At 34.6% G+C, this 72,089-nt stretch overlaps 1 protein-coding gene across 5 annotated transcripts; it reads left to right on the top strand.

Moving 5' to 3' along the window:
- Positions 1–19,856: 19,856 nt before the first annotated feature.
- On the top strand, positions 19,857–53,866 carry LOC131164089 (embryogenesis-associated protein EMB8-like). Of its 5 annotated transcripts, none has more exons than XM_058121052.1 (15): positions 19,857–20,689; positions 22,163–22,252; positions 34,236–34,303; positions 34,475–34,563; positions 35,433–35,522; positions 35,712–35,834; positions 36,062–36,139; positions 36,983–37,068; positions 37,177–37,225; positions 38,213–38,269; positions 38,361–38,491; positions 39,085–39,168; positions 39,680–39,749; positions 46,438–46,504; positions 53,673–53,866. In XM_058121052.1, the coding sequence occupies exons 1-15, from the start codon at positions 20,217–20,219 to the stop codon at positions 53,687–53,689; spliced, it is 1,572 nt and encodes a 523-aa protein (XP_057977035.1). In that variant the 5' UTR covers positions 19,857–20,216; the 3' UTR covers positions 53,690–53,866. The 5 variants fall into 5 exon arrangements, with proteins under 5 accessions (XP_057977035.1, XP_057977036.1, XP_057977034.1 ...); XM_058121053.1 differs by having other exon boundaries at positions 36,062–36,143; positions 36,987–37,068; XM_058121051.1 differs by lacking the exon at positions 53,673–53,866 and adding an exon at positions 47,092–47,321.
- The last annotated feature ends 18,223 nt before the right edge of the window (positions 53,867–72,089 follow it).

Raw genomic sequence — 72,089 nt, 5'->3', positions numbered from 1 at the left:
CTTTCAAATTGATTTAGTTCCTCTTACATAGCTATAATCCAAGAGTCATCTTTTAAAGCTTCATCAATATTTTTGATTTCTTCTTGAGATTAAAAGGCATAATGATTGCAAATATTTTTCAAAGAAGCTCGAGTGGTTATACCTTTTGAAGTTTCTCCAATTATTTGTTCTTTTGGATGAATTTTTGAATATTTCCATACTTTAGGTAGTTCTAGACTTTCCACAATGTTTTCATTTGAAGCCCTTTTAATATTTTCTTCCTTTATTTTGAGATCTTCTTCATTTTGTGGAACATCTTTTTTTTCATCATTCTGAATTTTATTTTCATGAACTTTGGATTCATCAAATATTATGTGTATTGATTCAATGAATGTAAGAGTTCTCCTATTATAGACCCTATAGGCTTTGCTATTTAGAGAATAGCCTAAAAATATACCTTCATCAAATTTTGCATCAAACTTTCCTAAATCATCTTTAGTATTAAGAATGAAGTATTTACACCCAAATACATGAAAGTAAGCAATATTAGGTTTTCTTCCTTTCCATAATTCATATGGTGTTTTATCTATAATTGATCTTATAGATACCCTATTTATAATATAGCAAGCTGTGTTTATAGCTTCAGCCTAAAAGTATTTACGTAGATTATTCTCATTAAGCATAGTTCTTGTCATTTCTTGTAGAGTTCTATTTTTTCTTTCTACAACTCCATTTTGTTGTGGAGTTTTAGGAGCTGAAAAATTATGAGATGTTCCATGTTCATTACAAAATTTATCAACTTCCTTATTTTTAAATTCTTTTCTTTGGTCACTTCTAAAACTTGTTACATTATAGCCTTTCTCATTTTGTAATTTCTTACATAAGGAAATTAACATATTACAAGCTTCATCTTTATTAGATAGAAATAATACCCAAGTAAATCTTGAATAATCATCTACTATTATAAAAGCATATTGTTTTCCTCCTAGGCTTAGGGTTCTAGTTGGACCAAATAAATCTAAATGTAAAAGTTCTAGGGGTCTTTTAGTAGATATATACCTTTTCTTTTTAAAGCTAGTTTTGACTTGCTTTCCTTTTTGGCATGCGTCACATATCTTGTCTTTTATAAATTTAGTATTTGGTAATCCTTTTACAAGATTTTTCTTTGATAATTTGGATAATAAGTCCATGCTAGCATGTCCTAACTTTCTATGCCATAGCCAACTTATATCATTTTGCTTTGTTAGATTTTCAAGATTTATACAATAAACATTATTTATCCTAAGAGCTATAAATAAGATTTTATTTTCTTTGGGATTCTGAATGATGCATTTTTCTTTCTTAAAGATTATTTCAAATCCTTTGTCACTTAATTGGCTTATGTTTAAAAGATTATGTTTTAATCCTTCTACCAATAATACATTATCAATAGTAATAGAAGGTTTATTACCTATTCTTCCAATGCCAATGATCTTACCTTTGGCATTATCGCCGAAGGTGACATATCCTCCATCCTTTTGTTTTAATGATGTGAACTTGGTCTTATCGCCGGTCATGTGTCTTGAACACCCGCTGTCCAAGTACCACTTGTCTGTTGATGATGTTGTCCTAAAACATACCTACAATGGAGGATTCATTTGGTTAGTTTTAGGAACCCAAATCCTTTTAACTTTCTTTATTTTGTTTTTAGATTCGTTATTGACTTTCCATTCACCTTGGATTTTAACATACTTCCTTTTTAGTGGGCAATCAAACATTACATGACCTTTGGTCTTGCACATATAACAAGTAGTGTGTTCATGTTTGTTATGTGAGGAGGTGCTTGCATAGTGCTTGACTTCTTTTACGAAATAACCCATGTATAATTTCTTATTCTTTTTGTTTGGTTTACCATTGTAACCTATTCCTTCTTTATTCCCATGTAACCTTTGTTGTCCAATAATTTTTTCAAAATTATCTTTCCCTTTAGTAAAATTATATATAACTTTTTCTTTATCTTCTACTAATTTCTTTAGTTGATTTATTTCTTGATCCTTTTTACTTAAGTTTTCTTTATAAGTTTTGGTTAATTCTTGACCCTAGGGTTGTGTAATACTGCTGGTGGTTAATTATCCTAGGGGAGAAATTTTAAAATACCAATTCACCCCCCCGCTCTTGGGATTACAATAAAGTTAACAGAGGCACTTAAGGATTTGACTGTGGAAGATCAAAACTCTCCGCTAAAGGCTATTAGACAATCAAATCAGACACATCTATGGATTCAGGTATTTATTCCATGTTTAATTTTCTTAATTGAATAACATAATGATCTTGGGTTATTAGGTTTTACGGATTTTTGGGGGGGAGGGGGTTGACAAAGGCTACGCTGAAGAAGAGCTTTAATGGTGGATGCACGGACCTCCCCTGAGGCAACTGCAGCTTTTCAATGCTTTGCATTAATGTCATATTGACGACGACTTGGAAAAGTTACAAGTAGTAAGCAGTTGGTTGATGGAGATGGAGACGGTTGGTTAATGTGAGAAACAACCGAGCCCATCGAGTAGGGTCGTGCATGGTAAGGCTATAGGAGCCAAGTGAGCGTACGAGCCCCAGCAAGCAGCTAGCTAGCTTTGCTAGTTGCCGAAGGAGAAAAGTCATGATTCAACGTAGTGGACGCCACAATGACTGGACCGGTGGGTTGTGAGAAAATATTAAGTGTACCGTCTCAGGTTGTAAATTTTTTATCAAATTTGATGAATTTATTATCTATATATATTTTATTTTTATGTACATGTGTCCCGATTTGAAACCCTAAACTACAATTTAAATTTACATCTATACATAGTTTCAAAGATTAACTTGTTGATACACTCTTGTACTTGATTGGATATAGTCATTATTTTGAGTGTTGATCGCACACATATATCACTGAGCTTATTGTTCTTACAGTATTGGTGTGCATTGATTGATACTGGAACCAATCTGTTTGATTTAGACGCAAATATTTTGAACACAAATTGTATTGTGATTTTGTTGTATTCTAGGCGTGATCTGAGGGGGCGTTAATCCAACCCGGAAGGATTGGTTGTAAAGGTTGAGGTCAGTCCTGTGTTAATTTGACTTAATTGTATTTCGGTGCCGCTCCACCCGTGAAATGAGCCTTAGTGTAATCCTTATACTTGTGAGCCAAGGTGGGGACGTAGGCATTTTTCCGAATCTCAATAACATATCTGGTGTTATCTCTCTTTACCTGCTTTACCCTGCATGCATAATTAGCCTATTTGTGTAATTTAATTTCAACATATATATTTGATTTATTTTATATCTACACTAGATTGACCCTAGGGTTGTGTAATACTGCTGCTGGTTAATTAATCTAGGGGAGAAATTTTAAAATACCAATTCACCCCCCCCCTCTTGGGATTACAGTAAAGTTAACAAAGGTACTTAAGGATTTGACTGTGGAAGATCAAAACTCTCCGCTAAAGGCTATTAGACAATCAAATCAGATACATCTATGGATTCAGGTATTTATTCCACGTTTAATTTTCTTAATTGACTAACATGATGATCTTGGGTTATTAGGTTTTATGGATTAAAGTAATTTCTAACATGATCTTCTTAGCTCTTGACCATGTGATATGCCCAACTGAAACATGCAATGAATCTTTTAATGGTGCTTGTTGATTCTCATCAAATTTCAAGTTGCACTACTTACCGAAGGGCCACTGGAAGAGGCTACCAAGCAATGAACCTTATCGGAAAGTGAATAAGATGGTCAAAATTGGGGTAGGTTCAGTAAAATCTAGTTGGCTAAAGTGAAGATCCAAGAAGTTTGAACAATTTTGAAAGATAGAGAAAAGCAATTAGATGGGCAAAGAAATCCTCTATGATTGATCATTGCATCTCCATGACATAAGTAGGAATTAATCAATCCATGCATCAATCCATTTTTCATTCCATGCACCTTTCAGTATGAGCAAGCTCATGTGAACTAGGATTGGCTCATCGCTTCCACTTTTATCCCTCATAGATCAAACTAGTCTATGCTTACCAATGACTAAGGGCCTATCGTATCAAAGATAGGTATCTATCTATCTTACAAAATTGAAGGGGGTGGAGAAGGAGAAATTATACAAGGGACCTACTTTTTTACATGTATGGACTCTTTGTGCATTCCAATGTAAAGGATTCGTTAATCAAATAATAGATAGTAAATGGGTTGGTTTGAAAATAAATGAATTGTTAGTCATAGAATATTATTCTCGCCAAACTTAAACCTAACTAAAATAACAAGGTTCAAACAATTCCCCCCCCCCCCCCGGGAAATATAAGAGACTTGTCAGGGACTTTTTCCCCTTCATGTATCTTGAATTGGCAGGGATATTTTCATTTCTTGACCATCCTTTACCTATATTTTATTTTCCGTACCACAACAATTAGGGATAGAAAATCTATATCAAAGAAAGGTTTAACCGTTCGAATAATGGTATTCGTCGTTATTTGATTTGATACATTTCGATCATTTACATTGGTGAATTGGGTAAAGGTACAGAAAGAGAGGGATTCGAACCCTCGGTAAACAAAAGTCTACATAGCAATTTTTGTTTTTTGAGATGTGAAACATATGGAGCTAGTTTCAACATTCATTAGATGTGAAACATATATGAGAAGTGAGAACCACTTGTCATGTGTTTCACATCTGAAAAAATAAACACATGGACTCCATGAAGGTGCAGGTCCTCTATATCATTTCATGTAGGGATAAGAATGTTATTATTATTATTATAGATAAAATAAATTTTTTTTTTAAAAAGTGATGTGTGATAACATAGAACTACCACCACACAAGTAATTTTAATAGAAGGACGTTTTATCTTAATGGAAAGTACGACATTGCTCCATTTATATTAAGTTAAGTGATCTTATAGCAACAATTTAAAGTTTAGTGATTTCAATAGGTTTTAGTCAATAGTTCAACGATTACGGGAATATTTTACTTGGTAAAGTACCCCCTACCCCAAAGTCTATCCCAAAATTCCCCCTTCATTTTCTAAAATTGGGAGAAATTCTCACTAAAGGAATTTGAACCCTAGACATTCCTTAAAGGGTGTCAGGATGTAAACTATTGGGCTAAAAGTTAGGTTTTATAGAGACGAATCCTGATCTAAAGTTTGAATCTCACGCGTCCAGACATGGGACGAGGGTATTTTTATTTTTTGAATGGTTAGCTTGCAATTATCCTATAATTTATAGATAGCAACCTAAGTATGGGGGGGAAAAAACTATCATAATTAGTTGAATTTATTGGAATAAACTTTAGCCACTAAATTAGACACTCTTATAAATCATTCAAATTTTTTACTTTGTTAGAATTTGGATTTTGATGTCAAAAGTATTTGACAGAAATTTGAAAATTAATAATAAAAAAAAAAGGTAAATTATCTTTTTTATATGAGGCATGGTGAATCCTCTTGTCAAATTTAAAAAAGAAAAGTCAGTCAAAGCACTTGCAAAGGTTGTCTAGTGTGGCATTAAATTTAGTCCATCTTGACCTGTATTTGGAAACGGTTGGGAAAGACCGCTAAAATATTCAAAATATGTAGGCGACAAGTGACAACTCAGTCAATAAGTAAATCACGCAACAATGTGATAATGATGCATGCGCATGCCTTAGTGCCATGCCTCCTCCCAATTTTGCCCATGGATGCCATGCCCATCCCTCCTCAAGGTTCAAGCAAGCACTGACGAATGACAAGATAATGGGGTCAGCAATGAAGTTAGAGATAAATTTTAATATAATTTTATATATTTAATATAAATTCAAAATTTACTATCTGAGACGGTACACTTAATATTTTCTCACAACCCGCGGGTCCAGCCGTTGCGGCGTCCACTGCGTTGAAGCATGACTTTTCTCCTTCGGCAACTAGCAAAGCTAGCTCGCCGCTTGCTGGGGCTCGTACGCTCACTTGGCTCCTATGGCCTTACCACGCGCGACCCTACTCGAGTGGGCTCGGTTGTTTCTCACATTAACCAACCGTCTCCATCTCCATCAACCAACTGCTTACTACTTGTAGCTTTTCCAAGTCCTAGTCAATATGACATTAATTCAAAGCATTGAAAAGCTACAGTTGCCTCCACCGTTAGCCACCCCCCCCCCCCAGGCACATAACTAGGAAATTGGTCGAGTTTTTTACCAAAATATTATTAAAAAAAATTAAACCCAATCGACTTTTTAAAAGTCGGTTTGAGTTAAAAAAAAAAAATCAGCTGTAATTCTTGACTGTCAAAATAAAAAATAAAAATAAAATTGAGAACCGACTTTTCAAAAGTCACCCCCCCAAAACCAAATTCCAACCCCCCTCCCAAAATCAAATAATAAAATATCTATTATATTTAATTTAAATAATAATAAAATATATATTATTTTTAAAATTTTAAGATTTAAATAAAAATTTGTAAATTAAAAAAATTATTTATGAGTTATGACACGGATCCACGTGTTAGCAGCTGAGTGAATGAAATAGATGAAACTCTAGCTTTATTCATTGAGCTGTTGACATGTAAGCTCGTGATAACACGAATCCATATTATTTAATATTTTTTATATGTTACATCTAAAAATAAAAGTTTTATTTATTTCATTAATACATACAATATATATGAAAAACTTTTTTGTTTTTTTGTCTTAGTGTTTTATATCTTTCTTCTTTTGCAGGTTTTAAAATTTAAATAAAATTCTAAATTACGAAATAATTTGATAAATTAATAATTTTTTAAAAATTACTCTATTCAAATTTAAACTTAAAATTTCAAATTCAAACTTCCAAATATAGCTGAGTATGTAAATGGAAATAAATGTGTATATATTTTAACTATACACATGGTAAAATTATATTTATTTTAATATATATACTTGGTATATCTAATAATTTATTTACACAAGTAATTTTATGGGTGACATGAAACTTTATAATTTTTGAAATTTGTTGAGTGTAAAATTGTTAATTAACTTTAGCAAGTCATGAGATTACGTATTTGTCTAAATATTTCTTGCAATAATTTTGTTTTGATGAATGGCTAGCAAAACTCAGTCCAGTGAAGTTATATAATTTTATATGTGCATATGATAAGCTTTTTAATTGTATTTCATTTAAATTTGGAAAAAATTAAAATATTAAAATTTTAAGTTGCTTTAAGTGCATAGTTATAATTGATTGTGTAAGATGTGACGTGATTAGTGATTATCTAATTATTGTCTAAAATTTGACACAATTAAACATAGACAAGTTCAAAATTTCTTCGTGTATAAACTTTGCTTAGATCAATTACGTATTTTCAGAATATTGTACTTTCTCATACTATGCAATGTATGGGATAGGATGAGCTATATATATATATATATATATATATATATATATATATATGGTTATGAAGAGTGATCATCAAACATATTTTAAAAATTAAATTATTCTAAAAGGTATGGTTGTAATTAAACAAAATTAGAATTAGTATGAAAATAATCTCATAAAAATAAGACAATCATTTACTTTATATTTTAATGTAGATTCAAAAAAGAGAAAAAAATATATATTAATTAAGGTAAACAAATTATTTGAGGAAAAACTGGCCTCTTAAATGTGCTATGAATTGTAAGTTTAAAATTTGAGAAAAGAAGAATTAATCATTAAGCATCTGTTTGGTATCATTATTATTTTCTGTTTCTATTTCTACATAATAAAGAAACAAATTATAAAAAGGTGTTTGTTTATATTATCAGTTTTTTTTGTTTCTATTGCCGATTTTCAACTATTTGCTAAAAAACTAAAAATCAAAATTTATGATTTTAAGTTGTTTTGACAACTTATTATCAAAAATTTTAATATCCATGAATAATTTTTTGGATTAAATTATTCATTTTATATACTTTTAAATTAAAATCAAAATTAAATGATTATTTGATTTAAATGAAATTAAAATAAAATATAAATAAATTTCAAATCATAATAATAAAGCAAATTACAAAATACTTTACTATTATTTAATTCTCATGTCCAATAAAATTTTTTATTGTAAAGTAAATTTTGAAAGTAGAACAATTAAACAAAATAATTATAATAAATTTATATGTGGATGATAAATTTTTTGGCTAAGCTTTTTAATTGCATTACATTTAGATTTGGACAAAATTCAACTATTTAAATTTTAAGTTATTTTTAATGCATAGTTATAATTGATTGTGTAAGATGTGATGCGGTGAGTGATTATCTGATTGTTGTCTAAAATTTGACACAATTAAACATATACAAGTTTAGAATTTCTTCGTGTATAAACTTCACTTAGATCGATTCGGTATTTTCAGAATATTGTACTTTCTTATGCTTTGCAAATTATGGGATATGATTATGAAGAGAGATGACATCAAACATATTTTAAAAATAAGTGTATGTTACATGCTTGGTGAGATGCTTACTGTTTCATCAGGTTCAAAACGCCTCATGGGTTCTTGGATCCTAAACTCGGGATGTTCTTTTCACATGACACCCAACAAAGCCTGGTTCACCACTTACAGATTGGAGAGTCCTGGTTGCGTTTTGATGGGAAATTGTGCGCTTTGCAAAGTTATCGGAATGGGGGATATCAGGATCAAAATGTATGACACAATGGTAAGGACGTTATGTGGTTAAGGCATGTATTTGATCTGCGGAAGAACGTGATGTCATTGGGTGCTTTGGATTGTGATGAGTACAGTTACATGTCCAAAGGCAAAATAATGATGGTGTGTGATGGCATATTGATGGTGATGAAGGGATAAAGTATGTAGGAAATCTCAATGCACTTCAGCTGAGAGTTCATAGTTAAGCAATAATGTTTTGTGTAATGTAACCACACACAAAATGGTGGATATTCTTAACTACATTGGTATGGATATTTGGGGACTAGTGAGGGCAGCATCACGGGTTGGACATGAGTATTTCATAAGGTTATCACGAAAGGTCTGGGGGTATCTCATGCGACACAAGTTAGAGTCATTTGTCAGGTGTAACTTATGGATGAGGTGGAGTACCAGACGAGGAGAGAGTTCCTTAGGTTAGCTATTGGTTCTGAGTTCGTTGGTGTTCAAGAAATTTTGTGAGCAGGGCACGGTGTATGTAGGGCTTGCAAGGGACTTCTTGGTGAAATTGGAAAGTATGACATGTTTCTTGGTTAATTGATCACCGAAGGAATCACTAGATGAGAGAGTTGCACGAGAGGCTTGGGCTGGTTATGAGGTAGACTTTGGAGGTCTAGCCATGCACGTTTCTAGTGAAGTGGGATCTAGGCTTGGTATGATGTCTAGATAATGCATCTTTCTGGTTTTAAAAAATATGAGTTCAAGTTGGGTGATCCAATGGCAAACAGGGTGGCGATTGGTGGAGACATGACTTTAGGGGTTAAAGCCATGGGACAACATACTCAGGTAGATGAAGAGAAACGGGTGCCATAAAGCTGCAATAGTAGCAATGAGCATGTTATGCAAGTGGAGTTGGAGACTCAAGGCAGGAGTGCAAGGAGTTCTAACTTAGGAGACTTGCGGTATCACAGGATAAACTAGAGCAAAAAGGAGATTGTGATGTAGGTGGAGTTTCATACTCAGGGAAGAGATGATATTGGTCATGAGGCAGGAAGTTCAAACTCAAGAGATCGGTAGGATTACAATGGGCTCAAGGCATTATCAAGTCACTACCTAGGTGTGATTTGATGTCTTATGCAACTATTACTACCAAGAAGGAACCTACTACCTTTTAGGAGGTAGTGCACAACCAGGAGAAGGGTAGGTGGATAGGTGCCATGGAGTAGATGGAGGTATTGTATATAAATCAGATGAGGGGGTTGGTGGTGCTCCTAGAGAGGGAGATAGGCTTCAGATGGGCAGGTATTCTGTTGTTTTATGTGAGTGACATGTCGATTGTTAGAAAGGTTCTAACTGGGGTAAATCAGTTAAGGACTCTGTTAGATATGGAAGTTAACATGAAGGTGTTAAGTGATGCTAAGATTATTCTTGGCTTGGAGATTCTCAAGGTTAAAGTTATAGGGAGATTGGAATTATCTCAAGGAGACTTTGTAGCTACGGGGAGATTGGTGCTATCTCAGGGTGGTTGTATGGACAAAAAACTACACGGAGACTGTGGTTATCTCAGAGTGATTTTGGGTATCAGGTGTTGGTAAGGTTTAGCATGGTTACTGTTAAACAGGTCACCGGTACACCATTGGCGAATCTAAGTAAACAGTCTACCGATACTCGAGGACGAATAGTGATGTTTGGGTCATGTCAAAGGTTTCCTATGCCAGTGCATTTGGGTACTTTGTGGGCAATAGAGGGTTCCATCAGTTGTGGAGTTCGCAAACGAAAACTACATTGGGGTTTTGGACAACATAAGGCTTGCAATGGGGTACGTTGAGGGAAGGCCTAATTATTGGAACTTCGGGGTACAGTTTCAAGGTGTGTTGGTTACAACTGGATTGGAGTTCTTGGCAGAGAATGAGGCTGCCAACGTAGCACTGTGGTTCAGAGGATCGTTCATGGGGCGATCACAGTCAAGTTCAAGCGTGGCTTGGACTTGGTTTACTTCTCCAGGTGTTAGAGGGGAGGCAGGTCCTGATCTACTGGCCTGGGTGGAGCAGCGATTATGCTTTCAAATTTTCAAGGTGGTGAATATTTGCCAAGGTGGAGATTGTTGGGGATGTGGCTCATATTCAGAGCAGATCACATGTACCGGAGAAAGCTACATAAATCGAGGGACAATTGCATGAGAAGAAGTTTTTGGCAATACGCAAGAGGACCTTGGCTCAACACAAAACCGTCGACAATTTTTGTCGACACTGTTCACGTATTTTGAATTCAAGGGCTTGTAAATTAGGCTTATCTAGGGGTTTTAAATCTAGGGGATCACTATAGATGTAGTTTAGTTTTACTACAACTATTCTATAGGCATTATATTGTTATATAAACAATATTGTAACCCCAAAAGTGTAAGCTTTGACATTGATCATAGTGAAACCGAGGTTGTTGTTCCCGTGGACATAGGCTATTGCCAAACCATGTAAATCTTGTGTTTTCTAGTTGTGTTTTTGCTTCTTCTTATTTTTTCGATTGCTTCTTAAGTATATTTCGTTATCGGGCGTTTGCATTAGTGGTTGTTGGTTCGTTCGTGATTGATTATGTGCTTTCACTGCATGTGTTCAAGTTTATTGGGGACTAGAATTCAAGTTGAACGGGGATCTAGAATCAACATTAAGAAGGAAATGTGAGGATCTGAAAGAAGAGATAGAGAGCTTGAGGTACCATACCATTTGATCTTTCCGTTCTAGAATTTACTTCGATAATGTAAGCGCCTTGCTTTGACACCACTTGTTGGCCCAAAAGTCGTGTCTAGAGGAGGGGTGAATAAACACATTTGCGTATTTTCATTTTAAATCTTGGCAAGATACAAACAATTATATCACAATATATAAAATATAAATCCTACACAAGACATAAATAAAAGAGTAGGGAAGAAAAGCTTGACAAACAATTTTAATGTGGTTCAGCCTCTTGCCTATGTCCATCCCTTGAGACAAACTCAAGGATTCCATAACTCACTATAAGCCTCCTTAACCAGCGGAGAAGCCTTTACAAGTGGGAACAAATCCCTTTCACTCACTAGGAGCCTTTCTAAGGCAACCAATCCTTTTCCCTCAGCAAGAGCTATTCATCAAGATTCCTTACAATTTGGTTCACCAGGAACCATCACATGGGAACCAATTCCTATTGCTCACAAAGAGTCCAAACAAGGGAACCAATCCCTATAACACTTGGTTCACAAAGAACCCTTATAAGAAAAATAATTACAAACAAATCTATTTGAATGAGCAGATATTTGATACAATACAAACCTCACACAAATCTCTCAAGTAATGAATCATCACAAGATTAGAGAGTAAAAGAGACTTTGAACACTTAAGATGATGAACTGAAAAGTTCTTGTGAATGATATTCTAAAGATGTTAATCACCAAGATCAATGTTTAAAACAAGTCTTCGAACTTGTATTTATAGGAAAAATGAGTTACTAGCTGTTTTATGGTCATCGGGCTTGTAAAATAATATTATTCTTTGAAAACTAACCATTTATAGCCATTGGGGCTTGAATCCCGACGCAAATTGTCGACTGTTTAACCCAATTAGTCGATTGATTACCCCGATTAGTCAATTGTTTCACCTGGGCCACATTCTCCCTGAAACCGTCGATTGATTACCCCAATCAGTTGACTAATTACCCAAATCAGTGAAAGTCTTCAAAATGAAAGTTATGAGATTTTTTCTTAACTTTTTGTAGATACCAAAATTGCCCTTTTTGGAGTTTTCTAACAAAAGTTATGCTCCAAATACTAAAGGGTGTTCAGAAAATTTGAGTGGTGCATAAATGAAGTTTTAAACCCAACCACGACCAAGTTTTTAAAAGATTATAATACTAATATGATTTGAAACTTGTTCCATATTTATACATTTGAGTAAAAGATAATTTTACAAAACTCTTGTTTTGACTTTGAAAAATCATGAGTACTGAACTTATGATTTGGCAATATCCTATAAACTCTTATGTCCTAATGCATATGCAATTTGCTCAACTCTTACTAAATATATTACTCAAATCATAACTATAAGAGTTACAATAAACATTACCTTAAACACTCCCCTTTGTACATATGACTTTACATTTGCTTTGATAGTTATGCTTGAGCTCTTTCGATTGAGTGTTCTTTCTTGATCTTTGCTTATTTGATTGTCCATTCGATCTTTGCGTATGAAAATGTTTTCTTGATCTTTGCACTAGAACTCATATTTGTGTGATTTTTCCACTTATACTTGTCACAACTTAGTATGCAAAGATTAGTTTAATTAAAAACAACTAATAAGTTGTTATTGATACAAATCATAGCACAACTTCAAAGGAACTTGTCCAAGTGCCAATTGGGCCGGTTACAAGAGCACAAGCAAGGAAATTCAAAGCTGCACTCAACGGACTGATTCAAGAGGCATGGACTCAAGCAAATTCATGGAGGCCCATTGAGCATAACCCATGTGAGCAACAAAGATTCATCAACATGATTGAAGCTTTAGAAGAATCTGGCCAAGGCCAAGCTTAAATTGGCATGTTTAAATGCTGTAATAATGGTGTGCTATTCAAATATGGGATTTGACTCTTTGACTTTTGTGTTATATTTGTAATCATGCAAAACAACTTGTTTGCTTGCATGGTCTTAGTAAGTTGTTGAGTTGTTGAGCCTACCTTTGACTTTTGTGTTATATTTAATTAATAATCTTGCAAGAAATCTTAGTAAGTTGTTGAGCCTAATTTGTAATCTTGCAAGAAGTCTTAGTAAGTTGTTGAGAGTGGTTTGAAGTGTTTAATGCTTTGTCTCCCAAGCTATGCCTATAAAAGCATTCTTATTGTAAGAACAAAGGGGATTAATTCAATAAATTGTGAGAGTGATTTCTCTACGGTTCTTTGAAGAACTATTCGAACTTATCGGGATTTCCCGTGGCGTTCATGAACGACTTATCAAACGGTTTTCCACCACCGTTTGTGGCATCTTCCTTATATCGAGCACAAGTTCTGGTTTAGGTTTGCCTATCCCTTAAAACCTTTCTTTTGTTTCTTTATTCTGTGTTCTTGTAGTTTCCAAATTCGGTTCACATACCCTAGTTTAGCCAAATTTTCCTCCACCCCATTTCGCTCGTATTTTGTTTGTTCTAGTTTATTTCGAAATGTTATTCTATTATTGTCAAAAGCCAGTTGCTGATTATAAAAAAAAATAAAAAAAATAAAAAGAAGAAGAAGAAAAAGAAGGATCATATAAAAATAAAAAAAGAGAAAATTTTTTTTGATTGTTTTCACTCATTCTTTTTTTTTTTAGATTCCAATAAGTCTGGAAATCACCTCACCCCAAAATCAAATTTTTTTTTTTTTTTTCCGTGGGAGTTTTGCTATTTTGTGCTTTCAAAAATCTAATCAATCATGTTCATTGTATTCCTACTATTAGAAATTCCTTGATGAGTTCTTAGTGAATTGTTACTGGAAATTTTGAAGTATTGTTTAGTTTCAAAATGACTGGAAGAGAATTATCGAGTGGAAAAAGGCAAGAGTGGTGAGAACATTAGAGGGTTAAAAGCCACGTATTTTTTTGAGTGAAACACGAGTGTAGAATGATTCACCTTCTTCAGTGTAAACAAGTAAGGGAGAGAATTGTGAGGTCCTTTTTTTTTTTTCCTTTCTAACTTTGCCTTGCAGCAATTAATCATGTCTCACAACAGTGCTAAGAGCATTACCAAAGATGCTACGGAACTGGCTAATCCGAAAATGTTTATGGAGACCATGATGAGTGAGATGAGGCGTGTGATGAGGTTGGAACTGGAGTAGGTTCACGAACGAATAGATCAAATGGAGAATACACATGAGAAGCAGCCACAAAACGCCTGTAATGTGTGTAGAAGGGAAAGAGTTCAACTGAGGGGAGTGAGGGTTGAAGATAAAGAGCCTTACAAGATTGGTTTTGATGAAGAAGATGATTAGGATTCTATTGTTAGTAATAGGAGACATGGAGGGCGGTTTTGAGAAGCTAGGAACCGAGAAGATAACAACTTGGGTAGTATTAAGATGAAGATTCTGTCATTTCGCAGTAGATCCAACCCTGGAGCATACCTTGAGTGGGAGAAGAAGATGGATTTCGTATTTGATTGCCACAACTATTATAAAACAAAGAAGGTAAAATTAGCTGTGATTGAATTTTCTGACTATGCTATTACTTGGTGGGATTAGCTTGTTATAAACAAGACGTGGAATAGAGAACGACCAATAGAAACATGAGAGGAGATGAAAACAGTGATGAGAAAGCGGTTCGTTCCAAGTTACTACTACCGAGAGTTGTAAAAAAAGCTACAAGGTCTTAGGCAAGGAAAACGGAGCGTAGAGGATTACTACAAGGAGATGGAGATTGCTATGATCCGGGCTAATGTAGAGGAAGATCGAGAAGCTACAATGGGTAGGTTTTTATTTGGATTAAATCGGGAAATCCAAGATAAGGTAGACATGTAGCATTATGTGGATTTGGAAGATATGGTGCACAAGGCCATCAAAGTGGAGCAACAACTCAAGAAGGGGGGGTGTGTCTCGTGCAACCCATAACTCCAGTTCTACCTCTTGGAAACCGAGTTATACCGAGCAGATGGACAAGTCACAAATGTCCAAAGCTGAGCCCAAGTCCGCGAACACCCGCCACGTTCCTCAAGGTAAAACTGACACTTCTACCTCTAGGAATCATGACATGGAATGTTTTAAATATCAAGGCAGAGGACACATAGCAAGTCAATGTCCAAATAAGTAGGTCATGGTGTTGCTAGAAAATGGTGAAATTGTGACCGATACTGAAGATTTTGACGACGACGACATGCCACCATTGGAGGACGTTTCCTAGGAGGAATATTTAGCTCCTAATGCATTGACATTGGTGGCAAGGAGAGCATTGAGCTTACAAGAAAAAGGAGTTGAAGAAGTGCAGCGGGAGAACATCTTTCACACTAGGTGCTACGTCAAAGACAAGGTATGTAGTGTGATTATTGACGGTGATAGTTGTACTAATGTTGCAAGCATAATTATGGTGGAAAAATTGGGACTACCCGTGTTGAATCATCCTAGACCGTACAAGTTGCAATGGTTAAATGATAATGGTGATATAAGGGTGAACAAGCAGGTGTTAGTCGCATTTCGAATAGGTAAATACAAAGATGAAGTGTTGTGTGATGTAGTACCGATGCAAGTTGGACACTTATTGCTAGGATGTCCATGGCAGTTTGATAGGTGTGTGAAGCATGATGGCTTTACGAACAAATACTCCTTTGTACTTACTCAACGATCAATCACTCTTGTACCATTGAGTCCACAATAAGTATATGAGGATCAAGTGAGATTGAAAAAAGAGAGTGAACAAAATAAAAGAGGTGAAAATCAGAGAGAGGCTGAGAAAAATGAGAGAAAAAAAAAATCAAAATTCGGCCATTGAGAGAAAATTAGAGAGAAAACAAAAAAAATTCTGTGCAAAAGTGAGTGAAATTAAGTGAGCAATGTTTTCAAAGAAGCCGATGATTGTACTTTTGTACAAAGAGGCGTGTCTAAATACTAACGAACTTGACCTTGCTTTGCCTAGTTCTATTTTTTTTCTTTTGCAGGAGTATGAGGATGTTTTTCCCAAGGAAACACCACATGGATTACCTCCAATATGAGGGGTAGAACATCAAATTGATTTTGTTCCTCGTGCGACAATTCTAAACCGACTAGCCTATAGGAACAATCTCGAGGAGACAAAGAAGCTTCAACGGCAGGTAAGTGAATTGTTGGAAAAAGGGCACGTGAGGGCAAGCATGAGTCCATGCGCTGTTCCAGTCTTACTAGTACCTAAGAAGGACGAGATGTGGAGAATGAGTGTTGATTTCCGAGCCATTAACAACATAACAGTAAAGTATCGTCATCATATTCCTCGCTTAGATGATATGTTAGATGAACTGCATGGTTTTTGTGTATTTTCTAAGATTAATTTAAAGAGTGGTTATCATTAGATTAGAATAAAAGAAGAAGATGAATGGAAACTGCCTTTAAAACAAAGTATGGTTTGTATGAATGGTTAGTCATGCCTTTTGGATTGACTAATGCTCCGAGCACCTTTATGAGACTTATGAATCATGTTTTGCTTGCATTTATAGGCATATTTGTGGTTGTCTACTTTGATGATATACTCATTTATAGCAAAAATGCAAACGATCATGTAGTACATTTGAATTCTGTTTTAGATGTCTTTAGGAAAGAAAAGTTGTTTGCTAATCTGAAGAAGTATACTTTTTACATCGATAAGCTTGTATTTCTAGGATTTGCTGTTAGTATACAAGGTATACAGGTTGATGAAGAGAAGGTACGTGCAATCTAAGAGTGGCCGACCACAAGTGTAGGAAATGTTCATAGTTTTCATGGACTTGCTAGTTTCTACAGGCGGTTCGTGAAAGACTTTAGTAGCATAACAACACCAATTACCGAAGTGATCAAGTTGAATGTTGGATTTAGATGGGGAGAAGAACAAGAGAAGGCGTTCCAATTAATCAAAGAGAAGCTAACCAATGCCCCCTTATTGTCTTTACCTAATTTTTCGAAAACCATTTGAGATTGAATGTGATGCTTCAGGTATTGGCATAGGCGTAGTTCTTATGCAGGAAGGATGACCAGTTGCTTACTTCAAAGAGAAACTAAGCGGGGCAGCCTTAAACTATCCAACTTATGATAAGGAGTTGTATGCATTGGTTCGGGCTTTAGAGACATGACAACACTACCTATGGCCTAAGGAATTCTTGATTCACATTGATCATGAGTCCTTGAAACACTTGAAGGGACAACACAAGCTAAACCAAAGGCATGCGTGTTGGGTGGAGTTCATTGAGACGTTTCCATACGTCATCCGGTATAAGCAAGGCAAGGAGAATGTGGTCGCCGATGCACTTTCTCGCAGGTATGCATTACTCTCCACACTTGATACAAAATTGCTTGGTTTTGAGCACATTAAAAACTTATACGTTGATGACCACGAATTCAGTGAAGCATGTCGGGCTTGTGAGAAAACCGCTTGTGGTAAGTTCTTTAGGCGTGATGGATTCCTGTTTTGAGAGAATAAGTTATGCGTACCAAATTGTTCCTTGAGGGAGTTGTTAGTGTAGGAATCTCATGGTGGGGGATTAATAGGACATTTTGGAGTTGCAAAGACTTTAGTTGTTTTGCAAGAACACTTCTATTGGCCTCACATGAAAAGAGATGTTAAGAGAATTTGTGGTAAATGTGTCACATGTAGGCAAGCCAAATCTAGAGTGAGGTCTAACGGTTTGTATACCCCTTTACCAATTCCTAGTGAGCCTTGGATTGATATTTCAATGGACTTTGTGTTAGGATTGCCTAGGACTAAACGTGGGAGAAATTCAATTTTTTTGGTTGTGGATTGATTTTCTAAGATGACACACTTTATTCCATGTCACAAAACGGATGATGCCTCGCATGTTACTGATTTGTTCTTAAGAGAGATTGTGAGATTACATGGCATGCTTAGAACAATTCTTTCGAATAGAGATGTTAAGTTGAGCTATTTTCGGAAGACTTTGTGGTATAAGTTAGGTAAAGCTATTGTTTTCTACTACTTGTCATCCGAAACTGATGGTCAAACTGAAGTAGTAAATAAGACTTTATCTATTTTATTGAGTGGAATCATTAAAAAAAAAAAAAATATCAAAACATGGGAAGAATGTTTACCATATGTTGAGTTTGCTTATAACAGATCTGTTCATTCTGCTACTAAATTTTTACCATTTGAAATTTCAACTCCATTGGATTTATCTCCTTTAGCTTTGACTGAGCATGTTAATTTAGATGGCAAAAAGAAAGCTGACTTCGTCAAGTAGATTCATGAGAAAGCATGACTCAACATTAAGCGATGAACGGAGCAATATGCAAAACAAGCCAACAAGGGGCGTCACAAGCTGCTTTTTGAACCCGGAGATTGGGTTTGGTTGCATATAAGAAAAGAGAGATTTCCAGCGCAAAGATGTTCCAAATTGCTTCCAAGAGGAGATGGACCTTTCCAAGTCCTAGAGCGCATCAATGACAACGCTTACAAGCTGGATTTACCTGGTGAGTACAATGTAAGTGCCACTTTTAATGTTACTGATTTGAGTCCTTTTAATATAGGTGATGATTTAAGGGCAAATCCTTTTCAAGAGAAGGGGAATGATGCAAATCATATTACAACTTCAAAGGAACTTGTCCAAGTGCCAATTGGGCCGGTTATGAGAGCATGAGCAAGAAAATTTAAAGCTGCACTCAACGAATTGATTCAAGAGGCATGTACTCAAGCAAATTCGTGGAGGCCCATTGAGCATAACCCACGCAAGCAACAAAGATTCATCAACATGATTGGAGCTCTAGAAGAATCTAGCCAAGACTAAGCTTAAATTGACATGTTTAAATGCTGTAATGATGGTATGCTATTCAAATATGAGATTTGACACTTTGACTTTTGTGTTATATTTGTAATCATGCAAAACAACTTGTTTGCTTGCATGATCTTAGTAAGTTGTTGAGTTGTTGAGTCAACCTTTAACTTTTGTGTTATATTTAATTTATAATCTTACAAGAAGTCTTAGTAAGTTGTTGAGAGTTGTTGAGAGTGATTTGAAGTGTTTAATGTTTTGTCTCCCAGGCTATGCCTATAAAAGTATTCTTATTGTAAGAACAAAGGGGATTAATTCAGTAAATTGTGAGAATATTTTCTTTGAGATTCTTTGAAGAACTATTCGAATATATCGGGATTTCCCATGGCGTTCACAAACGACTTATCAAACGGTTTTCAACCACCATTTGTGGCGTCTACCTTATACTGAGGTTCTTATTTCGTAATAAACAATGGGTTGAGGTCATATATGTTAAGGTTCTTATTTGTCATAAACAACGGGTCGAGGTCTATTATCCAATTTTGAACGTAGAACAATCTTGGGTTCCCCCTTTTTTTTTTTTGTCGAATCTCGTTATTTTGGCGGGAATTCGCATAAGTTATTATCAAAGTACGACAATTATGATCTTATAACCACTTAAGCTTATATATATATATATATACTATGCTTATAGTTAAAATATATACACAATGAAATTATTTTTGTTTCTACTTGCATAGTCTTTTATATATATATATATATATACACACAATGAAATTATGTTTGTTTCTACTTGCGTAGTCAAAGTTGATTTGGAAGTTTGAATTTGAAATTTTAAGTTTAAATACAAATAGAGTTGAATATAATTTTATATTATATTTAATTTAAATCAATATAGAGTCAAATGGAACGCCTCCAAAACAGGACTCAGTACACAATTTTTCTCACAACCCGCCGGTCCAAAATGGTTGCTGCTTTCTACTGCCGTGAATCATTACTGCGTTGAATCGTGACTTTTCTCCTACTTGCAACTAGCAAAGCTAGCTAGCCACTAGCCAGTCCACGGGTCCCCGCTCGTACGCACACTTGGCCATGTGCCAATCCACGCACTCATCTCCGTTAACGCACTGCGTACCACTAGCAGCTTTTCCGAGTCGTCATCATCATGACATCAATTGCAGCGGATTGAAAAGCAGGAGCTGCCTGAGGGAAGGTCCATGGATCCACCGCTAAAGCTATTTTTCAGCGCAGCCTCTCTCATCCCGGCCCCTCTCTCCTTCCTTGCCGTCTTCCTCCTCACCTTTCTTCTCTACACCATCAACTCCTCCCATCTGGGCCATCTCCATAGTCGCCTCTTTGCTACGGCAGCGGCGGCGGCAGCTTCATCTGCAGATATTATTATGGAAGTAGGTGGTGGCGGCGGCGGCGCTTTTGAGTACTGCTCCTCACCATCTTCCGGTGGCACCACTCCCTACCTGGTGCTGGTCAGAGCGGCGTCTCTCATTCCCCGCTCCCACTACTACTTTGCCCTCTCCTTCCTCCTCCTCATCTTCCTCTATAGTTTCTTTGAGCTTCATCTTCTTTGGGATCTCTTCACCGGCTTTCGAGGTGGTTCCGTCTCTTTCACCTTCCATCCGTCCTCTGAACTCTACCACTCTGTTGTTTCTCAGTGCAAGGTTCTCCATGGAAGGTGGTCATGAGCTTTTCATTTATACTACTATTGCTTAATTAATTAATTAGCGGATAGGAAACGAAAAGAGGATTATTATTACTTAAACAACAAAAGCATCACAGCTAGAAAAAATTACAAGTGGTCAGTTAAAATAAATTGAATAAGAAAAATTAGTTAATTATTTTCAGTAAATGATGAGGTTCTACCTCACTTGTGATTTTCTTTTATCATGATTTTTTTTGTGATTAGTAAAACTCTTTTTATTATGAGCTATGCTGCTTATCAAGACCCAAGATCACCATGGATCAGCCCGGGACAAAAGAAGAGACAAGATATATGAGACACTCAAGTTCATTTCCTCTTTCTTTTTGTCATGAACGCGGCTGTGTCAAGACCTTCCTTCTCATCATATTGGTTAATTAACCAATAAAAAAAGGTTATTCCTCACGGAGTATCGAGGTTCATCACAAGTTGTGTGAAAAGTTGCACGTGCACGAGTCGTCCTACTTTTTTTTTTTTTCGGAAATACGTACCAAGTATTCACGTGTCCGTTTTACGGTCTACATGACGAATCCTGCGGAATCCTCCTGCTTTTTGCCATATGGATTTGTGACATTATAGACATGCTTTTTATTTTTGAATTCAAATTTATGTTAATTTAGATAAAACATAATTTAAATTGTTCTAAATTTCTTTTAAATTCATATAAATTTAAATTCAAATATAAAATTGATACCCTCAACTATCTTATGTTTTGAATAGGCACAAAAGCTAAGTGGATCTTGACTCAGTCTCGCTTGATATCCATTTGTTTAGGAATACATATCAATTATATAACCAAGATTATTAATCATCCTTCATCAATATAAATATATATAAAAATTTTCCTAAATTTAATCAACATGGTCATTAATTTTTTATACAAGAAGCTTGCATTAGTTATAAGGGAATATAATTTGCAAGATCTTAACCTCAGTTTAGAACTACTTTTTCACACTTATATTACTTAAAATAAGCACTATTTGTAATATATATATATATATATATATATATATATATGTTCTTTGAAAAAAAATATTTAAAAAAAAAAATTCTAGAACAATTACACTTGGTAGCACTTATCACTTAAGGTTTTGTAATTTTTTTACATTTTTATTTGAAAAATAATTTAGCTCAACATCTTAAATATTGTCATAACAAAGCATAATTTTTAGAATAAGAAAAACAAGAAAAACTACTCTTAATAAAAATAAGAATTTAATGTAATTGAGAATGTATATATTTGGATTTATATTAAATTTAGATAAAATATACTATAAAATAGTAATGAAATTTATCAAAATCAACTTAAATTTAAATTTAAAATTTAAAATTTATATTCTCAGTGGTATATAATTTATATGATCAAATTAATTTTAAATTTTCAGTTAAATCTTTTATATATATTTTAAACTCTTAAATCTTTGAATTCCGCTATGATGATGGGTGCAGGTATGTGTCAACTCCATGGCTAGCGAGTCCTCATCTTCAGACGGCGTTTCAGGGCATCTTTGGCAGAGCTCCTGCGTTCACCTATAAAAGGTCAGATTCTACACATATCCTTATTACATTTTATATGCATGCATACTTACACACACACACACACACACACACACACACGTCCGGAGACCTCAAATTAGATTTATTAAAATCCCAAACTCAAAATAAGATTCGACATGGTAGTTGATCCTTAATCTATTGTTTGATGTGAAGCACAAATTAAGAATATCAAATTAATAGATGAACGCACAAAGGTAGCACCTTTGATAAGTTCGATAAAAGTTTAAAGAAGAACTTAAAGAGAAATTAACCTTACTTGGAATTGTATTCAGTCAAAAAATATTCCTTTCTAATACAACAGAGAGTTGGCTACTTATATAACCAGGGCCGGCTCTTCACAATATGGGGCTCTAGGCGAATGATTTAATCAAGGACCCTTAATATTTTTTTTTAATTTTTATTTTATTTAAAATTAATTTTTCTAACTTTTGAGATGCAAAATCACTAATTAAAATTTTATATTCAAGATTTTCGAGTATTTCTTTTTCTATTGATAACGTAGTCAATTCATTTAATTTTTCTTATGACATAGTTGATTGCAAATACTTTTTTATAAGTTTAAATTTTAAAAAACTTCTTTCTGCAGAAGCTATTGTCACAGGTATTGTTAATAAAATTCTATAAGCAATAAATGCATTTGGAAAATAATTTATCTTTTTTATAAAGTTTAATGTTTCAATTGGTGTACTCATTTCTTCCAAACTTTCTTTTAAAATTCTCAATTGTGAAAATAAATCAAAGCCATTAATATCTGAATGTGTTCCACATTTTAAAATATTCTCAAGTGTCAAACATTTTTGTTTCAAATTATTCTCATCTAATGATTTTAATATTTTTAAATCATATAAAAAACCAAAAATATTCTCATATGTTTGAAATTGTTCAAATCTACTCTCAAATGAAATAATAGCTTACCCTATTATGTATAAGAAAAAATTAATCCTAAAAGATTCTTCAGTTGAGTGTGTTGTATCATCATTAGCATTCTCATCAAATTGTTTTTTCCTATTAATTACACATTTTTTTACGAAATATAGGTTCAATATTCATTTCAAGTGCAATCTCTTTTACTGAAATCATAAAAGATATAAATTCATTCTCCCTATAATTTTTTAAAAAAACAATAAGACTTTTTAATTGATTAATGGCAACATCAATACGCATATCTTTTGATTGTAAATTTTACAATTAACAGCAAATAGTATGTCATACCAAATAATTATTTCTAGTAAAAATTCAAAATTTTCCATTTCATAAATTGTTATACAATAAGATTCACTCTTTGTTTTTGAATCATCACTAGTTTTTTTCTAATTGAAGTAAAGCATCTCTAATTTGAGAAATTTGAAACCTTATTGCCTTAACACTCTCTATTCGACTTTCCCAACATGTTTGTGATAATAATTTTACAGTTAAATTTGGTACATATTTGGTTTAAATTTTTCATTATTTCGTAGAAGAGGAAAATAATGTATATATTCGTTGTACTACTCCAAAAAAAGTTATAGCAGTCATATCACAAAGTACTAGATTAAGACTATGACAACCACACGGAGTGTAAAATGCTCTAGGATTTATATTTAATAGTCTCTTTTATACACCTTATTGTTTTCCTTTCATATTAAATTCATTATCATATCCTTGCCCTCTTATATTCTTAATACCAAGTTGAAATTTTTATATGACATTTATTAATTCATTAAAAAGTCATTCTCCTGACGTATCATCTACTTTTAGAAATTCTATAAAATGTTCTTCTATTTTAATTGGACTTGTAGAAAGATTCAAATATCGTATTATTAAAGACATTTGTTTTTGATGACTTACATCCGGAGTGCAATCGAGTATGATTAAATAATATTTTGTTTCATTGATTTGTTTTATAATTTTCTTTTTAATATTAAGAGTTAACAAATTTATCAATTCATTTTGTATATTATGACCAAGATTATGAATTTCACCATATTGAAAACGTTGAATATGTTCTTTCATTATTGGATCAAATTCTGCTATCATTTCAATTAAACTTAAAAAAATTTCACTATTCTCTTGATAAATTCGTTCATTTTTCCCACGAAATGTCAAATTATTTTTAGTAAGAGTTTTTACAACAGAAATAATTCTCAATAATACTTTTTTTCAGTGTTCTTTTTCTTTGTTAATTTGTTCTTCTATATTTTTATCAATTATTGTATTTTTTAACAATCTCAATTCTAAATCAGCCCATTTACTCATATTGAAAATATGTTCTTCACTAATTTCGTGACTTTTAAGCTTAGTACTAAAATTTTTTCAGCCTTTACACCCTTCATTAGCTAGTTGTTGGTTATCTAATTTTTGACCAAATAACTTACAACAAAAACAAAATACTCTGTCTAAATCTTTAGAATATATAAGCCATTTTCTATCATGTTTCTCTCCATTTGATAATTTTCGAATATAATATATATTTGAAAAATGTCTTGAATTTTCATCTTTTGGAAAAATTAAATCATTATCCCTAATATGACCTTTTTCAACTAGTAAATTTCGTAATTTGATATCTATATTTTCCCAATATTTTGGATCATAAATATTATCATCATTATTTATTTATTTTTTCTTCTATATTTTTAAAATGTCTTTCAAAAGAAATATCATTAGTGAACATTTCCTGTATATCAATGTTATCTTTATCACTATTATTATTATTATTATTATTATTATTATTATTATTATTATTATTATTATTATTATTATATTAGATTCTAATTCCATCTCTGGAATTGATTACTCGTTTCTTGGAGGATTTTCATTTTACTCATTTATATTTTGCTTAGAACTAAAAAAAAAAAAATTTATCAAGAGCTCCCTTTTGAGATGACACTTATTCTTCTATTTTTTTTTCTTTCTTCGTTTTTCATATCCGGATTCATATTTTCTCGTTGACATAATTAAATTTCAAAATTAACACTAACTATAAATGGACAAATTATGTAAACAAATAAAAATAAATTTAATAAATCTATAGAAATAATAGATTGAAACAATATAACCTGATTATTATTATTATTGCAAATTGATCGACGAGCGAGACTTTAGAGATATCGGATTCTTACTGAATACAACGCTCTAACCTCAAAACTTCCAAAATCTAAGAAAAAAAAAAATTTCAGAGTGAAAATAATAGAAAAATAATACACAAACATTGAAATCAAAATTAGAGTTGATGAAAATTACAGAGAATCGGAAGTCCGAAGATAATGAACACAAGAGTCGGAGTAAAAATCATAGAGAGACCAGGAGATGAGAGTGAGAGTGTGAGAGATGAAAAAAAAATTTTAGAGAGACTAAGAGAGAGAGAGATGAGAGTAATAGATAATTAGAAATATAATAAAGTTGTTAGTTGGGAAGTATTTATTTTATATTTTAAAATATAATTTCATTTATTTGTTAGTTGGGAAGTCAATTATGGGAATATAGCATAATAAATAATGTTAATATTATTTAATTAAAAAAATTTTTGGGACCCAAAACTTATATTATTATATTAAGAAAAAATTTGGGGGCCCTAGGCGGGCGTATAGAGCCGACCCTGTATAACATTAAAGAAACCTATGACATCAATTTGACCGATAAAAATAAGTTATGACATCAATTTGACCAATAAAATAGCTCCACATAACCTTAAGCATGCCATGTCATTTAATGAAACATGTGCAAATCACACACCATGTGCCATGTCATTCAATGAAACATGTGTAAATCACACATCATGTGTCATTTCATTTAATAAAACATGTGCAAGTCACATGTCATGCTTAATTGACACAATTGGCACACTATTTAGCTCATAAAAATTTTCCAAACAACCCTTATTGGCTTAAGGTTCCAATTTCACACGTCTTTAGACAATTTACCATCTTAGGCTCTTCAAGAATATCATTTTATTTAGTGTCAATGACTCTCATTGACTCTTACTCAAGCAACTTCTCAATTAGTCCTTGCGTAGCCTCCTTGACCTTCTTGGCTCTAGCTTTTGTGATGGGTCCGTTTGGTATGTGCAGATCATCCTGTGCAATCAGAGCTTGTTGGTTTATATCATTCCCTCTCTCCTCAAAAGGATTCATCCTCGAATCATCACCTACATCAAAAGGGGATAAATCAGAAACGCTGAAAGTTGCATTGACCTTATACTCACCCGGTAGATCCAACTTGTATGCATTGTCGTTGATCTTTTCTAGCACTTGAAAAGGTCCATCACCCCTAGGGTGTAGCTTTGTTTTCCTTTTAGTAAGAAACCTCTCTTTTCTCATATGCACCCATACCCAATCTTCCGGTTCAAAAGTAACAAACTTGCGCCCCTTATTAGCTTGAGATGAATATTGTTGGTTCTTCTTTTCGATGTGCTGCTGTACTTGTTCATGGATCCTCTTCACCAAGTCAACCTTGTGTCGTCTGTCTAAGCTAGCTATCTCATTCATAGGTACCAACATTAAATCTAATGGAGTCAAAGGATTAAAACCATAAATAATTTCAAATGGAGAAAAATTAGTAGAAGCATGCCTCAATTATAACCAAACTCAACAAGTGGTATGCATTCGTCCCATGATTTTAAATTCCCTTGAATGACCGCACGCAATAAGGTAGATAAAGTCCGATTAGTACTTTGGTTTGACCATCGATTTGAGGATGACAAGTAGTAGAAAACAATAGCTTAGTTCCTAACTTTCCCCACAAAACCTTCCAAAAGTAGCTAAGGAATTTAACATCTCTATCACTCACAATTTTCTTAGGAATGCCATACAATCACACAATATCCCTAAAAAATAAATTGGCTATATTAGTGGCATCATCAGTTTTATGGCAAGGAATAAAATGTGTCATTTTAGAAAATCTATCAACCACCACAAATATAGAGTCCATACCCTCTTTGGACCTAGGCAAACCTAATATGAGATCCATTGAAATGTCTACCTAAGGTTCACTAGGTACAGGCAAAGGAGTATAAAGGCCATGAGGTAAGACCTTAGACTTAGTTTGTTTACATAAAATGCATCTAGAACACACTCTTTCTACATCTCTACGCATATGTGGCCAAAAGAAGTGTTCATGTAGAATATCTAAAGTCTTTTGTACCTTAAAATGTCCTATCAAACTCCCGCTATTTGACTCTCGCACAAGCAATTCTCTTAAGGAGCAGTTAGGCACACAAAGTCTATTCTCCCTAAACAAATATCCATCAATCCTATAGAATTTATGAAACGCAAGTTTATCACATGCCTTATACACATTAGCAAAATCAGAATCTTTAGCATATAAATCCTTTATGTACTCAAAACCTAATAGCTTAGTGCTAAGTGTAGTAATTAAGGCATACCTGCGAGAAAACACATCAGCCACGACATTCTCTTTCCCCTGCTTGTACTTAATGACATATGGGAAGGTTTCGATGAACTCTATCCATTTGGCGTGGCGACGATTTAGCTTACCTTGTCTCTTCAAATGCTTTAATGATTCATTATCAGAGTGGATCACAAATTCTTTAGGTCACAAGTAGTGTTGCCACATCTTCTATGCCCTCACCAAGGCATACAATTCTTTATCATACGTGGAGTAGTTCAATGCTGCCCCATTGAGCTTTTCACTAAAATACGCAATGTGACGCTTATCCTGCATCAAAACAGCTTCAATACCAATCACATAGGCATCACATTCAATTTCAAAAGTTTTAGTGAAATCAGGTAAAGGCAATAGTGGAGTAGAATACAACCTATCTTTGAGCATTTTAAAAGCATGTTCTTGTGCACCCCATTTAAACCCCATGTTATTTTTTATCACTTTAGTTAAAGGTGCAGCAGTGGTGCTAAAATCTCTCACAAATCGGCTATAAAAACTAGCCAACCCATGAAAACTACGTATATTAGTCACAGATTTAGGTGTTGGCCAATCTTTTATTGCTTCCACATTTTCCTCATTCTCTTCTATGCCTTTAGCATTCATCATATAACCCGAGAAAATAACATTTTTCATGTAAAAATTACATTTCTTTAGGTTAGCAAATAATTTTTCTTTTTTTAAGAGTATCCAGTACACTTTTCAATGATCCAAGTGATCATCAAGATTTTTGCTGTATACTAGGATGTCGTCAAAGTAGACAACAAAAAATCTTCCTATAAATGTACACAACACATGATTCATCAAGCGCATGAAAGTATTAGGTGCATTGGTGAGACCAAATGGCATAACCATCTATTCATACAAACCGTATTTTGTCTTAAATGCAGTTTTCCCTTCATCATCCGGTTTCATTCTTATTTGATGGTAGCCACTTTTTAAATCAATTTTAGAAAAGATTCAAGAGTCATGCAGTTCATCTAATATGTCATCTAGTATAGGGATAGGATGACAATACTTTATAGTGATTTTATTGATGGCTTTACAGTCCACACACATCCACCATGATCCATCTTTCTTTGGTACCAATAACACGGGTACCGCACATGGACTCATGCTCTCCCTCACATGCCCCTTGGCTAGCAGCTCCTTAACTTGTTTTTGAAGTTCCTTAGTCTCCTCAAGGCTGTTTTTATAGGCTGGACGGTTGGGAATTGTAGCCCTGGGGATGAAGTCAATCTGATGCTTAATTCCTCTAATCGGTGGCAAACCATTGAACTCGTCTACATGAAAGACATCCTTGTATTCCTGAAGTAAAGAAACAATAGCACTAAGCAAGCAAGAGGTGAGTTCGTTAGTGCTGAAATATGCCTCCTTGTACATGAGTACAACTAGAGGTCTTTGTGCATAAAAAACTTTCTTACACTCTTTTTATTTTGCATACAAACTCACTTTTTCTTCTTTCGCTATTTTTCACTTATTTTTACCACTTTTTTTTTTTTTTTCAATGCTCTTTGCCTCTCCTTTTGTTTTACTCTCAGCCTCTTTTTTGTTTTTCTCATCATTTGCTCTTTTCAATCTCACTTGATCTTCATACACTTGCTTAAGAGTCAATGGTACAAGGATCACACTCCTCCCATCTTTTATAAGGAAATACCTATTCTTAAACCCATCATGACTGACACATCGATCATATTGTCATGACTTGCCCAATAAGATGTGACTAGCATGCATAGGGACCACATCACATAGAATTTCCTCAGAATATTTTTCAATTGAAAATACAATAAGTACTTGCTTATTCACCACAACCTTCCCACACTCATTCAACCATTGAAGTTTATATGACTTAGGATGTTTTATGCATTGCAACCCAAACTTCTCTACTAATGTGGTACTAGTTAGGTTAGTGCAGCTCCCTCCATCGATGATCATGTTACACACCTTATCATGGATGTAACATCAAGTATGAGATATATTGTCACGCTGCTCCTCATTTTCATCTTTCACCACATGCATGTTTAAAGCTCTCCTAGTTACTAATGTCTCATTATGGACATGGACTCTTCTAGTGAAGGCATGGACTCATGATCACTCTCTTCATCATCGATCTCAATAGTACCATCATCTTTTATAATCATTGGTCTTTTATTTGGGCATTGTGATGCAATATGGCCAGTCCCTAAACACCTAAAACACTATGTATTTCTGTACCTACTAGGTTGAGAAGAAGTTGTACCTTTTTCATGGCTGCTCACTTTGTCTTTGCCTTTTTCCTTCTCTTCCTTGGATTTGGAAACAACCCTTTCTTCTTTTGATTTCCCCCAATTTAGTTTCCATGCGGAATGGGAAGTTGAAATTGTTGTAGCATGCTTGTTTCCACCCTTGTGTTTGAGTTGCCTCTCTACTTTCATTGCGATATGCACCATGTCCTTTAACTCCACATAGTGCTATAGTTCCACTATATTAGCAATTTCCCTGTTCCACCCACATAAGAATCATGCCATTGTAGCTTCTCTATCTTCCTCAATATTTGCCCAAATCATAGCCATCTCCATCTCCTTGTGGTAGTCTTCCACACTTTTGGTACCTTGGGTAAGGCTTTTAAGATGTTGGTGTAAGTCTTGGTAGTAGTGGTTTGGTACAAATCTCTTCCTCATCGCCGCCTTCATTTTAGCCCATGTCTCAATAGGCCTGTCCATGTTTCTATGCCTACTAAGAAGAATTTGATCCCATCATACCAGTGCATAGTCAGTGAACTTCACAACTGCCAATTTCACCTTCTTTTCTTTGGAGTAGTTATAACACTAAAAATGAGCTCAACCTTCCTTTCCTATTCAAGGTATACATCCAAGTTATTTTTCCCTTGAAAATGAGGGATCTTCATTTTGATACTTTTGATGTTTCTATCGATGTTATCTCGACCCTTTGGCTTCCATCGAGGTTACCGCTCTTGCCTAGCACCTTGATAAGCAAATCTGTCTACACCGTCATGTTCATCATCACTTGCTTTGCTACCTATATCATGTTCAAATTCAGCAATTGGAGGAGTATGTGGCCTTCGTCGCCTTTCATTAGATTGCCCTCTTCTCAGTCCATCAATTGCAGGGTCTTGTCTATCCAATCTATCTCTGAACTCCCCAAAAACCGTATTGAGTCTTTCAAACTGCTGTTGAATGGCTTGTAAGGTGAAGAATAAGTCTTGTGGAGGGTTCTCATTTTTGCTACCTTTGCTGGAAGTTTCAATGCTAACCGTGTTTCTACTTATGATTTCAAACCTGCAAAAAGGATATTAGAGAGGAAAAAAAATTCCTCACTCACTCCTTTATGTGTTTACCCTCCAAACAATGACACTTAACGCTCATGTTTTGACACATTTTTTTTTTTTTTTGGCTTATTCCCTCAGATATGCTCACATAGGATTTCTCTTTTAGTTCTTTAATGAACTAATCCCAAACAAACCAATAGCTTAACCAAACGCAGAAATTGAATCAATGAATTAGAAACAAGATATCAATAAAAATAACAATAAAACAACCAAATCAGGACACAAAACAACGAAGGAAAGACAAAAAGAAGTCAAGAAAATAATAATGACGCAAATGAAATAAGAAAAAATTCAATAGAACAAAATAACCAACTCGACCAAGGACATATTCAAACACAAATCAAAATAATAAATCGAATAGATTTTAGAATAGACTAATATAAAGCCAAAGGAGAATCCAAGTTAAGTGCAGCACAAATTGCACAAACTTTCAAGCTGCTGCCTCCTTTTTTTTTTTTTTTTGAATGCACAAAATGACTGTTTTTTTTTTTTAATGTGCTCTAATCCACCTTGCTATGTTTCTTGCAATTTCTAGCCACAAAAGATTCAATCTTGATGATAGACGATATTAAGAAGAGATGGAAAATTTCGGAAACAAGATAGGTAGATCAGATGATAGAAGAATATGAAATAAGGATAAATGATTATAAGATAAAAGAATTTTCGAAAGCAAACAAGAAAAATAAGATAGATAGAACCTGATTTGAACCTAAGCTCTAATACCAAATGATGTGGAACCCCAAGAATGAACGTTCGGAGACCCCAATCAGATTTATCAAAACCCCAAACCCAAAATAAGGTTCGACATGATAGTGGATCCTTGACCTATTGCTTGACGTGAAACACAAATCAAGAATATCAAATTAATAGATGAACGCCACAAAGGTAGCACCTTGATAAGTTCGGTGAAAGGTCAATGAAGAACTTGAAGAGAAATCAACATCACTTGGAATTGTATTTAGCCAAAAAATATTCCTTTCTAATACAATAGAGAGTTGGCTACTTATAGAACATAAAAGAAACCCATGACATCAGTTTGGCCAATAAAAATAGATTATGACATTAATTTGACCAATAAAATAGCCCCACATAACCTTAAGCATGCCATGTCATTTAATGAAATATGTGCAAATCACATGTCATGTGCCATGTCATTTAATGAAACATGTGCAAGTCACATGCCATGCTTAATTGATACAATTGGCCCACTATTTAGCCCATAAAAATTTCCCAAACAACCCTTATTAGCTTAAGGTTCCAGCTTCACACGTCTTTAGACAATTAACCATCTTAGGCTCTTCAAGAAAGTCCTTTTCTTTAGGGTCCATGGCCCTCATTGACTCTTGCTCGAACAACTTCTCAATTAGTCCTTGCGTAACCAACAATCGGAGCTTGTTGGTTCATATCATATAAATAAATATATTAAAACTTTATATACATTGTTGACCCATAACCTAACAGCTTAAACTTTTAGGTAAAGTGGTAATCTAACATGGTATTGAGCTGGTTACCAAGAGGTCTTGGGTTCTAATCTTGTTGTCCACAATTTAAAAAAAAAAGAAGATATTGCATTCCTTATTATGAGTGCTATTTATTATGTGTTAATCTCTCCACGTGTTGTTGGGCAGCACGTGTGGGGGAGTGTTAAAGCTTGATATATATTGTTGGCCCACAACCTAACAACTTTTAGGTAAAGTGGTAATATAAGGTTTTGAGGATGAGCATAACATGGTATCAGAGTTGGGCCTTGGCCTGCTTAGCTCCTTTGTGGGTTAGACTTCTTCTCGCCTCATTTTCCCTCATGGGCTCTCGTCACCTCATTTCCCCCATGAGCTCAAGGGGGAGTATTAATATTTATCTAGTCCCACATCGTCTCTATGAGCGTTCGTCTAGTCCCACATCGTCTCTGAGAGCAGTTTCAAAGTCAGTATAAGATACTCTTAACTCTCTTTCCTTAATACCTAGGTTTTGAGGATGAGTTTTCTAACAAAATATATAATATGCTCTAATGCTCATCATATATTAAGCCCTCTTACGACTAAAAATTTACAAAAATAAAAATAAAAAATGGAAACTGAAAAATTAGAAAGATAAATTTTTAAAATAAAAAATCAATAATTTGTTTCGTTAATATTTATAACATTTAAAAAAATTTATAAATTTTAATTAAAGAAATGATCATTTTTTTATCTTTGAATCAAATAATAAATAAAATATAAAATAATATAATAAAAGTATAAAATAATATAAATTAAAATATTATAATAAAAGTAGAAATTATTATAATCATTTTACTTAATTATATATTTCAAAATTCGCTTAAAGAGCAATCTTATTGTACATGACACTCTAAAATAGTAAAATATATATATATATTTTACAAATAATTTTATTATTTTAAATTTAAAAATTCTATATTTTTATTTTAATTAGATCTTATATTGTTTCATTTTTTTTTTTTTAATGAAAAAGTATGTATTTTGGATATTGAAATTAATATTAAAAAAAAATTGACTAGACTATAAAATTGATTTTTAATTTTTTGACAAACAACTAAAAATTAACAATAAAAATAAAAAAATGTTGGGAATTAACAACAAATTCACGAAACCTGTGAGAAACAAAATAGAGAAAGAATACACGCTAAAGAAAAATTAATCACACGCACAAGACAGTATTTACGTGGTTCGGAAATTTTACCTACGTCTACGGAGTTGTAAGAATTTTATTATTATCAGAAAGAAAAATAGAGACAGTGCGGCGGTACAATACTCTCTCTCTCTCACTCACTCTCTCGCGAAGTGTGACCACTTGCCTAAATCACCCAAAAACAATCATTTTATATGCTGTGCACAGGGTTCCGAATGGGCTACCAATCATTCGCTTCATAGACTAAGACTTTGGAAAAAAATTTCTTATTAAAGAAAAGTCGAGTCATCATCTAAATTGAAGGCAAGTAGACTTCATAAAAGCCCAACAAAAATTAATAACATGAAATATATTTTCACAATCTCTGTTTCTTTTAACATAAACGAAAATAGAAAATAAAAAATATTAGCAACCAATACCAAACAAAATGTATGTAAAAATATAGACACATACAAAACAAAACCCAAAAAAGAAATAAAAAAGGGAGGAACTTGCTCATGTTCTCAATTGAAAGAAAGTATGTGGAAGGAAAAGAGAAAATGGCCATTTATAGAAGACCTGTAGACTTTAGTCGCTATACCTAGTACTAACTTACATATTATTGGTGGGCAGAGAGCTGTTTCGAGCGCCTGACGGAGGAATGATCGCTTTGGATTGGCTCAGAATTTCTGATGGTGTTGGTAATATATATTTAAAAGTTATTGGATATAAAATCTGATAAATTTTGATAGAAATTTTAATTTATTAGAATAATATTTTGGAATATTGAAAAAGCAGATACAAAATTAATAAATTATAGTCTGGAATTTGTTTTCACGCAAATTGTAGTGATGTTGCCCATTCTTTCTCAGCAGTCGCAGAAAGTGCCATTCAGAGAGATGATAAAAGCACCCCCATTGTAATAGTGATCCCTGGGGTTGCAAGCGACTCCTCCTGTGCTGTAAGTTTTAATTCCTCCTCCGCTGCTTCTTAATTCTTTTAATGTCAAAAATTCACTCTGCTTTTTCAGTATTAACTCTACGGCGGAATGGGATCCTTTACTATATATATATAACACATTTAGAACAAATTTTCATATTTAAGAGTATTTGACACACGGAAAATATTTCTTATGTTTCTTATTATTTCATTTAACAAGTAATAAGAAAGGAAAACATTCCTATGATGCAATTTGATGCGAAGTTTATGACAAGAGTGAAATAGTCATCGTGTTTGTGTGTGAACAGCTTATTTCGAAGTGGCCATACACGATAATTATGCTATATATTTTAAGTACTAAAGCTATTCTCAAATCTCACATTAAAGGATATCCATCTTGTGTTAATTTCAAATTGTTAATAAAATATTATATTCTTATTTTACAAGTTGAAGTATGCATCTCAAGATGTATATCTCACATCTAAGTGTCAAATATATATATATATATATATATATATATAGAACCTACTCGATATGTATCCGATACACATCCCATGATACACACCCTGAAATATATAGTTTTACCTTAATTGAACGTTTGGCATATATAGAAATGGAATGTTTGTAGAATAGATCAAATTTATCACTTGATTTTCTTCCCTATTTAAATTTTTTACTTGCGTTTCATTTTAAACTAAACATGATCAATATTATAAGTCATTGAAAGATAGACACAAGCATAATTGCACACAAATTTTTTAATCCCATCAACTTTTGGATGTGATCGGTCCAAAATTTTAATTTGTAGCTTGCTTTGTGGTTCAATTTCAGTCTCATGAAATTGAAAATTTGTTTGGCTTTAGCTAATGAATGCAATTGTGCAACATGCAGTACGTAAAGCACATTGCCTACCAAATTGCAAAACGTGGTTGGAATGTTTGTGTGAGCAATCATCGAGGGTTTGGTGGTGTCCCAATAACTGTTAGTTTCCTCCTATACCATATTTTTGCATTACATAATTTTTCCTACTGTACCATCTTCGCATTTTATTGATATATACAAAGGTGCCTTTTAAAATGCAGAAACTTCTCAAAGAACAATCATTATTTATTTGAATTCTTCATAACAATTTCTTAACAAGTTATTTTTTGCTCTGTGTATTTTGAGAAGTCTGATTGCTTTGGCAATGCTGGATGGACGAAAGATCTACGCAAAATTGTCAACTCTATTCATTGCAAATATCCTGAAACTCCTCTGTATGCTGTTGGAACTAGCATTGGTGCCAATATTCTGGTATATATGAATCCAATTAACTGAAATTTTATTACCGAGCATGTATTTTGGATTTTGAATTTGAATTTATGTAAATTTAGATAAAACGTAATATGAGATTGTATTGAGTTTTTTTTTCAAATCCACACAAATCCAAATGCATGACTTAAAATTCATGTTTCCAAACACTACCCGAATACGATATTTTGTTTGTGAAATTTATGTATAATATTTATTTGCATCATTAGGTAAAATATCTTGGAGAGGATGGGGTTGATGTTCCACTTATTGGTGCTGCAGCCATCTGCTGTCCTTGGGACCTTTTGGTTGGTATTTTGATTCATATTATATGCCTTCCTTGTACTATTACTGTGTTAGACTGCCTCCAACTTTGGTTTTGATTGATAGTTTTCAATAAAGTGAAGGGAGAAGTTAAGCATCATTTTGTGCAGTGGTCTCTCCATTGCATGTTCTTTTTACTTAATCACAAAGACCTGAACTCTAACTGTAACCTGCTTTCTAATGGGAAAAGTAAAGAATGAGTTATGGAGAACACATTAGTACCAAACACAATTTGGGTAGGGGATAAAAATGGTTTCAAAATCTATCTCCTTCTCTCTATAGATATTTAAGGGAGAAGAATCACAAAATGGGTAAATTTCTTGACGCAGAGAATTCAATTGGTACAATCGATAATATATCTGTACTTTGTGAGTTCTCAACTAGTATTTTTTTTTGTTAGAATTGTAAATATTTTCGGAGAGAGAATTCAATTTCTTCCTAAATATATGTACTGTCGAGTGTGGCTATTTTCTCATGTCTAGCTTTTTTAACAAGAACCATGTTTAGAGTAAACTAATGTGAAAAAAGAAACTAGAATAACATTTTAGAGATGGTACCAATTAATTCACTTCCTTGGTTTCTTCATAGTTTTCTTTCGTAAATAAAATGGATCATTCAAACTTGATCAAGTCATTTTAACTTCAAGTCATTGCCTTTAATTTTTTTTTTGTTAATAAAAATTAATAAGGGTTTAAGGACTATACCATGTAAAAAAATAATAAAATGAAATATGAAGCCATAATTGTTAATTATCCTACTGTTTATAACCCTACCAAAAGTTTTATGATCTTTTGGTCAGCTCTAAGTTTTCTTTGTTGCTTTTGCAGGTAGGTAATAGGTTCTTACACCGTCGGTTTGTTCAGAAATTCTATGACATAGCCATAACATTTGCCCTCAAAAGTCATGCACAACAGTATGCTTTTATCACCTTCATGACATCAAACTTATAATGGTGTGATATATAAGAGGGTAATCTTGTGTGAAGTCATAGATTACTTCATTTCTTCTAATTTTTTTGCAGGTTCAAGTCAATCTATTCCCGTCTTGCAAATTGGGAAGGCATCATGAAGGTTATTCTCTTTCCTTTTTGGTCTCCATAATCTTGTCATCATTTAATGATTATAAGCAGCAATAGGAAGAACTATGATATAGAGGGTTTATTGGCGAAAATTTATTTGTCTTACTTTGGGTTTTAAAGCTTTTAGCCAATTTGTTTTTAGACATTTACTTTATTCAATCTTTATTCCCAAAAATCAAGCCTTATCTTCTTCATCTTCTTCTTCTTCTTCTTTAGTCACATGCAATTTTCTTGGCAGCATAGATATAGGCCTTGATTTCAGTCACTTCACTTCTCTTATGCCTAAAAATTTGAAAGGTTTCATTGTTTTGCATCGGGTACATTCAAACAACACACAGAATCTTATGCCAACAGGTGTTGCCTTTCTCAATATGCATCTATTTAGAAACCTTTTCAATATGCATCTATTTTGAATTGAATTTCATATAAATTCAAATTTTCAATTTATGCCAGAGAGATAGAGGGAATAGATGGGAGGAATAAGTGAAGAAAAGTCAAACTGTGTTTAGATAAGGGAAGATCATCCCATTGTCTGCATTGATTTTCCCCACTCAAATATCTAGCTGTACATTGATTTTTTATTTTTTTGTGTAAAGTGAAGTAGTTGAATAATCAAGGACTATTGTCCCATAGGTAAAAGGGTAGTTTCTTAGTAAATGGAAATAAGATGTTGCAATAAGGATGGATCTCCTCATACCACGTAAAACTTCCACAAGGCAACAAAAATATAAGCGTTTAGGGCACCAACATTGTTTATTAGGATCAAACTAACATAGTTGAAATGTCTTTGAAATTTTCAATTGATGGAAATTTAATATTATCATGTGCTAATTTGCATCATGTTTATAAAGATCAAGAGAATATTTCCTTCTTTGAACTTCAATATGTTTTAAAAGGTCCTTGTAGCCAATGAAGAATAGATTATGCATAATGATGATGCTAACCCTAGTATTTTCACTACCATGATTTGCTTTAATAGGCACACTCCTTGCGAGACTTTGACTACCATGCAACATGTCCTATTGGAAATATTAGGGTAATAAATTTTGACTTGTAATTAAGGTGATGAATTTTGGCTTATTGTCACATCTTACTTAGATTTACTAAAATTTTATTTCTTTATCTAGACTGTGGATACATATTATAGGCATTCCAGCAGTGTAAATTTTGTGGGAAATGTCGCTGTGCCGCTCCTCTGTCTCAACACATTGGATGATCCAGTTTGTACATCAGAAGCCATCCCATGGGATGAATGCAGGTATGAGATCTTCCTTTTGTCCATAGTTAAGGTTATTTTGGTAATTTACTAATATATACTTGTTTGCTAGTTGTTTTGTCAATTTTAATCTTATTTGGGTTTACTTGGTGTCTTATTTGGTTATTAGGTTTGAGTAGCGGGGGAATTTTTTCCTTTTCCTTACCATTATCAAAATGTTACTTTTTGCCTGCTTTTCACAGTTCGCAAGAGAACTTTTCTTTAGTAGTTTAGCTCAAAAATTAGATAAAACCACCATTCATCATATAGTTACCATTATCAATCATGCTTTGCACATACCGCAAGAGAACTTTCTTTAGTATTTTAACTCAAAAATTAGATAAAGCCATCATTTATCATATAGTTCATCCTAAAGCCTTCCAAACCCAAAAATCTGAAGTTGTAGCTATATGCAATCATAGTCAATTCTGTTTTCTACTTTCCTATGAGTTAGTGAGTGTGAGTGCAAGTGTGTTCCTATTAGATAATAATTTCTACTAAGTCATACATTGCATCACAATTCCTCTCATTATAGTGCAGTAGCTTTTGTCTTCAATATTTATGTCATTTTGATTTGCTTCACGATTTGTGTATAGGGAAAATAAAAACATTGTCCTAGTCACAACACAACATGGAGGACATGTAGCACATTATGAAGGACTAACAGCCAAAAGCATGTGGTAATTTTGCTCTCAATTTTTGATTATTTTGCTAGCATTGTTGTTGATCTTGGTATTTAAAGAATTTATGCATACCATATCATATGCTTAAAAATAGGAAACATATAGCAGTCATGGCATTTCCATGTTGGAAGGTGCATACATCTTGGTATAGAGGATTATTTTGTGAGATATTGGTTTGTTTCATTATTAGAAAAGCTTTATAGTAAAAGCTTGAAAAAATATAGGCATCTCAAAAGCACTAGAAGATTCACTACCATTACCCCCAATGATTATTTAAAAAATTTTCCATTTAGGAATATCTATTGCATGCTATATAACATCTAGGCATGGTTCATGTATATTCAACTTCCTTGTCCCAATAGTCATGAAACATTTTCCACTATGCATATCCACTAATGTTTTTTATTATGTTAGATGTTACCTTGGACATGTGTAAGGGTTGTAGTGCCAATAAAATATGATGCCTAGTTTTCCATATTAATAATCTTGGATTTTCCCCTTTTCATAGGTGGGTGAGGGCTACTGATGAATTCCTCCGTGTTATACACTCTAGCCAAATGAGTTGCAGAAAAAAGGAGGTGAAAATTTGTTTTTTTTTTTTTTCTTGTTTTTGTTTTCTTTGTAGGCTTTTGGCACAACTCTAATATTGTGTGCATGTGTGATAATAAATAGTGTTTTACATCTCTATCTTATATCAAATAATTAGCATCATGGATTCACTACCAACATTAAATTCATAATATATGAACCTATCAAGAAAACTTTCTTTTGGTCCTATAGTAGCACCTAAGAGAAGGTGTGAATTGGGTGCAAAAAAAAAATATTTTCTTTAAATACTTTTCAAGCCAAATTCGAATCTTAAAAATATTTAAACATTTAATCAACAAATGAATGCAATTATGCAAGCATTCAATTAAACTATAAGAAACAAGATTAATAAAATTACAAGCAAGAGAAGTACGCAAATTTATAGTGGTTTGCTCAAACGTGACCTACATTTGAACTAAAGCAACTTGTTTGCGATTTCACTAGTGCAAAAGAGTACTAGATTTGAGATATTAGAATTTAAACTCGATCATACACTCCAAAGGAAAAAATAACATGAAAACCATATAAAGTTTATAGAAAATGACTAAAAACATGACCTTTGAATAGACAGATTGTCTGCTTGTAAAGGCCGGTCAACTGCCCACTATAGCCCAACAACTATTTTTTTAAAGTCTCGAGGGGTAGACACCGTTAGCTGTCAACATGATCCTTTTTGAAAAAAATGCAATTTCAACGTAAACTTATACAATTTTTTCACAAATTAGGCTATAATTTCACTTTAAACCAGACCTAGATGACATTTTACATCACAAAATTGAAAATTTATCATGTAAAAACAATGACATACAACCTATTTTATAACATAGTTGTATTTATGCAAATACCAAAATATACCTTGGAAACACCAAAAAAGAAAAGGGCAATTGGACTAACCTTGATTTGTTGCAATAAGCAGGGTAGATCAAGTGGCGTCAAATCCAAAGAAGAGAATGGGCAAGTCAACCGCGAATAAATAGCCAATCAACCGCATTACGATGCAACTTTTCTCCTTGAATTTGGGCTTATTATTTATTTATTTATTTTGTTATAATCATCGAGACCTTACTAAATTGGGTTAAAAATGAATATCGACAATTGCCCCTATTTTACTAATATTTTAGAATAAAAATTTTAGAGAAAGACAAAGATGACATTTTTTGACCACTCTTTGAAGAAATATATGTATGCAGCTACCCTATTTTGTCCCACGCATTACCTGAGTTGGACCTCTATTATTGCTATCAAATCTTTCTATGAATTTCTTCACTTGCCCCATTGTTTCTTTATTCCGAAATTTGCATAATTTATAGCAATGTTCTGAACAAGTTATTTCTCTGATTTTGATTTGAAAATATATTGAAAGGCTATGGAAGATAAGTAAGATAAAAGTCATTGTTGATTATATTGAAAACATTTTTGCTTCCTTTTGTAATAGGAAATCAAGAACTTCAACTATTAAAGATACTTTCAGGATAAGCAAATATTAGAGCCTCTTCAAAAATTACCCTAGTATCAATACACCTAAAATATCATCAAAAAATTGCCCAAGTGTTAATTGTCTCAACCCATCCAAAGAAAGATATTACCTCTGACTTTGGTTGTCCAAAATTCATTTGTACTTTAAATCAAATAACAAGTCTATTTCTTTGAGAAACCTAGATTTGTGATTGTTTAGATTAAACCTATTGATAGTTATGATGTGATCCCAAGGGGGGGGGAGGAGTGAATTGGATTTTAAAACTTTTTGGTTAAATTAAATTTACGTTGTATCACCTTAAATCATATCGCATTCAAAATATAAGTGTGCATCTAAAATAATTAAACAATGAATATAAATATACACGTATAGAACATATCCCATTTAAATTAAAATGTGTGTATGTAAAATAATTATAATAATAAATAAATAAGCATACATGTGTGGAAATTAAAGTGCGAAAATTAAATGAGATAAAGAGAGAGAGAGAGAGAGAGAGAGAGAGAGAGAGAGAGAGAGAGAGAGAGAGAGAGAGAGAGAGAGAAAGAGAAGATTTTAATGAGGTTTTGCCAATCTTGTCTACGTCCTCGCCTTGGGCAAACCCCCCAAAGATTTCACTAACCCTGCTCACTTAACTAGGTGGAGAAGAAACTGTTTACAACTCCTTGCAAGGCGGAGTATCCCAAACTCAATTAATTGGGCAAAGCCAAACCGGTTCTCTTTACAAGGTGGAGTCTCCCTAACTCACTTACTGGGCTGAACCAAACTGGTTCTCCTTACAGGGCAGAATCTCCCTAACTCACTTATCGGGTTAAGCCAAACTGATTCTCCTTATAGGGCAGAGTCTCCCTAGCTCACTTACTGAGCTGAGCCAAAATAGTTCAAATATATAAGACTTTTCGCAATGAAATGCTTCTCAAATAAACAGAGATGTACAATAGAAAGCTCAATGTGCACTCTTAAAGGATTTATAAATGAAGCTCATTAAAGTATATAATTTCCTCTCAAAATATTGTGAATTTAGGTGTAATCCCAAGAGGGGGGTGAATTGTGTATTTTTAAAATTGTAGGCCTTTAAGTCCTAATTTTAAAATCACAACTACAAATGCTAGCCTCGAGAAATTTAAATTTTAGTATTGCTCAATTTACTAAATTCAAGTTAATATTATCTCAAATAATTCAGTATTACCCAATCAGTTTTTAGTGCAGCAATTATAAATAAAGTATACACAATAAACAATTAATTAAGTGCAAGTGGAAATAAAAAGATAAAGGAAGAGAGATCTAAACACAAGATTTTACAAGGTTTGGCCAAACTCGGCCTACGTCCTCGCCTTGGGCAAAAGACCCAAGGATTCCACTAATCTGCTCCTTAAACTCGGGCGGAGCTTCCCATTACAAACCCGCTACATACAAGAGACACAACTTCCTCCTACTCTGCTACTTACATGATGTGTGCTTCTCCTATTCTGTTGCTTATAAGATGCGTAGCTTCCTCCTTCCTGGTTGACAAGCCCAAACCATTAATACAATAGTTGAATGAAATTCCTGAACACTCGAATGCTTCTCAACAAGCTAATGAGTATAATAAAATCCTAAACATACTCATATGATATAATCTTGAAGCTCAATGAGTGTATGTGATGTTTTCAATAATATTTTTGCAATAATCAAATATATGATCTTTGTATATAAAAATATATATGATATGTTTGCTCCAAAGATCTAAACTTTATTTAAAAAATTTCTCCACAAAAGATTTTTCAAAAATATGTATTTTGAATATTTTACGATTTGCTCTCAAATAGTTTTTGCAATAATGGAATATGATGAAATCTTTGAATAAATTATAAACGTGAATGCTTTCAAAGATTTAAACTCTAACAAAACTTTTTCCTAAGGAGATATTTCAAATAATAAATCGATGAAGAACAAGGGCTCCTGCTCTCAATAAGATATTAAAAATAAAAGAAAATGAGAGAATAAATCATTTGAATATGATGATTGAATGCTTAAAAATTAAAGCTTGTTTTACCAAACCTCAATACTCAAGATGTTTGCAAAAGATATGAGTGAACGCCCTTTGATCTTGAAAATCAACATAAAGAATGCTCAAGAATGTTTTTATGTGAAGAGCATTGGTAAAAGAATGTAAAACTAGGTTTAGGGTTTGATATTTATAAGCATCTTCACATATGGGCATATCCTAACCATTGGATCATAAAAGAAATAATTTCATTAATAAAAAATCTGCCCGTTGAGTGTTGGAGCATCGTTCTGCCCGACGGACTCGTCGACGAGTGCACACGTTCGTTGATGAGTGTTCAACACTCATTCGGAGATGAAACCAGGGGATTCATCAACGGGGCACTAACTGAAATTATTGAGGCCTTGGTATTTTCTCATCGACAAGTGGCCTTCATGCATTCATCAATGAAACTAGGGGAATCATCAACGAGCTGCCTGTTATTTAGCCTGATCCAACCTAGGTCAATGCATATGAATATGTCATGAAAAATATGCATCCTAAGGTCAGTCTATATGTCATTTTTGAGCTTCCAACTATATCATGTAAGCATGCATATACAAATATAATCTAAAAAAATACAACTGAAATAAGACTATGTCTTCACTCATTTGCTCTTGAATTCTCTATGGAATGGGCCAAGATATGTGAGTTTTATATTCCTTACGGCTTCCATTTTCCTTTGCCATGTGTGCATGCTTGAAGTATAAACTTGTTCAAGTACTAGACGCATAGATGAGATATTTGTGTTTTGTCATTATCAAAACGGGATCGGTCTCAAAAATTCAACAATCTGCCACTTTTTGATGATGACAAACACAAAAGGAAAATGCATAAATTCAACATAGACATTGTAATTCAATCATATCCAAAGAGAAGACATTGAAATATTTCAAGTTGAAAATTTTAAATTCAGCTCAATATACATCTAGATTTAGCATATTGCATATCTTATGTAAACTTTAAAGCTCATTTAGAAAGTAAGGAGTACAATAAAATGTATCAATTTTCTTAACAGTCCCCTCCCCCTTTTGTCATCAGTAAAAGGGTTAAGCTGAGTGTAAAACAATTTAAGAAAAAAAATTCCTTAGCTTTAAAAGGATAACTCCCCCTTTTTGAAACAAATTTTATTTAAGCTCACAAAGACTCTCCCCCTTTTTGGCAATTAAGCTTATAAAGATAGTATAACTGATCATTAAGAGATTAAAATGACATGTTAAACATAGTTAGACTAGAAGTATCTATAATTATTTCAATTAAAAACATCTTATAAGACCCGTTAAAAATTTAGAATTTAAAACATACAACATATGTAACGACCTGAAAAATAATGGTATTTAAATAATAAGAGAGAGGAAAATGGAAACACAAACGGAAGGAAGTAGTAGGCTTCGTCGACGACATTGCACTTTGGAGATAATAATGTAGGGCCTCGTCGATGAACACAGGGAATTCATCGATGAGCGCACAAGGGGACCTTGTCGATGAAGCTACGACTCGTTGATGAGAAGATACTGAGAAGGGTTTTTGGGATAGACTGAAATTCGTCGACGAGGGAGGAAGTTCGTCGACGAAATTATTGAAGAGCTCGTCGATGAGGTGACATGTCTCGTCGACGAATCCGACTCTATATATAGTGAAAACCTGGAATTTTGATGAAAAATTAGCGCAGAACCCTTCTCTCTCTCTCTCTCTCTCTCTCTCTCTCTCTCTCTCTCTCTCTCTCTCTCTCTCTCTCCTACGACTCCCTCCCCTTCTCTCTTCGATTCTGGGCCCGTTTTATGCCGGATCGACGATTTGAAGCCACCACGATGTTCCTGGCGAAGTTCTCTGCAAGTCTGCTGGAGCTGGTCGTTGGTGGAATTGTTTGGATCTCGTCCCAATCTCAGGGTAAGACATTTTATTCAGTATTTGGTTTTCCCTCAATTATAAGAAATACAATACACGGAGAAATACAGATGTTTTGTTCTGGGGGATTTCATTTTCAGGGTGTTGAGTGGAGAACTCTGCGAGTATAGGGCTAGAATTTAGTAGGGGCTTTTTAGAGCTAAGGTAAGGGAAATATGCTATGCTGGGAATTTTTATAATGTTATCAAAGATTTTACACATAAGTGCATACTAGTTTGTTACCTAGTTTTACAGAATATGAGTTTTAAATATTTGTGTGGCCTGAGTAGATATTTATGTGATGAAAAACTTATATAGTTTTTACAGTATATCATACTATAACGATTACACAGATATAAACAGTATATTACAGATATTTATCCAAATTAGTATATTACAACTTTACTCAGATCAGTATATATTACAGCTTTATACAAAACAATATATACAGTGATTATAGTATGCCATGTTTCCTATTACCATGACATACAGAGTATACAGATGGAGTATATAGACAGAGTATACAGACAGATATACAGAGATAGCATCAAGATGCTACAGATACAGTATACAGAGATTACAGTATTTACAGTACAGAAAGATAGCGTTATGGTAATTTTGGAAACATGATGAAAACAGTAAAAGAGTATATATATGTATATATATATATATATATATATATATAGTATCAGATCCATGAGGAAAGAATATAGACAGATACAGATAAAGAATACAAAGCACGATACCGTTGCTATAAACATATAGAGTGCAACCACATATCTTAGATAGTATGTGGGTACCGTCGACCATGCTTGAAGAGTATGCAGCTCCCCAGTTCACTGGGTGGAGGGGACCGGTGTGACGAGGTAGCAACCAGTCCCAAGCCTAGGAGTGGATGCAGTTTGACCGGGCCGAGGTAGTGTAGAGTATATTGACTTATCTGGAGGGCCAACCAAATTAAGTCTCGCCTACGGGCCGCACAACCCTGTCATGAGGGGTCAAATCATGACATACAGAGTTTTAGGGATAAAACACAGTTATGTATATGTATATAGCCTTACAGTATATGATGAGTATAGTATGATATTAGCAGTATGAAAAGTAGAAAACACAGATGATACAGTTATATTTTAAATTGTCAAAAGAAAGATATGCTTTACAGATTTATTATTGTACTATAGTTTAGTTTTTATTTAAAAGGTATTCTTAACTTAGTTGCCACATACTAGTAATAGCATATTTCCACTTACTGAGCATCGACTCACCCTATGACTTTAACATTTTTCAGGTGAGCCAACTGGGCGAGCAGATCAGGCTCGCGGATAGAGAGTATATTGATTACCCTGGTTTAGAGGGTAAGTTTGTGTAGTGTTTTGTATTTTGGGACAAGTATTTTGGAGAGAGATGTATTATATAGTTATGGTATAGAAATATGGATTTCTGGTATTGTATGATGTGTATGGATCTATGGATTTCATTTTCCCCGCATAGGTATGATTTTATATTCAGATTCACCCCGGTGCCTTCCGAGGCTCGAGTTCCATAGCAAGGGGTATCAGAACAGTTAATATATATATAAAAAGTAGATAAATAAATAAATAAGGAGGTTGTTATAGTTTGGTATCGAAGCCTAGGTTGCTAGGTTCTATAGACTCTAGAGTGTAGCGAAAAATAATACCAGAATATAGAAAAAAAAAAAAAAGATTTGAGGTTTTATTCTGTGATCTGGATACAGGATTTCGTGGTAGTTTATGTATTTTTCCTCGGGTGACGATTTCAGGAAAACCAAAATAAACTGTCGACGAGTCAGGTGTTTGGGTTGCAGGAGTGGATTTTGGGATTAGGATTAGGAGGGATGGTTAGTAGAGAATTTGGAGTTTAGTTGAATAAGTTGGGTCTGTAGGGAAATAAAATTTTGAAACGGTGTTCTATGTGTTTGCAGGATGGACCCAAGAGGCAATAGCGCTCACGCTAGTGGGGATGATGGTGTTGGTCCTTCTGGCGCAGCAGGTGGAGATTCAGATGCTATGCTACGTAGTGTGGCTCAGCAAGTTATGGCTAAGATAGCGTGGAGTTCTAGAGAGCAGGGAGGCCTATCTCCCGTTCAGGGATGCACCATAGAGAAATTCATGAAGATGAATCCACTAGCTTTTTCTGGAGCGACTGATCCTGTAGTTGCTGAGAATTGGGTGCAGGAGGTAGAGAAGATCCTGACAGTACTTCACTGCACCAACGAGCAGAAAGTTATGTACATTACATATAGGCTGGCAAGGGAAGCCAAAAGATGATGGGCAGCCACCAGGTTATTGGAGGAGCAGAGGGCTATATCAGTGCTAATGACTTGGGCTCGTTTCAGGGACGTGTTCTTCAATAGATATTACCTTGCCTCAGTTAAAGAGGCTCGAGTACAGGAGTTTCTGAGCCTGTCCCAGGGATTATTGATTGTCCAGTAGTATGCGGCGAGATTTATCGAGCTTTTGTGTTTCTACCCATATATTATCCCCGATGAAGTGAAGAAAGCCAAAATGTTTGAGAGGAACTTGAGGCGAGACATTTACAGACAGATGGCGGTATTGAGGATCCAAGATTTTGCAGAATTGGTTGACAGGGCCACTATAGCGGAGGAGAGTCAATCTATAGAGACGAAGACACAGAGTTAGAGGAAGAGGACTACGCCCTTGAGTTTTCAGGAAGGTCACAGTCGAGGCCCTTAGAGAGGAGGTAGATCTGGCGGAGGCCAGAGGCAGATGGTAGAGCATAAGGGATTTCAGGGCGGACAACTTTTTGCCATTTGTCCTAGATGCGTACGGAGACATCCTGGTGAGTGCCAATTGGGGGAAAATGTTTGTTATCGATGCGGGAGACCTGGTCATATGGTTCGATCATGTCAGACGTAGTCGAATTATGCTCAGGCTCCTAGACCATTTCAAGGTGGATATCAGGCGCCTTGCGGTAGTCAATAGAGGAACACTGTGCCGGCGAGGGTCTATGCATTGACACCGAGAGACGCTGAGACGGCTGGAGACGTGGTCATAGGTGCTCTTACTGCTTTACCATATAAAATGATTGTTTTGTTTGATACAGGTGCCACCCACTCTTTTATATCGGCAGGATATATGAAGATAGTTGGAATAGAGACACAACCATTAGATATAGAATTGTCTGTGGGTATGCCGACGGGATCTGTGGTTAGATGCAAGAGGGTACTTCAAAATTTTTCAATAAGTATTCAAGAGAAAGAGCTTTTAGACGATCTTGTGATCCTAGATATGCAGGGATTTGATGTGATACTGGGTATGGATTGGTTAGCTATTTATCACGCTAGTATTGATTGCCATCAGAAAGAAGTAATTTTCAGAACCCCGGATGAGCTAGAATTTAGATTTACGGGTTCACGCGTGCGTGCCTCGCCATAGCTAGTGTCGGCTATTCATGTGAGGAGATTGTTACAAGGTGGTTGATAGGGGTATGTCACATACATAAAAGAATTTCCAAAAGAAGAATTGAGACAAGCTGACATACTAGTAGTGAGGGAATTCCCATATGTATTTCCAGAAGAATTGCCTGGTTTGCCACCAGATTATGAGATTGAGTTCACTATAGACTTGTTGTTGGGATCTGCACCAATATCGAAAGCACCATACCGTATGGCCCCGGTAGAGTTAAAAGAATTGAGAGAACAGTTACAAGAATTGCTGGATAAAGGTTTCATCAGGCCCAGTGTGTCGCCTTGGGGTGCACTAGTTCTGTTCATGAGAAAGAAAGATGGAACCATGAGATTATGCATCGATTATAGGGAGATAAACAAACTGACAGTCAAGAATAAATATCCTCTCCCTAGGATCGATGATTTATTTGATCAGCTCCAGGAGACCCAGGTTTACTCTAAAATTGATCTGCGGTCAGGCTACCATCAGGTGAAAGTTAAAGCAGAAGATATTTCGAAGACCGCATTTCGTACCAGGCATGGGCATTACGAGTTCTTAGTGATGCCATTTGGGTTAACTAATGCTCCAACAGTATTCATGGATTTGATGAATTGGATGTTCCACCAGTATTTGGACCAGTTTGTGGTTGTGTTTATTGATGATATACTAGTCTATTCGAGGAGTTTTGAGGCGCATGAGCATCATTTGAGGCTGGTGTTGCAGGTATTAAGGGAAAGAGAATTATATGCAAAATTCAAGAAATATAAGTTCTGGTTAAGGCAAGTTACTTTTCTCGGCCATGTGATCTCAAAAGCAGGAGTATTAGTTGATCCGAGTAAAATAGAGGCAGTGGTGAGTTGGGAAAGGCCGGGAAATGTTCAGGAAGTTAGGAGTTTTCTGGGATTAGCAGGTTATTACCGGCGTTTTGTGGATGGTTTCTCCAGGCTATTAGGTCCATTAACATGAATAATGAGGAAAAATGTAAAATTTGAATGGAATGATGACTGTGAGCAGAGTTTTCAAGAGTTAAAATAGTGGTTAGTTTCAGCTCTAGTACTGGCTATTCCTTCAGGGGAGGATGGGTTCGTAATTTATAGTGATGCCTCTTTGAAGGGTCTTGGATGCGTGTTGATGTAGTACGACAGGTTCATTGCATATGCGTCTAGATAACTTAAAGAATATGAGAAGAATTATCCTGTCTATGATTTAGAGCTTGTTGCAGTGGTGTATGCTCTCAAGATCTGGAGGCATTATTTATGTGGTGAAAAGTGCGAGATTTTCATGGATCATAAGAGTTTGAAATATTTCTTTACCCAGAAAGAGTTGAATATGAGGCAAAGAAGGTGGCTAGAACTTATTAAAGACTATGATTGCACGATTAGTTACCACCTAGGAAAAGCAACTGTAGTGGCAGATGCTCTGAGCAAAAAATTAGGGGGACCAGTACTAGCACCTATGGAGATTCAGCACTCAATTCTAATGGATTTGGAGAGGCGCAGTATAGAATTGGTAGAGAAGAGTCCTCAGGCAGTTATTGCTAGCCTAGTGGTTTAGCCTACACTATACGAGAGGATTAAAGCAGCTCAGGGCGATGATGCAGAGTTGTCAGAGGTGATGGCTAGAGTACGGGATGGTCGGGGAGAGGAGTTTAGCATATTAGATGACGGAGCTCTACGATTCCATACTAGGCTATGTGTTCCTGCAGATACTGAGATTAGGAGAACTATACTGGAGGAGGCTCACAAATCCCTATACATGGTCCATCCCAACAGTACTAAAATGTATAGGGACCTGCGAGAGTATTTCTAGTGGAGTGGAATGAAGAGGGAGATAGCCGAATTTGTTCAGCAATGCTTAACGTGTCAGCAGGTTAAAGCTGAGCACCAGAGACTGACAGGACAGCTGGTGCCACTATTGATTCCAGAATGGAAATGGGACCACGTTACGATGGACTTTGTTACGGGGTTACCACTAGTACGACAGGGATTGAATGTGATTTGGGTGGTTGTAGATCTTCTGACAAAAATCGCTCATTTCATCCCTATTAAAATCGGTTATTCCATGGATAAACTGGAAGAGATATATGTTCAGGAGATAGTTTGTGTTCATGGAGTACCAGTATCCATAGTCTCGGACTGAGATCCTCGGTTTACTTCACGATTCTGGTAAAGTTTTCAGGAGGCTATGGGTATGCAGTTAGATTTTAGCATTGCTTTTCATCCTTAGACAGATGGTCAGACTGAGAGGACGATTCAGACACTAGAGGATATGCTTCGTGCTTGTGTGCTTGATTTTGGAGGCAGTTGGATTCAGTTTATGCCGTTAGTTGAGTTTGTTTACAATAATAGCTATTAGGCTAGTATTGACATGGCTTAATACGAGGCATTGTATGGTAGGATATGTCATTCTCCTCTTTTCTGGAATGAAGTAGGTGAAAGGTGAATTTTGGGTCCAGAGATAGTATAACAGTCTTGTGACAAGATCTGACTAATTAAAGAAAGAATTAGTGTAGCACAGAGTCGGCAGAAAAGCTACGCACACACTCGTCGCCGGAAGTTAGAATTTGATGTGGGAGATCGAGTATTTTTTAAGATAGCTCCTCTGAAAGGAGTTACGAGGTTTACAAAGAAGGGCAAGTTGAGCCCTAGGTATATTGGCCCTTTTGAGATACTTGAGAGAATAGGGTCAGTTGCCTATAGGCTAGCTTTGCCGCCATCTTTGGCTCGAATTCATGGCGTGTTTCATGTTGCCATGTTAAGGAAATACGTCCCAGATCCATCCCACATCATTAGCTATACAGAGATAGAGCTTAAGGATTCATTGGCATATGAAGAAGTACTAGTATAGATTTTGGACAAGAAGGTTCAGACTTTACGCACTAAAGAAATATAGTTAGTTAAAGTTTTATGAAGGAACATGCCATAGAGGAAGCTTCTTGAGAACTTGAGGAGCAGATCAGACAGAGATATCCGCAGTTGTTCCAAGAGGTATAAAAGTACTCAGGTAAAGTATAATAGTTAGATAAGTTTCTTTTGTAGGTACACGTATTGATTTTAGCTAGTAGATAGTTTTTAGTTTTATATGTGTAATTTCCCAGAACATAAATGTAACCACGGTATTCCTCTACCACAAGTGAGGGCAGGTAATAAAATAAGTAGATCATTTGCCTTTATGGGATGATAGATGGAGATACAGATAGTAAATTTTGAGGACCAAATTTTATAAGGAGAGGAGAATCTAACTACCTGAAAATTAATGGTATTTAAATAATAAGAGAGAGGGAAATGGAAACACAAATGGAAGGAGGCAGTAGGCTTCATCAACGACATTGCACTTTGGAGATAATAACCCGGAATTCTTACATAGGGTCTCGTCGACGAACACAAGGAATTCGTCTATGAGTGCACAAGGGGACCTCATCGACGAAGCTACGACTCATCGATGAGAAGATACCGATAAGGGTTTTTGGGACAAATTGAAATTTGTCGACGAGGGGGGAAGTTCGTCGATGAAATTATTGAAGAGCTCGTTGATGAGGTGACGTGTCTCATCGACGAATCTGGCTCTATAAATAGTGAAAACCCAGATTTTTGATGAAAAATCAGTGCAGAATCCCTCTCTCTCTCTCTCTCTCTCTCTCTCTCTCTTTCTCTCTCTCTCTCTCTCCCTCCTACGACTCCCTCCCCCTCTCTCTTCGATTCTGGGCCCGTTTTACCTTGGATCGACGATCTGAAGCCACCACGATGCTTCTGGTGAAGTTCTCTGCATGTTTGCTGGAGCTGATCGTTGGTGGAATTGGTTTGGCTCTCGTCCCAATCTCAGGGTAAGGCATTTTATTTAGTATTTGTCTTTCCCTCAATTATAAGAAATACAATACACGAAGAAATACAGATGTTTTGTTCTGGGGGATTTGATTTTCAGGGTGTTGAGTGGAGAACTCTGCGGGTATAGGGTTAGAATTTAGTAGGGGCTTTTCAGAGCTAAGGTAAGGGAAATATGCTATGCTAGGAATTTTTATAATGTTATCAAAGATTTTGCATATATGTGCATACTAGCTTGTTACCCAGTTTTACAGAATATGAGTTTTAAATACTTGTGTGGCCTAAGTAGATATTTATGTGATGAAGAACTTATATAGTTTTTACAGTATATCATACTATACCGATTACACAGATATAGACAGTATATTACAGATATTTATCCAAATTAGTATATTACAGTTTTACTCAGATCAGTATATATTACAGCTTTATACAGAACAGTATATACATTGATTATAGTATGCCATGTTTCCTATTACCATAACATACATAGTATACAGACGGAGTATATAGACAGAGTATACAAACAGATATACAGAGATAGCATCAAGATGCTACAGATACAGTATATAGATATTATAGTATTTACAGTACAGAAAGATAACGTTATGGTAATTTTGGAAACATGATGAAAATAGTAAAAGAGTATATATATATATATATATATATATAGTTTCAGATCCTTGAGGAAAGAATACAGAAAGATACAAATAAAGAATACAGAGCACGGTACCGTTGCTATATACAGATAGAGTGCAACCACATATTTCAGATAGTATGTGGGTACCGTTGACCGTGCTCGGAGAGTATGCAGCTCCCCAGTTCACTAGGTGGAGGGGGCCGATTTGACGAGGTAGCAGCCAATCCCGAGCCTAGGAGTGGATGCAGTTCGGCCGGACTGAGGTAGTGTAGAGTATATTGACTAATCTAGAGGGCCGACCAGATTAAGTCCTGCCTATGGGCTGCATAACCCTATCATGAGGGGTCAAATCATGACATACATAGTTCCATGGATAAAACACAGTTATGTATATGTATATAGCCTTACAGTATATGATGAGTATAGTATGATATTAGCAGTATGAAAAGTAGAAAACACAGATGATACAGTTATATTTTAAATTGTGAAAAAAAAAAATGCTTTAGAGATTTATTATTGTACTACAGTTCAGTTGTTATTTAAACAGTATTCTTAACTTAGTTGACACACACTAGTAATAACATATTTCCACTTACTGAGCGTCGACTCACCCTATGACTTTAACATTTTTCAGGTGAACCAACTGGGTGAGCAGATCAGGCTCGCGGATAGAGAGTATATTGATTACCCTGGTTTAGAGGGTAAGTTTGTGTAGGGTTTTGTACTTTGGGACAAGTATTTTGGAGAGAGATGTATTATATAGTTATGGTATATAAATACGGATTTCTGGTATTTTATGATGTGTATGGATGTATAGATTACGTTTTCGCTACATAGGTATGATTTTATATTTAGATTCACCCCGGTGTCTTGTGAGGCTCGAGTTCCATAGCAGGGGGTATTAGAACAATTAATATATATATATATATAAATAGATAAATAAATAAATAAATAAGGAGGTCGTTACCTTTTATGATAGCAAATAGTATGTTTGAGCACGATTTCCATCTAACTAGTTTGCATGTAATCTTATGTGCAATTACTGAAATTTTAGTAAAGAATAAGTCAAGAGAAAACAAATTTTAGTGCAAAAAAATTTCCTTGCCTTAAAAATATGATATGAAAAGATTTCCCTTAGATATTTATCAATTAGCACTGGGGATGATGCTTGCTGAAAAAGAAACTATAATTCAAAGTTTAAACAAACACACATCTTTCTAGTTAAGCATTTAAGTACATTCTGAAAAGAAATATAACCAAAAATACTAACCAAACAGATCCTAATAATATCAACGCATTTTAAAATACGATCATATGTTTAACTCAAGGAACTTGTGGCGAAGCAATATATTGTTCATCTAGAGTATTCAATAAAATCATCATAATTAAGTACATGCCACAAAAAGTTCAATGCACGTCTAAGCATAAAAATATTTGGTGAGCATACGAAGATAGGAAATAATTTTTAAATGCTCCATCTTTGAGTTTGAAAACTTGCTTAGAAGAAATGAAATGCTTATACTTGTCAAAGATTAATTTCACTAATATTTCCAAGCCGTATAAATAATCATTTTAGAATAACTTAGACCAACTATAGAGATACCATGACGCACATGAGTTCTTTATGCTCTTTTTCTAGGGATAGAGCTTAGCTCCCCTAAATATTTATAAGCATGCAACAAGTTTAACTCAATATAGTTTAAAAAAATTCATGTGGTTAACAAGTTGCAGCAAATATGCATAAAACAATTTACACATACCATTCATTATTTGATACCAAATGTAAATACAAAATATGACACCAAATGTGATTATGCTTATTTTTCAGAGCCATAGTATTTTCAAGTTAATTTGCTCCCCCTCAGTTATGCACTTATCATCGTCTTATGTATTTTTCTTTTAATCATTCTTCACCAGTTTAGCTGAGTGTTCTAAGATTTTCAATGATTTATACTTGAATTTACCTGCTTTGGCTTAGAGGACCAAAAGTCATAAATAAATCTTTTTTAGGGTCATAAGCTTATATTGCTTCTTTTCTTATGGATCTCAACGCATAGGTTTTCTAGTCATTTACATTTTCATATATATCGAAACCTATTGCAAATAACTTAGCCATTTGACATATTCAAAAGCTTCTAATAGATTTGATTTAAGGTTTGAGAGCTTGTGACGTGACATTGGACAAATACTCTTAGCAATTAAATTATCATTAAGTTCAGAAGAATATTCATTATGAGTGGACAGTATTCAAAATATTTCGTGGAAGTGAATATATCCAACTACTTAGGCAAAGAGCAATTTGGGAGAATATTCATTTTTTAATACTGCTCTTTGGGTATTTCTGATTATCCCACCATTGGACGGTATCCCACAAGTATGATCTCAATTTTAGGTAAGGGAATGAGCCAAGGATAGATGAATCTTTACCGGATATGATCGTGGTATGGTAAATATTTCTTGTGGAGGAAATGACTTAATCACAAATCAAAATTAGGAAATTATACATTTTAAGCACGAAGGGAATATTTATTAAAAATGCTTTGATAAACAATTTGATTCCCTTAGAAAATACCCCTAATTTGATTATAATAGGATGTCTTTTAATAAGCACTTGATAGATATGAAATTTATGATTATTAGTGTTTGTGGCTAGAGTGATGGCTGATTTAAGCATTTAAGGCTCCAATGATGAGTTTAGGATTAAATGATGCTTAGAATATGATTTATTTCCTAAGGGCCAGTCTTATTTAATGGAGATGATTTGCTTTACTTAAGATTTTAATATTGAAGCATGGATTAAACAATAAGAATTATTCGCTAAACAAAGATGCTTTGGTCCATTTGGAAGTGGATTTATTCTTCAATATTATGATTTATGTTACTCATTGAAAAGTTATAAGGTTCTTGATATTTTAGCTAGTTAAGCCTTCAACCTTATACTTTGAATAAATCAAAGTTAGCATACTTAAACCAATATTTTTATATCTTACCCGATTAGTATGATATATATATATATATATATATATATATTCATTCTTTAAGTTTAGATTGGATAAATTACTTATATTTCCATATTGGTTAGCATTTCTATGGTTCTTAGTAGAACAATAGTGTGCATATACTTTGTCATTATAATCACACACCACTTCCTATGCCTTTAGTCATCATAATCCTTTTTCATTTCTGTGGTTGGCTCCATTAAATTCCCAATCCTAAGGTCAAAGGAGGAGTTTTTGGGGTTTGTTTTTAGTACCCATTTTTCTTTCACTCTCCAGACCTGTTTAGGTATCAAACATTTCCTTTTAAATGGACAATCATGTTTAATGTGCCCTGTCGTGACGTACCAGGAGCGCGGCTGCCCCGAGCGGCGAAATAAAAATCAATTTTAATGTTCAAGGAAAAATAGGGAATGTCGGAGTCGCCACTAACCTTTTAGTGTGGTTAGAACACATGATTACTACCCCGTTAGGGGTAGAATGAGTCTACGTTACCAGAACTGGGGTCGAGAGTTCAGTTACGCGAGGGGAAGGTACGAGCACCTCCTACGCGCCCGTTCTTACGAACGGTACCTAATTAATTTAGAATTATCCCTAAGTTGATCTAAAAAGTCTTTAAAATTACTCCTCTAGTAAATTTATTAATACACGTGCAAAGTGAATAAAAAAATAAATAAATAAGTAAATAAACAATACAAAAATATTTGTTAAATCTAAATATTTACATATTCCCTCAGAACTAAAGGTACGTGAAGCCCGAAAGCTCATTCCCCAGCATCAAAATCATAGGGATATACCCACATAAAATACTTACTAAAATAATACCAAAATACTAGAAATAATTGATACCGCAATACAAAATATAAACATAGGATGTAGTTGAAAATTCCAGAAATATGTGATAATAATAACCCTATTATATTATAATGATAATACATTACCTGTAATAATAATACTACTATAATAATAACACATATATATCTCATAATATTAATACACATAAATACCAATACAATATTATAATACCACTTTAATATTTATATATATCATAACACGTAAATATTAATATTATACCATAATAATACTACTAGACTAATAATACATATATATCATAATTTCAATAACTATACAATATGATAATAATATATCCTAACAAACACAGGCAAAAGCCCTAATTATAAATAATCAAAACTTTGACATAACACTAACAAAACCCTAATATTAACAATAAAGGAAACATGACAATAAATCAAACCCTAAAAGTTAAATATAAACAAATATGGAAACAAATAAGACGAAATTATGGCATTTAGACAAACCTAAAAATAAATATACAATGATATGGAAATAATCAAACCCTAAAAAATTCAACGTGCAATAAAATGGAAATAAATCAAAAATCCTAAAAAATATGTACTAATAATTTGGAAACATAACAAATCCTAAAGTTAAAATGTGATAATAATATGGAAACACTCATAACCCTAAAATTAATAAACAATCTATATAGAGGCAATCAAACCCTAAAAATATCAATAACATGCTAATTATAATGATGATGATAATAATAATAATATTTCAACAATAATAAACAATATGCTTGTATAAACAATGTACTTAATACTACCAATAATGTACAAATAATATAACATTTATACTAACACAATTCATGTAATAGTAATACGTAATAAATTAACAATGACATAACCAATAATAGTAACATGCTAATTACATAATAATCTTACCAATAATGCTATATAAACAATATAGTAATAATACTACTATAATTAATATTATAATAATGCTAATGATAATAAGCCAACTACATAACAATATGACTAATAATAATATATAAATCATACAGTATTAATACAAATACAATCAACATAATTACAATACCCTTATAATCAATATAATGACAATATTAAAAATAATATACAAACCATATGATAATATTATTGATGGTAATATACAAATAATATAACAACATTATTAATAATGATATTAACATGATAATAATATTATTACTAATAATATACAAATAATAATATTATTAACAATAATATACAACAATAATACTAGTATGATATATATAAGCATAAATATACATGTGTTTACAGAGGGACTTACAAAAGGGGGTTCGGTGATGATAGCCGGCTGGAGGCGGAGCAGAGCAGGAGCTCTGGCTACGTTTGGTACGGACTTGCTGGTGGGTGACTGGAACAAAGAGCTGGAGAGCTGCTGTCGGTGCTCGTGGTGGAGAAGGGGGTCGGTGATGACAGCCGGCTGGAGGCGGAGCAGAGCAGGAGCTCTAGCTACGTTTCGTGCGGACTTGCTGGTGCATGACTGGAACAGAGAGCTGGAGAGCTGCTGTCGGTGCTCGTGGTGGCTAGAGGCGGAGCAGAGCAGGAACTCTGGCTGCTATGGTTGCAGCAGGCTGGCCGATGAGAGGGACTGCTCTGCTGATGTTATTTGGCAGCAGATTGCTGGAACAGGGGGCTGGTAGCAGGTTCCCATGGCGGTGATTTGGTGCTGGCCGTGGGGAACAAGGGGAGAGAGCTGAGGATGGTTGAGGGTGATGGCTGGAGAATCTTGTGGCCGGATATTCTCAGGTGTGCAGTGGATGTCGTTGCTGGAGCAGAGGGGCTGGCAGTGGAGCAGCAGTGGGGAGCAACTCCTCGGGTGGTTGGCTCATGCAGGTGGTGCTCGGCTGCGGCGATGATGGAACTCGGGTTGTAGCAGGTTCAACTTTCGGGCTGGTATGGTGTTCGCAGACCCGAGGGAGCTGTGGGTAGGGCTATGGCTATGTATGGGGGACTGATGGTGGTTGCAGGTGAGGATGTGGAGGGCTGCGGCTAGGCGTGGTTGCAGGTGAGGTCGTGAGGGGCTGCCGGATTGGATCTGAGAATGGTGCGAATATATGGTCGGAGATAGAGGTGGAGGCTGGAAGGACGGTGTTGAGGCGGCTATGTGCGTGAAAGAGAAAGAGAGCAGAGAGGGACAGCGATGAGGAGGTAGAAGAAGAAGATGGAAAAAAAATTTTGGTGTTCTGGCCTCCGCGCGCCCCCCTGCTGTGCGCCCCCCACTTCTTTTGGCCTTTGAGAATGAGCTTATAAATAGGCTCTCTGCCCCCAAAACCCTAAAAATCTTTCCTTTTTTATTTTTTTTTCTTTTTATAATAATAATAATAATAATAATAATAATAATAATAATAATAATAATAATAATAATAATAATAATAATAGTAAGATAATAACAATAGTAAAATAATAATAATAATAAAGATACTTAAAATAATAATGATAACAAAATAATAATAATAATAATAATAATAACAAAAATAAATAATAATAATAATAATAATAATAATAATAATAATAATAATAATAATAATAATAATAATAATAATATTAGGCCTGGGTAAAAATGGGGTGTCTACATGCCCTTTATTTTTACACAATACACAAGTAGTGTGAGCATACGGACCGAATGAGGTATTAGCATAGAATTTTGATGCTTTAACAAAGTACCCCATGTATAGGTTTTTTCTTCTCATCTTTTTAATTCCATTATAACCTATACCTTCCTTATCTGAGGGCATATTTTGGGAACCTAAGAGCTTACCAAAATTTTCTTTGCCCTTAGTAAATGTGTGGATGATCTTAGCTTGGTCCTCTATCTTTCTTTCTAAGCCTTGAATTTTTAAATCTTTTAAGCCTTTGCAAACAACTTGTAATTTTACAAATTCTTTGGTCATTTTGTTTGCTTTACATTTGTTCATAAATTTTAAGATCTTTTACATTATCACTCGAAATTTTGGAACTTAACTCTTTCAGCTCTTTCACCATCATATCATTATTGTTTCCTAATTTCATATTTTTAAAATCCTTTTTTTTTTCCAACAATAATTTTTTATTCTAATTCCTTCAGTGATGCCTCATTTTTGTTTTATAATCTCTTAATTTCTAAGTCATTTTCAATCTTTTCTTTTTCCCAAGAAGTATGAGACTCTCTAAAATCTTCTAATTGTTTTGCTAAGTTTTTATTTTCATTTTCCAACATTGTTTTCTACATTGTTTTCTTTTTAGACATCTTTGTTAGAATTTTATGGGCCTTAACAAATCCCTTTTGTAATTCCTCATAAGATGGCATGTTATCATTATCATATTCACCATAAGATTCACAACCAAAATTATCACCATACATATCACAAGATTTATCACTATCATTGCATGAATCATTTTGAGAATCATTATGAGAAGTAAAAGGAGAGGAATGTACCTCTTCACCGATTAATGCAACTAGGCCACAATTTTCCACTACCTAATCATTTGAGCATGAATTTTCCTAAGTGGTGGACTTCTTTCCTTTGGTCTCTCCAAATCTCCTATCTAGTTCTTCCCATATCTCCTTAACACTTTGACAAGACTTGATTTCATGAAAGACATTAGTATCTAAAGCAAGCAATAGAATATTCATGACACCGAAGTTAATTTGCATTAATTTCATGTCATTCTCATTCAACTCATATTTAGATTTAGCAATTTCAACATTATCAACAATTTTTTTAGGTACAAAGTTACCCGGAGCAATTACTCTCTAGGTCCTCCAATCCATTGATTTGATAAAAATAGTCATTCTTATTTTACACTTAATAAAAATTTCACCATAAAACATTGGAGGACTTGCAGAGATTTGTCCTACACCGAATGAGGGTACACCAAAATAAGCCATCGTGATCTTTCTACAAAAATGTTTAAGTCTATGCATCGAGACTCTGATACCAAATGTGAATTTAGGTGTTATCCCAGGAGGGGGTGAGTTGGGTATTTTTAAAATTCTAGGCCTTTAAGTCCTAATTTTAAAATCACAAATACAAATGCTAGCCTAGAGATATTTAAATTTCAGTATTGCTCAATCAACTAAATTCAAGTTAATATTATCTCAAGCAATTTAGTATTACCCAATCAGTTTTAAGTGCAATAATTATATAAAGTATACACAACAAACAATTAATTAAGCACAAGCAGAAATAAAAGGATAAAGGAAGAGAGATCCAAACACAAGATTTTACAAGGTTCGGCCAAACCCGGCCTACGTCCTCGCCTTAGGCAAAACAGCCACTGATTCCACTAATATGCTCCTTAAACAGGGGCAGAGCTTCCCGTTACAAACCCGATGCTTACAAGAGACACAACTTCCTCCTACTCCGCTACTTACAAGAGGCACAACTTCCTCCTACTCCGCTGCTTTCAATAAGATCAACTTCCTCTTTCCCAGTTCATAGCCCGAACCATTAATACAATAGTTGAATGAAATTCCTGAACACTCAAATGCTTTTCAAAAAGCTAATGAGTACAATAAAATCCTAAACATACTCACATGAATCTTGAAGCTCAATAAGTGTGTGTGTTGTTTTCAATAATATTTTTTCAATAATCAAATATATGATCTTTATATATAAAAATATATATGATATGTTTGCTCCAAAGATCTAAACTTTATTTAAAAAATTTCTCCACAAAAGATATCGCAAAAATATGTATTTTGGAGATTTTACGATTTTCTCTCAAATAGTTTTTGCAATAATGGAATACGATAAAATCTTTGAATAAAGTATAAACATGAATATTTGAAAGATTTAAACTCTTGAAAAACTTTTTCCCAAGGAGAGATTTCAACTAGAGTTCTTGCCCTCAATAAGATATTAAATCGATGAAGAACTAGAGTTCTTGCTCTCAATAAGATATTAAAAATAAAAGAATATAATAGAAGAAATCCTTTGAATATGATGATTGAATGCTCAAAAATTAAAGCTTGTTTTACCAAACTTCAATACTCAAGATGTTTGCAAAAGATATGAGTGAATGTCCTTTGATCTTGAAAATCAACGTAAAGAATGCCCAAGAATGTTTTTATGTGAAGAGTATTGGAAAAAGGATGCAAAAGTAGGTTTAGGGTTTCATATTTATAAGCATCTTCGCATATGGGCGTATCCTGACCATTGCATCATAAAAGAAATATTTTTGTTAATAAAAAATCTGACCGTTGAGCATTGGAGCGTCGTTCTGCTCGACGGACTTGTCGATGAGTGCACACATTTGTCGACGAGTGTTCAACACTCGTTCGGCAACGAAACCATGTGATTCATCAATGGGGCACTAACTGAAATTATTGAGGCCTCAGTATTTTCTCGTCGACGAGAACATAACATTTAGCGACGAGTGGCCTTCCTGTTATTCAGCCCGATCCAACCTAGGTTAATGCATATGAATATGTCATGAAAGATATGCATCCTAAGGTCAATATATATGTCATTTTTGATCTTCCAACTATATCATGTGAGCATGCATATACAAATATAATCTAAAACTATACAGTTGAAATAAGACTACGTCTTCACTTATTTGCTCTTGAATTCTCCATGGAATGGGCCAAGATATGTGAGCTTTATGTTCCTTATGGCTTCCATTTTCCTTTGCCATGTGTGTGTGCTTGAAGTATAAACCTATTCAAGTACTAAACGCACAGATAAAATATTTGTGTTTTTCCATCATCAAAATAAGATCAGATTCAAAAGGTCAACAAATATTTTTCAAGTAAAATGGTGAGAGTATGGATAATGATTTTTTTATATAAAAAATTACCTTTTGAAATTCAAATACCTAAAGGCTTTAGAGCAAAATATAATAAATGAAAATGTGCTCTTGCCTTTTCAAGAAGCTTTTCAAGCAAAGATATATCATTGAATATATGCTCAAAGCTATCTTAAAAAACCCAAAGTTTTCTCAAATGATTGACCTTCAAAAATTAAGGCTATCAAGCTATATATATATATAAGAATGATGATATAAGCTTGAGTCTTTTCAAATAAAACTTCAAAAATATTTTTCTCCAAAAAGATATTCAAGAAGAGTAGGAGAAATATGAACTTTGATTTTCAAAATAAGGAGGCTTTCAAGCTATATATTATGAAAGTGAATATAAGCTTAAGTCCTCCAATAAACCCTTAAAAAGTTTTCTCCTAAAAATATTTTTTGAAATAAAAGGAGTGAAATTAGGATGTAATCCCAAGAGGGGGGGGGGGGGGCGCTGAATTGGGTTATTTAAAATTATTTGCGAAATTTATTTACTTCAACCCTTAATTATGTTATCTTTCAAGACAAACAATATTTCTACTTAGCTATGCAAAGAGAAGTACATTCAGTTAAGCACTAGTTCGAAATGTAACTTTCAACTTGATTCAAGTGTAGTCACAATAATGTACTCAATAATAAATTCAATGATTTGATTTATGCCTCAATAAAATAACCAATATTGAAATATGATTTTCAACAAAAATATTTTCTTTCAAAGAAGATTTTGTAAAATATTTATTTAACTTCAGCACTTATACTTTATTCATAAAATATGTTTACAAAATCTTAGTCCTCAGATTAATTACTTTGAAACTCAAAGTTGTAAGCATTTCTGAATATTCAAACCAATGCTTTAATCATACAACTGATGTATTTTTTATTTCAAGCAGAATATGTCCAGCAAATTTACTATGCCTCTTTTCAATATGTTCAAAAATATTAAGCTCAACCTCAAATATTCAACAAGAATAATTATTGAGCATAAGATAATATGCAGCAAGTTCTTATAGAAATAAAATCATGCACGCAGTTTGTAACTTGCTAAAATTGGAAAAAGTAGGGAAGATGAAGCCAAACACCGTTGTTTTCTATAAGGTTCGGTTGCAACCTACGTCATTGCACTAAGCAATCTGCTGTGAGGATTTCCTTTACCAACTTTGTAACCAGGTGAAGTTATAACCTCTCTCCCTCAAAGGTGGAGTTCGCCTCTCTAACGAGAATCCCTCCTGCTAGGCAACAATTCAATCCCCTAAACTGTCAAAAATACAATAACAACAAGTACTTGCATGTACAAAAAAAAAGCTCCTTAAATGAGCATATTAGTACACATTATGTAGAGACCTGGAAAATAATAATAATAAATGGGAATTTGGTTTGGTGCAAACCAAATCGTCAACGGTTTGGTGGAGCTCAGGAAAATCGTCAACGGTTTCAAATTACCAAGTGCCGTAAAAAAAACGTGGTAAAAATGGTTTGCTAAAGACCAAACCGTCGATAGTTTTAGGAAAACCGTTGACGGTTTTGTCTGGGGCAGCATTCTATAAATAGGACTTCAGTTCATTTCTTTTGGGAATTCTCTCTCTCCCTCTCTCTCTCTCTCTCTCTCTCTCTCTCTCTCTATCTATCTATCTATCTATCTATCTCTCTCTCTCTCTCTCTCTCTCTATCTCTCTCTCTCTCTCTCTCTCTCTCTCTCTCTCTCTCTCCCTCTCTCTCTCTCTCTCTCTCTCTCTCTCTCTCTCTAATTTCTCTCCAATCCGCGGCCAAATTTAAAAGCAAACACCTTTTCTGGGTCCTAGCTCTAATCCTCAGCCTTTTAACTAGAGTGGATTCATCATTTAGGTATTGTAGGCACTACTTCAGGGATAAGGTAAGGGGAATATGTAGCACCACGAACCCGCAACAGGGGTCCAGAGTGTTATTTTAAATAAATCTATGATACCACAACTATCATACAAGCAGCGGAAACCATTTAAAACTCCAAATCATTACTAGAATACTAAAACTACCTTAGCCACACATGTATGTCCATGTTATATATATATATATATATATATATATATTATGTTGGTCTAACATAGCTTTTAAATCTTGTTTTGATGATAGCAAATAAAGATTAATTTAACAAGTTGTTGTTTAAGTGATAATATTTCAGGAAACCTTGTTTGACAAAGTTCAAAATGATGAAAGAAATGAAAGTTCAAGATCACAAGTGCCATAAAGCTATACTCCATCAACAAAGTGATCAAAACAAAGCTCAAGAGGACCAAGATGTTCAAAACATGTGGAAGCTTAAAGAAGACTCAAGCTCAAGCCTAAGAGAATTCAAAGCAAAGATATATATATATAAACTTCAAGTGTAACGACCCGACCCGCCACATGGGGCCCGGGGTGCTACTTTAGTAACATTTGTGTACTTGATTGCATATTCATTCTATAAATGTAGCAGAACTAAAGAATGCATTCTCCAAAATCCATTACCAGAGTTCTAACTACTAACATATATAAAAGTATCTCGATATCCATATTACATTCCAACCAAAAGAAAGAAAACTAATTCAATCCATATGACCATATTACATATCCAGGAAACTTCACACTTAACTTAAATATAGTATGGTTTTTTTACAGACACTCACAAAAACTAAACTAACTATCTCCCTGCCCCGGAGTTCGCTAAACTTGATCTCGAGATGGTCCTAAAAAATGATTTGTATATTGGGGGTGAGACACTTCTCAAAAAGACAGATTAAGTTAATATTAGTGTGTGTGCCAACATGAGTTTTAGTGTATATAGAAAACAACCCATTTTCCATTTAACCAAAAATAGCATTTATACAATATACTCACCTTTCACTGTTGAAAATACCCCTTTTTGTTTCCATAGTATAAACCATTTCAGCAAATAATAACACCATTTAAATAAATTAACATATATGGGTAAAAGACACTCCCTGGGACTAATGACATACTTGACCCCCATGACAGGTTGTGCAGCCCGAAAGCTGGACTTAGCCTTGTAGGATCAACCCAGACAAAGTCAAAGTATCTATCTACTAATACACCGCAGGCATCTGCAACCTAGTTACAAGTATGATTGCCTTACCACTTCTTGGTCTGGACCCTAGGGAAGGTGTCACCTCTACGTAGGCTAATCGGCTGAAACCACCCTACACCTCTCAATCCGGTGTGGGTGCACATGGCCAAATAATAATTCCCTTAGCAATGGTACCGTGCTCACAACTGGTCCTTAGGGATCTTAAACCATATCATGCAATTTAAATAGTAAAACTGTAGTATAAATTTCATTCTGTATTTTTGCCATTTCACAAAACCCGGCCCCCAACCATCAAATAAACCCGGCTCTCAGCCGTCATATACAATTCGACCCTCAGCCGTTAAATAAACCCAGCTCACAGCTGTTAAATACAACTCGACCCTCGGCCGTTAAATAAAACGTGACTCATAGCCATTAAATATGACCCAATATTTCACAAAGGTAGTTCCTGTATTGTCACAAACAATTCGGTATTTCACATCCATACCCAATTTCAGTTATGCCATATCCATACTGATTATTCACCCGCCACACAATTTCAACATTTGAATATAACCATTTAAACAATCAAGAAAATACAGTTTTCCACCGTTCGTTTTATCCAAAATACCATATCATTTATCCAAAATTTATAAAATCCACTTTGAATGATCAATTTTCTAAATAACCCTTGAAATCATAAATACACACACACACACACACACACACACACACACATTTGCACTTATCGGTCACTCCCGATTGTTGATTATGACAAATACTCTTTGTATCTAATGGGTGTTTGAGGTTTTGCGTAGGAATTAAGATTGTTAAGATCAAGATGGGCACAAAGTAAGTAAAGCCTGAAGACCGATTATCGATCTTAATTGTAATATAATTCATTTGTGAAAATCGGTCTGTAATAGTAAGTAGGGCTTTAGTTTGTAATAAGCTCACACACATCACATGTATGATTTATTATGTAAGCTCAAACAAACCGTAAATGAAAAGTGACCTTAGAAAAACCTTAGGGTTTTCCCTTTGGTCGACCAACACCGAACTTTTTCAGTGTATTCATAATCATAAATGACCCTAGGACACACACATTTGCACTCATGTTTGTTAGGCACTTCATTAGGATTTGTGTGTGTTAAAACGGGACCGAAATGCACACTTTGTGCACTTTCGGTCGACCAAACCATGCAGTTTATTCTTGCCTAGTTGATCGAACCAAGCCTGGGTCAACAGTTGACCAAGGCCCTGGTCGATCGAACCAGGTAGTTCAAAAAGCCTCGGTCGACCGAAACCTCCCTGGGTCAACATTTTGACCATCTGGTCGATCGATCATTTTTTGTACTCCAACTGCCTGGTTGATCGAGGGTTCTCGGGAAAAATTCCATCGGTCTGGTCGACCGAACCAGCCAGTTCAAAATGGCCCGGTCGACAGAACCTCGGAGATTTGAAAAATTGCCTTCTCCTGGTCGACCGAGTCTTTAGTTCAAAAACCCTCTGGTTGACCGAACCATATGAAACTTGGTCGACCGAAACATTTCTGGTCGACCGGACCTCTCGGACTGCCCTGATTTTTACCGCAATTAAATATTTTTTAAACAGGGTTAAAATGCTTTAAACATCATTAAACTTCCCTAATAATACCCAATAGGTCCCCAACGGTCATATTTTCTCCTATGCCTATATAGATGAGATCATTTTGTGAAAATGACAAGGGATTAGCTACATGGATTAGGGTAGAACTCTCTGAAAATCCAAAAGCCTATACTACTCATTTTTTAGCCTCATTCACTCATGCTTACTATCTATTAGTGCCTACATCATTCGTAAGTGGATTGAGTGTTTGTTTCCATAGGTTTGCTCTCCTTGCTCTAGTTGCTTGGCATAATTTTGTTGAGAGCTAAACCTAAGTATTCTTAGGCGACTTTGTTAATAAGTCTCTCCTAAGAAAACTTATATATAACTTCTAAGTATTGCATAGTCATTGCAATATCTTGAGAAGTTTGTATTTGTTTTTTGATTGCAAAAACTTTTCAAACACTTTCAAATATCTATTGTGCTTTTATCTTGGAAAATATTTGAAGAGGTATTTGTTTGTGTGATAGTGATCTTTGTTGCAATATTTACTCACTCATATATATCATTTACTAAAAAACAAAGATTACATATCCTTTACAAACCAAGCATATACATCATTTGATACTTGCATGCTTGAGACATCCTGTTGATTGAAATACTTTAGACTTGACATCTTTTTGTGAACTTATTGGCTGAATATATTGTGAAATGAAGATTGCTTGTTTGACACTCTCACGTATGCATTACACTGATAGAAAATATCTTTGAGAGTTGAACCATCTTAAATCACACTGAGCTTACATATTGAATCATATTGTGGTGTATGTTATTGCACATATTTGGGTACATATATGCTTTACACGAAAGCACAATCACTGTACCATTTGATTGTAATACACATTTGTTGTATTTCTAGGCACGGGCCTGAAGAGGGAGTCTAGCCTTGGAATAGTCCCGAATTGGCTTAGATCCGGTTAGGAAAGTTAGGTGGGTCGTCCTGTTAAGGCGTGTCGGTTGAGGTCAACCCTGCTAATTGACCTGGTTAAGGTTGAGGTCAGCTCTATGTTAATTTGACCTGGTTGTAATTGGTGTCGCTCCACCCTTAAGTGAGCTATTAGTGGAATTCTCGAGCTTGCGAGCTAGAGGCCGGGACATAAGCATAGTTGGCCGAACCCTGATAACATATCGTGTGTTGTGTATATTGTCGCACTTTATATTTATCGCACGTGTATGTTATTATGTAAATGATGTGCTTGATATAAATTTTTGCATATTATATTCATCAGCGTATTTGGAACTGAATAAAAAGACCCTAGGTTGTTATATTCAGCTGACATCTAATTTAACCTAGGAAAGAAATTTAAAATTCCAATTCACCCCCTCTCTTGGGAATACACCAATTCTAATAATTGGTATCAAAGCCTCGTTGCACTTGACTTAAATGTTTTTGCAAAAAGATCTCAATGGCTCATATTGGTGTATCCCCATTTGATGAGGGACAGTCACTTTCCAGTCCTCCATTATTTTGTGGTGTCGACTACACCACGTGGAAAGTTAGAATGATCATATTTTTGAAATCTATGGACTGGAGGGTCTGGCTTGTGACTGCTAAAGGAAGATGTGCACAAATAAATGAAAATGATTTTAATATGATTAATTCTAATGCCATGGATATATTGTACTGTGCTTTAGAGACTAATATTTTTGTTGAGATTGTAGCATATAGTAGTGCACAGGATATCTGGGATATACTTAAAAGGAAATATGGAAAGTACCAGGAGAATGTGACCACCACTCAGGAAGTGGTAAATAATAGGGCAATTGCAGCCGGTGAGGTATATGTTCCTATCTCAGCCTCCGTAGATGATTCTATTGTTGAATGCTATGATGTATCTAATGCTGAATCATCTATTTATTATGATAGTTATGTTATTGATGCACTTGATGATTCTCTTGTTGAATATTGGAATATATCATGCAATGAATCATTCGATTGTCCTAGTGATAATTATGCTATTAGCTCATGTAATAATCCATGTGATGCATGTTGTGATGACTCTTGTGCCAAATCCTGTGATATATTGTATGATGAGTCATCTACTGGTTATGATGATAATACTGTATGCATTAATTCATATGAATGTTACAGTGATAAACTTTGTGATGAATCATGTATTGAATTTTACAATGAAAGCATGCCCTCACATATAGAACTAGAGAAGACCTCATTTAAAATGCATAAAATTCTAGTTGAGATATCAAAGAAGAAAACATTTTTGAAAAATGAAAATGAAAAGGTGGCAAAGCACTTAAATGATTTGAAAGAATATCAAGCCACTCTAGAAAGAAGAAAAATTGAGAAGGTTTTGAAATTTATCTACTTAGAAAGAAAAACCAAAGACTATCCTGAAATGATTTTAAAACCCACTTGTGAAAAGGATAACAATGATAAACCCTTGGAAGTTAAAAATAAAAATATTTTCATAAAGGGTTCATGTTCTGTTTATCATACCCACAGTAATGCCTCAATGAGTAAAACTAGAATTAATAAGCATAATCTTTCACGCATATATAAAGTTTGCTTATATTGTATAAGAAAAGGGCACGTTTGGTTTAATTGTCTACTTAGATGTGCTAGAGGCTTAGACAAAGATATGATGTGGGTTATCATGAAAGAAAACCCCGTAGGACTTAAGGAAAATCGAATTCAAATTGAAAATGCATTCTTGTTACCCTTCCTTGTTCCTAGGTTTAGGGGTTGTGACGACTGTAGGATTAGGAAGTGATTGATGATTGAAACGAAATTCTTAGTATAGACACTCACTAAGCTATCTTGTTATACTAAGAACATTTATCCACTTCCAAATGGACATTACATGTATGCCCGGTATTTAGTTCTAATTGCTTAACCCATGCCGACATGAAAAACATAAAGTTAAGCAGCAGTTGTCCATTGTACAAAATTGAGTTTTAGGGTTCCATCTTATATCTCACATCACTATACCCTAAACTCACTTTTAAACATGAAAAGCCTAAATCGAAATCAAGATATCACTCTAGGCTTAAAGCACCATTGATCATGAATGACTAATGCATATTGAGTGCTTCTTATAGCTATAACCAGATTAGAAGTACCTTCTAGGGAATTGGTCTCTTTGAATTTAAGTTGCAAATCCCTTAATTCTAGTTTATCACATCCATAGAAAGTACTCACCAAACCACGATCATACTTGGTGAGTTTTCACCCATTCCTTAGCTTGTAATCTTACTCGTCATCATCTCTAAAGGATACTCTCCAGTCACCAAAGAGCATAACTTAAGAAAAATGTCATACTCCTTTGTGCTCGGAGCCCAAAATAGGTCAATAAGTCAATTCTTGGTATGCACTTCATTTGAGAAATATTTCTTCACCAAAAGCCCCTAAGAATCATGTCTATATTGTAATATATCAAATCTAGATCTTAGGGAGAACTTTGGATAAAAAAAATCAGGCAAAATTTGGAAAATACACTATGCTCGGTCGATCGAGCATGACAGTTATAAAGTACCCTGGTCGACTGAATCATGTTGACTTTGACCCTTATGGTCAATCGGACCCCAGTGAATGTTTTTGCCATGGTCGACCAAAACCTTTGGTTTTCCCCTAGTTGACCAAATATAGTCACTGTACACCTTTTCGGTCGACCGACCATCCTAGTTCATTTTCACCTCGATCAACCAAACAGTGTTGGTGCCTGGGGAATTTCAAGTGTCGATCGACCGTATCGACTTCTGGTTGACCAAGCTGCGATCTATATATGTCCTCTCTTCATTTTTCAGATTTGTGCATAATTCTTGAGAGAGTTTCCATTCCTTCTTTATATTTCCATGAACCCTAGCCTTACATCCTCACTACCATGGCCCACATTGAAGCCCACGATGTTGCACACGCGGAGGATGAGTATTTTCTCTCAGAGAGGTGCAAAGTTCGGTATATACGTGAGTTCCGTCCCAAGAAGGCTATACTAGGTAAGATACTCGATTTGGACTTTATGAATCAGTATTTTAGAAATGTTATGGACATGTTCGAGTATCAGGGGTGGAGAACCTTTATCTCCTACCATCCTGGGGGTCATTACCCAACTTATGTTAGGATGTTCTATGCCAATCTGGGTAATGATGAAGACGGGTACTTCTCCCGTGTATTGAAAACAGATGTGCCCTTTGACGCTCAATATATCTCGGATGTCCTCGACATTGACCGTGGAGATTTTGAGTGCCCCAATATGGTAAACTCCTGGATCTTTGAGTAGGAATTTACAGTAGCCACATTCGCAAACTTGACCCTGTCGGACCCTGGCACTACTAGCCAGAACCACCCTCCACAGTACAGACAGTTCACCCTAGAGGCTAAGATAGTGCACCACCTGATCACCTATAATGTCCTGCCTAAGGCGGGATCTAGGGTGCACGTATTATTTTTGGATTGCTTTATTATGTGGTGTCTATTTGCTCAGAAGAAGTTGGATCTGCCCAGTTTAGTGATTCGTTGGATGATGGCCAAGACGATTGGCCATCGAGTGATTATGCCATATGGAGGAATTTTGAACAAGCTGCTCAGAAACATCGGTGTCACGCAGTCAAATATGGCTTCTCTAAAGAGGAGACGACCTACGGACATCCTCTCTGGCGTGAATCTACAACTGATGGGGTACGAACTTATTGGGAACATCTGGGAGCCTTCTAGAGCAATAGCTGCACAGGTAGAGGCCCCACAGGAGCCACCATAGCCTCCGCAGCCATCAAACTTG

The sequence above is a fragment of the Malania oleifera genome, chromosome 9, assembly GCF_029873635.1.
Source record: "Malania oleifera isolate guangnan ecotype guangnan chromosome 9, ASM2987363v1, whole genome shotgun sequence".
Classification (NCBI taxonomy): Eukaryota; Viridiplantae; Streptophyta; class Magnoliopsida; order Santalales; family Ximeniaceae; genus Malania; species Malania oleifera.
Note: the sequence above shows the minus strand (reverse complement) of the source record. Positions and strands in the feature narration are given on the sequence as shown.

Coding starts and splice junctions, on each gene's coding strand:
- LOC131164089 (XM_058121051.1), top strand. CDS start 20,217: ATGGATCCACCGCTAAAGCTATTTTTCAGCGCAGCCTCTCTCATCCCG. Junction 22,253..34,235: donor CCTGCGTTCACCTATAAAAG/GTCAGATTCTAC, acceptor ATTGGTGGGCAG/AGAGCTGTTTCGAGCGCCTG. Junction 37,226..38,212: donor ATTGGGAAGGCATCATGAAG/GTTATTCTCTTT, acceptor TTGCTTTAATAG/GCACACTCCTTGCGAGACTT.